Source organism: Saccostrea cucullata, unplaced genomic scaffold, assembly GCF_032062105.1.
Source record: "Saccostrea cucullata isolate Sc308-1 unplaced genomic scaffold, CSIRO_AGI_Scuc_v1 ctg177, whole genome shotgun sequence".
In the NCBI taxonomy this organism is placed as follows: Eukaryota; Metazoa; Mollusca; class Bivalvia; order Ostreida; family Ostreidae; genus Saccostrea; species Saccostrea cuccullata.
In genome coordinates, this window is record NW_026926295.1 from 201,083 (window position 1) to 273,171 (window position 72,089).

Below are 72,089 nucleotides of genomic sequence, written 5' to 3' on the forward strand. Positions count from 1 at the left end.
ATCAAAAAGTTCTCGAACTATCTCTATATCTACAAAACCACAATTCAGATTAGAAAAAAAAATGGTACATACATAGCCATACACAAGTTCTATAAATAGCATATGCTGAATAATTATAAGGCTTTGCTCCTTGTTTGTGACGTCAAATGTGAAAATGACGTCACTATGTAAGTCACTTGTGACAAAAGATGGTTGCCTCAGTCGTACGCGTTCAACGAACGACTGTAAAATTTATGGTATATCTTAGAAATTCCTTTGCAGTCGCGTATAATAATTGGTACACCGTTTACTAAGACAAAAGACTTCTTTTAACCTCAATCAATGATTTGAAAAGATCCTTTTAGTGAAGGAAGGCAGATGGTTAAATATTATATTTGTTATGTTGCCCATTGAAAGCAAGTTTGAAAAGAGATGTGTTTTTAATTAAGCAATTTGCTATCAAAGACCTCCAATTTACACTCTGAAAATGGTTGAATATCTTAACAATTATATAATTATTTAATACCTATGATATCGTTTACTTAAGATTTTAAACATATTAGATATGATAAAAAGGAGGCACCCATTCTTTATCCACCTTGAATAAACGTCTCTCCCGAGACAGAAGATTTGGGTTTTAATGGTCGTCATCAATTTCGGAAAGGATATTCTTATCCACCCATTCTGTTGCCGAGATTTGACAATTTCTGACAAACGAACTGTTCTTGTTATAAAAATTAACTTACATGAAAAGAAATATGAAACTCAGAAAAATCTTTCAGCTTTTGTGACAGAGCGCTACGGAGGGGGTCACGTGACCGCCTTTTTCACGTGATTCGGGCATGAGCGGAACGGTGGCACTTTAAAATCGAGAGGACTAATTTTAAAACATAATAAACGCTGAAACCAGATATTGTTTCTTTTATAGAAGTTATCCAATTAGTTCGCAAACTTTTTGATCACCCCTCGTAAAAGAGAGATGTGAATAAGAAACCTTTGGCAAATGAGTACATTTTTAATTAATTTGCATACGGGATGTTCCGTTTACATGATATATACATAGAGCTCATTTGAGGGGGACAAGTCAACTCACGTCTCCCTTGGCACTTGATCCCACAACTGGAATATCTCTAGGTCCGTGTTTATGCTCTGTTCACACATTGGTATTGTCCTTATTAAAATTTAGAAAGCCTTACCAGAACCTTTTTCTAATTATAAATTTATCTCCAACGTTTCACAAAGAAGGAATAATTATTTGTCTCAATATTTGTAGAGGACTGAGGACAATTTTTACTGACCGCCTTTTTCAAGTCGACAAAATGCTGACGTTATATCGGAAGATGACCCTAATTTTATTTTGTCATTTCAATGTACAACACATTGACAGGCTGTTATACCATTTGAGCTATTGCAATGAAATTTTACATAACAACTCCCTGTGGCCTAGTAAAGACTCCTATTGATTTTGAGATCAAAAGGTCAAAGTTCAAGGTCGTTCAAGGTCGTAAATTTACACATTCTGTCTGTGTGTAACACTATCATTTCCGGGCGATATTTCAAGATTTTGAGCTTATTCAATGTGATTTTATACCAAAACTCCCTAGCACCTCTCTCAAAGTGCCCCGCCCCGTTTGTTTTATTAGTATTTATAGTATTACATGTCGCTATTTTTAGCACAGGGGCATGAGGAGAGTTATTGCGTATAAATCAGGTTCTCGGCGAACTTTATGTCCTTATTACATCTATTAGAACTGTTTAATAAAGGTTAAACAAATCAAACACCATGGATTGTGTAAAATTTTGACAATACCGAACATGAATATATACATGCATGTGACTTCACTTCTGCATATACTTGACTCCGTGTAAAGCGATTCCGTGGTCTAGTGGTACGTTTCTCGCTTCCAATGTGAGAGGTCCCGAGTTCAGGTCCCGGACGGACAACTTTTTTTTGAAATGCTTCTCTTTTTACTAAATAATAGTATTCAGCACGGGAAATGAAAAATTTACGAGGTCTGGCTTGTACAAACTCATAAAATCATCATTATAGTGTGATAAATATTCCATATAAAAAGAATCTCCTATACATATAATAAAGAATAAGCAATTAAATCTTTATATCCATAATAGTATATTTTATTTGCTTCAGTATACATGCATGTATACATTTAATAATTCTACAAATTCAGTGAGGGGGATCCAACTTTCCCCCTTCCCTCCCCCCGAACTGCGCATGTTTTACTTTTTCCTTAAGCGGGGGGCACAATTTCTCTGAATTAGATTGTTTTGATTTATTTTTTCGTTTTCGCGTTATTAGACAGGATATTACTACGGACATTATTTCATGCATTGCTTATATATTACTTAATAGCGACCTGCACAGTGGTCCCATTTTTCTAAGTTTGAAATTAAAAAATATGGCCAGGTAAAATTAATCTTTAGATTCTCATCCTAATTTGCTTAAAAATTGGGGCGGGTGGGCGGATTTTATTTTTTATATTTTATAATTGTTAAAAATTGTAAGTATCAATAAAACATGGACTCTTCGTACACAGTTTTTTTTCATTATGTTGATGCAAATATGAATAGATTTTATTCTTTTCATATTCTTTTAAATATTTAAAGAAGATTCTTGCTTTAAAAATTAAATATTTATTTTTAATTAACAAATTATCAAGTACACATTATACGGCACACCCTTAACAAAATGAGGTGAGGATACCAATAAATTGTGTTTGCGTGACTTCTCATCGGCCTTTTCCCAATTATATGTTCCTCTTAGTTTTACCAACAAATCCCTTTCTTTTCTGTAAAATAATCATAGATTTCCATCTTCCTCTAAAATTTTATCGTTCTTGAGACTTGACATGTTTTCGACATTAAAATAGGTCATATTTGCAAAATCTATAAAATCTTCTAATTAATATTCTACTGAAAAATCTAGGCCTGGACAGTTTTAAGATTGACCATTTCCTTAGCACTTAACATTCTCTAAAGTCTGTCTAAGATGTTGTTTTTTTATGCAAAATCACACACAGCTGGAGATCGTTATATATAACTTGACCAGGTGTCATTTTCCTCGTCTATATTTTTACTTAGTCACAATCTCTCTAAAACTTGCTCCTGCCAGTGATGTTATCTAAATGTGTTTATGCTATTTTTCTTCCCTGCCTTCTCTATACTGACAAATTATCCTTATATATTTAAATTGCTTTTATTGCCGATTTTTCTCCATTCTTCACATGGCTCTTTTGCTATAAATAGCGGCACGCGACTTTTAATACAGACGGGAGATAACTCTTAAAACTTTGATCCAAATTCTTGCTGAATAAAAATACATGAAACAAGCTAATTCAGAGAATTCGTGTCCCCCGCTTAGGGAAAAAATCGGCTCCCCCTGACTGAATTTGTAGAATTATTAAATGTATACATGTATACTGAAGCAAATAAAATACATGTATGTCAATATGCATATAAAGATTTGATTGCTTATTCTTCATTATGTGTATAGAAGATTTTTTTTATATGGAATTTTTATCACACTGTAATGATGATTTTATAACCTCATAAATTTTTCATTTCACATGCTGAATACTCTTATTTAGTAAAAGAAAAGTATTTAAAAAAAAAAAAGAAAGAAAGATTCGACCGAGATTCGATCCCAGGACCTCTCACACTAGAAGCGAGAGACATAACCACTAGACCACGGTATCGCTTTAATTGGTGTGAAGTATATGCAGAAGTGAAGTCACATACATGTATATATTCATGTTTTCGTGTTCGGTATTCTCAAAATTTTACACAGTCCATGGTGTTTGATTTATTTAGCCTTTAGTAAACAGTTCTAATAGATGTAATAAGAACATAAAGTCCGCCGAGAACCTGTTTTATACGCAGTAACTCTCCTCATGCCCCTGCGCTAAAAATAGCGACATGTAATACTATAAATACTAATAAAACAAACGGGGCGGGGCACTTTGAGAGGGGCGAGAGACGTCCTAGGGAGTTTTGATATAAAATTACATTGCATAAGCTAAAAATGTTCTTGAAATATCGCCCGGAAATAATAGTATTTCACACAGACAGAATGTGTAAATTTACGACCTTGAACTTTGACCTTTTGACCTCAAAATCAATAGGGGTCTTCATTAGGCCACAGGGAGTTGTTATATAAAATTTCATTGCAATAGCTCAAATGGCTCTAGAGATATCGTGTGGAAACGAAAGTGTTTTAACAGACAGAATTTGCTTATTTTTGACCTTGACCTTTTACCTTTTGACCTCAAAATCAATAGGGGTCTTCTTTAGTCCACAGGGAGTTGCTATGCTAAATTTCATTGCAAAAGCTCAAAGGGTTCTCGAGATATCGTGTGGAAACGAAAGCGTTACAGACAGACAGAAAGACGGACGGACGGACGGACGTACAAACCCAAATTAATATCCCCCACTTTTCAAGCGGGGGACAAAAACCTTTAACACCAAAAAATCAAAATAAAAAACACCGGGGCGGGACACTTTGAGAGGGGCGGGCGGGGATGAGAATCTAAAGATTAATTTTATATGGCCTAAAAGTTAAAAAATTATATTTGAATTTTAATTGAAATCATTCGAATTTATTTTTGGAACATATCTTTCAAATATGAACGTAAAGTAATATAGTTACGACAGAAACGAGCTAAGTTTTCGAATATCTCTAGTACTTCAGGTTAATAAAATGACAAGAAAAATTATTTAAGAATTGAGATCGTCTAAAAATATTGGGAAAATTATGAAGAATTATTATGGTATCTTATTTTGAAATTTGCTTTTTTTGTTCCCCGCTTGAAAGGTAGGGGGATATTAATTTTCGTCTGTCCGTCCGTCTTTCTGTCTGTCTGTAACGCTTTCGTTTCCACACGATGTCTCGAGAACCCTTTGAGCTTTCGAATTGAAATTTTGCATAGCAACTCCCTATGGACTAAAGAAGAACCCTATTAATTTTGGGGTCAAAAGGTCAAAGGTCAAGGTCATAAATTCGCATATTCTGTCTGTTATAAGACTTTCGTTTCCGCGCGATATCTCGAGAACCCTCTGAGCGTTTGCAATGAAATTTTACATAACAACTCCCTGTGGCCTAAGGAAGACCCCTATTGATTTTGAGGTCAAAAGGTCAAAGTTCAAGATCGTAAATTTATATTTTCTCTCTGTTTGTTGCACTATCGTTTCCGGGTGACTTTTTTAGAAGATTTTGAGCTTTTGCAATGTACATGTAATTTTATACCAAAACTCCCTTGGACCTCTGTCAACCCTCTCAAAGTGTCCCGCCCCGTTTGTTTTATTAGTATTTAATTTATTGTATTACATGTCGCTATTTTTAGCACAGGGCATGAGGAGAGTTATTACGCATAAAATAGGTTCTCGGCGGACTTTATATTCTTATTACAACTATTAGAACTGTTTAATAAAGGCTAAATAGACACCATGCATTGTGTAAAATTTTGACAATATCGAACGTGAATAAATATATGTGACTTCTTGTTTGCATATAATTGTCACTGATCGTAAGCGTTCCGTGGTCTAGTGGAATGTCTCTCGCTTCACTTGTGAGAGGTGCCGGGTTCGAATCCCGGATGTTACACTTTCTTTTTTTCCGAAATACTTTTTTTTCTACTAAATGATATTATTCAGCATGTAAAATGAAAAAAATTATGAGGTCTGGCTTGTACAAACTCATAAAATCATCATTACAGTGTGATAAATTTTCCATATATAAGAATGTTCTATACACATAATAAAGAATAAGCAATTAAATCTTTATATCCATATTTGCATATTTTATTTGCTTTAGTATACATTTAATAATTCTACAAATTCAGCCAGGGGGATCCGACCCCCTCCCCTCCTCCCGAACTGCGCATGGTTTACTGTTTCCCCAAGCGGGGGACACAAATTCTCTGAATTAACTTGTTCATATCAATTTTATATTTTATAAACACTTACTATGATTTTATTCCCTTGTTCTTTTTTGTTTGCAGTACAGGAGACAACCGAGAGCGACACAGAAACGACGCATATCAGAAGAGTGATGAAAAATTTCAATTGTTTCTGTAAGTTATCTAGAAATTTGAAAAACGTGTATTTTTACATAAATAATGATTGTTTTTATAGAAATAGAGGTAGGAAAGCTCATAAAAGTTACACTTGTCTCTAAAAAACGAAAGAGACTCTATTCCCTTATAAAACAATTTAACATTGATAACTTTTAACAAAACATGAAATGAAATATACATACTGCACTTATGATAGTAATAAAGAAAATAAAGATATAGAAGAGCTGATTTATATCGCTAATCCAATGAATAGCGCAAAAATACACACCAACACCCAACTCCTTCCCCTGCCCCTCCTCGAAAACACACTGGATGGTTCACGTACATAATATGACATAATTATTGGCAAACAATGTGCTGAAACAAGAATATGAACAGTCTCCTTAAAAGTCATTATTTCGTAAGTTCTATGATAGACACAATGACCTTGTCAGCAAAAACAATCTATTATAAAGTCAATAAGTTTCAATCAAAATCCATATTAAATTTGAGGTCAATAATTTAACACTGAATTGTGTTCTTTTCTATATTGATATGGAAAGTGTGTTCCGTGGGATGCTCACTCTTCCATGGCACCTGATCCAACCTTCGATGATGTTTTTGAGGTCTGTGTTTGCTCTGCTCCGAATTTGAATTGTTTGAATGGACTTTAGCTTGAATAGTGTTCGTTATCGCCATATATTTTATGAAAAGAGTCGTTTTTCTAACTTTGATTACTTTCAGAATGTTCCAATTACCTGATGAATGCATACGACTTTGCACCGGTTGTTTCCAGTCAAAAGGGGATTCTAACTGTTCCTAGTAGGCGTCACAATTCCCTTTCGACCGATTAATAGAAAATATGTACAAAGGGCTTTTTTGAAATAAGACCATGGAATTTTAACTGGCAAATTTGGAAATATGCAGCTTCCGTCTTCACCATCTATAAGTGTCAATAGGTTTTATGCAAGACAGTGAAATGGGCAGGTACATTTCGACACGGGCGTCCGATAAAAGATTGGATTGATATTCTTCTAATTAAAAATCATTTGTAATCCACCTCAGCTACCGTAGAAGACATCGTGCAAATGATTGACGCAGATCCCCTTCTTGAATCAAATGACCGTCCCCACAAAAAAATAATAAACTTCTTCTATCATGATTTTTACGTACTCCTAAAATTATAGGCTAAAAACATTGTATGAATATGTATTTCAAAAAACATGTATTTTGGAAATGAAATTATTTGTCTTTGGATTATACATTCAAACTTTGCTATTGAAATAGCTCAGGTGGATTGAAAATAAAAATCAAACTAGAATGTTCAAATCTAATGTTTTCTAGGACATTTGTGTCAAATTGTACCCGCCCATTTCATTGTTATCATTAAATGGATTGACCGAAACAATTGGAAATGGCATAAATTGCAATCAATGTTCCGTGGTCACAGTTTTTTAAGGAATTACTGTCTTTTAAGTAGAGTTTGCTAGGTCAATCAACGGTTGTTGGAAACTTGGCACAATTTCCAACACGGGCGAAGCCCATTATGCATAAATTATCCCTTTCATTCATTGTTGATATCCCTGATATACTCATTGTGAAACAAAATATTAAAAATTAAATATAATTTAGCCTGAAAAAATATAAATCTAATTTTAACTACATGGCCTCTCGTGTTAATCACAATACTAGTAGTCTCCACCTACTGATGTTAAACGCAAAGACAGATAAAGGAGATTTACGTGAATAATATGCCATTTTATATATAATTAACTCCTGAGGTATCGCTTGACGAAATTTACAAATCCGGTAGAATGATCAAGATATCAAGTTAATTAACTTTCAAAGAGTTGTTACAATGGAAATATTAAGAAGTATCTTATCAAAATGCATTGTTTAGATATCCTTGAAAAGAAGTTAATATCATAAGGGGTTTGAAAAATAAAGATTCAAGTACATGTACATGTGTCTAACATTTACCATTATAAGACATAGATTAAATTTTGAAACAGGCAACAGAAAGAAAAATTTTCAACGGCAAACAGGTAAGAATTACCAATTCTATAGCTAACCATTTTAAAAGAAGAATCGTATCTAGACTCAAATGAAAACAATATTGTAAATATTATTTAATTTAATAACCGTTTTATAAATTTTATTTATGTATATAACAGTATAATACATGAATAAAGGTTGTGTTATACTAACATAAAAAACTACCAGGACAGCGATGTTAGAAAATATACAAGTAAATTAAATAACTTATTTAAGTCTGAAAAGGTTATTCAACAAATTATGGAAATATAACCTATGGCTATAGTCAGATTATCGTTATACATGTAATTATATGCATGTTTTCCTTTTCTAGAAAAGAATGAGGATGTTGAACAAGAGGAAACGCTTCTCCGTTGTGAGAATGAAGGTTTAAAAGATTTAAGTAAGATATATATATATATATATATATATACATGTATGACTAGATTAGAAGAACATGCATCAAACGCGTACGGTTCTTCATACAATACAAGGCTACTGTAACATGAAACAACTCGAAACTACTATCACTAAAGTTTTAATGACACAGGGGCCAGTAACCTAAGTATGTTTGGAAGCATGTTGTCACTGTTTTAAATATACAAAAAAGAAAGATGAACCAACGTCAACCCGAATTTAAACAGTGTCGAGCTCAGAAATTATGTATAGTGATAACGTAAAATCAAACATAGTACGTTATTGGCCCCTTTGGTTATTGGCACTGTATTTCATATCTGAAAATTTTCTTTGTGTTTCAAAAACTTTCATTCTCATGTCCGTCATTTACTTAGATTTTTTTTAAAATTACATTTCCGAATTTTTTTTTAGAGGTTCTTCCCTTAACAAGTACATGGAAAGGATATTTTAACAGAATAAGAATATATGTATTTTGTTACACATGTTCCGCATAACGTAACTATGCAAAAGTATTCTTGTAACAGATAGTCCACTTAAAATTTTGTATGAGTTGAACAGGCATGTGATTTTTGTTCAAGAAGATTAGTCCAGTTTAAAATCATCATTTCTTAAGTTCTATGGTTGATACAATGACCTTGTCAGCAAATATAATCTATCATTAAGTCAAATGCTGACTGACATTTTTCATATTAATTGTTAGATCATTATATTTACACTGAATTATCGACAGATTTGTCCGTTATATTCCTGTCATGATCATGGCAAAGAGCACACGGCGGGTGTAACCGGTTGCCAGGGAATGCTCTCTCTTCCATGGCACCTGATCCAGCCTCTGATGTTTTTGGAGGCCCGGTTTCTCTGCTCCTATTTGGGATTTTTAAATGGAGTTCTGATCTTGATAACTGTTCACTATCTCCAAATTCCAGTACTTCATTTCATTAAGAGTGTCTACTGATTTTTAATAACCTCAATGGCTACCTTCAGATTCCTTATTTGAATATTTTTCAACAATCTAAATGATATAAATAACGTTTTATTTTTAATAGAAATGATCATTTCAAATGAAATTAATTTTGTGTAAGAAAAAATTGTGTAATGGAAATCTAACTTCCATTAAAGTTAAATGGTGCAAATCTTACGGTTGTTCTTGATTTTATGAAAGAATAAAATATAAGAATATATTCTGCTGAAGTTAACCATGCATCGTAATAATTACCCAAATTTAATTAAGAAACAGCACCATCATATTCATTGGTATTTAACAAGAGAGAACTACTAGTACTAGTATACCGTTCTCAATGCGTGTGACTATAACGATATATAACTGATTTAAGTATTTTTAATTTTGCAAAATCAGCGATTCAATCATTTGGATTTCATTGTATGAATAAGAGAAATATCACCTATGCCAATTAAAAAATTTGAAATTTATAAAAGGAATTTTGTAAAGACTCAAAAATGCTTATTTTTATACTGTACTTTTAATTGAAATGCATTATGTTTTATTATTATTCAGTAGATTTATTTATTTTTTTCTAATTTCATTCTTATTTGTATTGTATTTAATGTAATATCATTGATTTAGAAAAAGAAGAAAGGCCTCATAAACGACCAGTAGGTAGTACAATAGGTATGTGTATTTAAACTTCTTAATTTACTTTCCAGTACTCTGTCTTTAAAGGAAATCAAAACTTTTTTTAAAATCAATGTTTATTTTAAAAATTCTGTAAAGATTGTGTTTTTAACAGCAGATGTTTCCACTTCTAAAGGCAACGTACAAAACAACAAACCTGAAACTTTTACGTGTGATGAGTTGCTATCATACAGTAAATATTTCTTTTAAATCTATTTGAATATTTATCATGATCTGCAAGGAAGCTTTGAAATACAAATATTATTTTTCAAAGAAATACACGATGAAAATGATGATAAATTTCTATCAATAATGTTTTAATATACATTTTTTTTGTCAGTGAATATCAAAACATCAGGTATCGCAGAGGAAACCAACCTTGTAAATGAGTTTGCTATTGTTCTCCGGGAAAGTAAATCCCTGGCCTTGATAGGAAAATGGGGAAGTGGGAAGAGGACATTAGCGGTGCAGATTGCCCTAGAAATGGAAAATGTGGTTAAAGAAAAGTTTCAATTTAAAGTTATCCACCATTTTGACGAGACGTGTGAATCAAGCATTTCAAAAATATCAGAACAAGCTGTCATCATAATTCCAGATTTGTATAAATTTTGGTTCACTGATCAGCATAGTCAAGACGTAATAAAATCCTTAACTCGTATCCGATCAAAAAAGACAAATTTGCACATTATAGCTACATTTATGGAAAATGATATGGAAACGTTTTCAAATAACTTTCCAGATAAAAACACTAACTATCCTTTTCCGAGGATAATGCGCATCCATTCATCATCAAAAACATTGTCAGATATTGGGAGAAAAAATGAACTTGATTTAAAGAGGGGGGATATTAATAAAATAATAACCTTAAAAAGTGTTTTGGGTATGCCCCTCATTACTTCTTTGTTCTGCAAGCACCTTTTGTATAGAAATCCACAATTTTTAATGAATCCATTGATCTTCATATTGTCTGATTTAAGACGCATGAGAAATTCATCTGAGGAGCGTATGAAATTCCGAGTTCTGGAGTACACGATGTTACATGGTGGAGAGGTAGACAAAGAGAAACTAGAAAACGATATTGATCACCCTTTGCTTGTCGAAATGAATGATGTCAGCGATAGGCAAGGATATATCAGGAGATGCATAACCCAGCTACTAAACGGATACATTGAGGAGACACCAACAACTTAAAGAATTCTACACGATATAATCACAAAGTGTGTGTTTCTTGTCGCAGCTGAAAAAGAAAAGAAATTACTTTTTATGGAATGTGATTGTTATCTTTTATTTGATTGTATAAGATTGAAATCAAGGATGGAGAAAATGTGGGAGAGAGGTAAATTTTCATTTGATTACAATTCACTGAGTTTGGGCATTCCATCAGATTCATTTCCTATGATTGCCAAAATTTTCAAACAAAGGAAGGATATTATGAAAATTTTGTGCAAAGTAAAATTATTCGAAAATACAGAGTTTAAAAGAGTGTGGTATATAACTAAAACTCAATAAACAAGATGGTAGTGTAAATTAGCTGGGATGTTTAAAGATTCAAAGGAACTGTAAAATTTCAAATCACAGAATTTTAACTAAATCAATTTTTTCTACTTTGTATTGTGACCATTCCCAAATATATATATTATAGTCCCAGGCTTTTGACATTATTGAAAGCTGCTTTTTTAATGAAAACTGAACTCGTAACTTTAAGAACATTGGATTGGATTTGTCAAAAAATATTAATTTTTGATTGTACAGATTTCATTACGTAAGTTCTATTGTCGATACAATGACTTTGTCGTCAAATACAATCTATCATTACGTCATTAAGTCAAATGCTAACTGGCGTTTATTATGGGCCGGTGTAAAGACGAATAATGACCCCCATCGAGTAACGCCTATAACTTTTCTTAACTGCAATTTAAATATATTGGTACCCAAAGTACGGTCTTCTCACAAGAAGTACAATTGCAAAATAGGAAAGTCCTAGCACCACTTGTTCAAAAGTAATGGCTAAGGATAACTTTTTGAAAGGTATGTCAAACTCAAAGGTCAAAGGGTCAAAGTTGATGGTTTTTTAAGAAAGGTTTAATGTAACAAGGATTACATATATGAAGTATGAAAACCCTAGCCCTTACCGTTCAAAAGTTATGGCCAAGGTTAAAGTTTTTTTCATAAGTACGGAAATCTCCAAGGTCAAGGTCAAAAGGTCAAAGTTTTTAGTATCCAATGAAAGGTCATGCCAAAAAAAAACATATGTGAAGTATGGGAGTACTAGTATCTACTGTTTAAAAGTTATGGCCAAAATAAAACTTTGGCATTTTTGTGTAAAATGGGACAAACTCCAAGGTAAAGGTCAAAAGGTCAAATTTGGTGGTACCAAAAGTAAGGTCTTGTCACAAGGAATACACATATTAAATATGAAAGTCATAGCTTCTATAAATGAAAAGTTATGGTCAAGGTTAAAGTTTTTGCGGACAAAAAAAACCCCGCCAAATAGACAGTCGGACACGATAAAACTATGTACCCCCGAATCTTCGATAACGGGGACATAAAAAGAAATGGTCTTCAATTAACTTTTCTTATTATGATACAGTATAAAGAAGACGGTACGACAATGAAAATGTTTGTTCTGATTCTCATATTAAATTCTCTGAAAAATATACACTGAACTGAGTAAAAGGGTGGAGTAAAACAAGAATTACGAAATGTAATGAATACTGTGTGCTAAATCAAAAGGTTATGTCTACAAGTATAGTTTTTGCATTAGAATGTGTATTTTACACTAGCCCATAGCTTTACAGAGCATATTTTTAGGTGTTATACCCACCCCACCCCCTTACTTATTTAGGAGGAAGTCAATTATCAACAAAAGCAACAAAAAACTACCCTACTTTTATTTTCTATAAGGAGGGCCTAAAAATAAGCTTAAATGGCAATCGGATAAAACTTCATGCGACAAGAGATAAGAAATCAAGCAGGGCAAAAAAGGTAAAAAGGAGCCAACAAAGCAGAGTAAAAGTAACCTTAACCCTAACCCTAACCCAAAACATGCGACTAGAGATAAGAAATCAAGCAGGACAGAAAAGGTAAAAAGAAGCGAACAAAGCAGAGTAAAAGTGAAAATGTGGCTGAAGACAAGGAATATAATTCTGAAATTGATAGCAATGATAACACCAAAAACAACATTACATATTCTGATCATGAAAATCCGTCTGATCCATTACAAGATGCAAGAGAGGACAGTAGTTCCCATATCATTGCAGGTCAGGACGAAGGACAAAAATTGATAGAATTTTCCCCAACTGATGGACAATGGCAGAGAAAAAAATCAGTCCTGTTTGATGTAAAAGTAAAAAATAATAATAAAAATGGAAGAACAAGAAAGATTAAAATCACAGCAGGACCAGGGAAAATAGCAAGTATGAGAGGGGACGGAAACTGCTTGTTCCGGGCATTCAGTTTCATTTTGTTTGGCGTGCAGTCTTATCATCAATATGTAAGAGAGAAGCTAGTGTCCTTTATGGAGGAAAATGTTCTTTTTTCAAAGGTTGAAAATATACCAATGGGGCAGTATATTTCTGCTTCAAACATGAAATAACACGGCACGTGGGGAACACAGTTGGAAATTCTTGCATTCTCCTCTATGTGTAACACGACTGTGCATGTACATTGCTTATGTGACGGTCAGAACTGGAAATGGCTGCCTTACAGACCCCTTTCAGGAGGCCCTCCCAACAATCGCTCGGTCTACCTCGTCAACAAGCATGGACATTTCGAACCTGTTTTGGATATTCGAGAAGAGCTTTACTCCACGACCCTGTACTTAAGAATTGGTGATTATGTCAACAAAAGATTCCAGAATTATGTTTCACGAAACATGTAAGAATCATCTCTAGTGAATTCAGACTCGGATGAACAAAAGCTGAGGGAATTAACAAAACATAAATCCGCCTCACATTTTCGCGAAAGAATTCACTGATATATACTGCACACCTTTAAATACAAGATCGATCCAAATATATTCAACTTACTTTGTGACTGGAGTGACATTGAGAAGTATTTGTAGTTCAGTACAGTTGTCATTTGATCTGAAATTGATTTTTTCATCGTCTGTCTAAAAGTGTTGCCAGAATTTTTTTCCTATCCTTAACCAAACATAGGATATTAGATGGCATTTTTTTTCGTACTTTACTTGAGAACAATCGTTGGCTTTGTTTGAATTTCTGCGAAAGTTTTAGGATCAAAGGATACAGATACGGTTTATCTAGACAGACTATTTTGATATTTGTATTCTCATATATGTCGTTTTGATATACATATTTGTCTGTTATTGTCTGCTTAAAAGCAATAGACACAATAATTATATGATTGTTAATATTTGGTTTTAATATGTGTCTCTGATGAGACCGATTCGACTTTATAATTACCGGACTGTAAGCAATTGTCAGTTATTAATGTATTTTCAAGTACATTTTTGGACATAACGTGTAAAATAAATATGAGAGTTCTCATGGCGTGATAATGATTGACTGCTATTTCTGTAGTTGTTTTAAGATTTGTTTCCGTCTAATAACTTGCACTATATTAATATTTATGCAGTGTTTGTCTTAAGATTTAGGTCCTTAAGATCTAACACATACCAATGATGTTAAATTATAAAATAAAATTTTGAATACACCTTTAGTACTTCCATTTAATATCAACCCCAAGAATCATGAAGTAAAATTTGAAGAAAAAAAAATTAAAAAACGAAATTCATTGTAAAAATACTTTAATTTAATAAGTAAAAGCTTTTATTTACGATAGTAAAATCTTTGACACAATAGTATTCCATAGCTAACTAATATTAACTATAATATATCTTTAGAGAATGCCTCAAATCGCTAATATTCAGTGAACATGCTTTCTCAATAAACAATCTATAGTGAAGTTTATCAATATAACCAATTCAACATTTATATATATTTACATAAAGCTAATACATGTAATATCATTTTATGTAGTTGTTTGTAGCTTTAGTTATTTGCTCATGACAACAAATTCAAAGCTCCAAGCAGAATAAAGCTTTCTAAACAGGCATTTTGTTTATTAAATTTGTCTTTATGAATTACAAAAGAAATCTTTTACCTACAGTTTTAATGGGTAAAATCAATAGCATGGATGTATAAATGGCATTAGCGTGGATCACACTGTGAATGAAATGCAGATTTTATAGACTGAAAACAATTCTGAAAAATATATCCTGCATCCGACATCCACTCTAGTGATCATATTATCCAGGCACAAAGAATAGGAAAAGGAGGAGAGATTACCCCCATCCATTTTTTCAGAATGTATTTTTTAACAATTTCTAGTTTGCAAATGAAACTCATTTAATCACCCAATCTTTTTTTCAAAACAGTATAGTAAAAACGTCTCTCCTATTTGAGTGGAAAAGATGCACATAACATTTAGGAACATAGAATCAGAGGTGGGGCGGGGTGTTATCCCCTTTCCAAATTCATGAATGTAAAGTTTTAATTTCTCACTTGAAAATGTTCATTGCAAGTCTGGTTGTTCTACTGAGGGGGGTATAAAAAGAATATGTATTTGCAAAGATTTAAAATATCCTTAGTCATATCGTGATAGTCTGCATGTATAGGATGGAACATATAAAAGATATACAGCATCGAGGCGTCCTGTCATCCATTTCTATTTTTACTCACTCGCCTGATGAAACCTTATTAATTCGAACTAATTACTTACTTGTACGCACCAATATTAATTCGTCTGCTACAAATTTTTACTTTTTCCCAACAAATATTTTTTTTCTGAAACAACGTATCAATGGAAGCAGTGAAGAAAAAAATTATATTCATAATTTCATTTCCAGCTTGCGTTTGATCCATTTACATGTAAATGTACCATCTTTGATTTTCTAGGTTTGCTCCTTTATCAGTGAAATGAAGATTAATTGATTGTTAATTGCTTAAAACTGATTTGTCAATATTTCGGCAGAGAGAAATGTAGAATTTTATGACCTCTACGTGCTAAAGATTCAATCTATTCGAAAAAAAAAATGCATGAATTACTCGAAGGAAGAACAATTATAATATACAGCATATTTTCCGTTTCACCTGTTATAAATTTTTTATCACTTGAGAGGGGGTCATTTTTCAATTTTTTATAGGACCAACATATGAAATAATGACCCCTAGAACTCTTTTTCTACAAAAAATGATTTTTTTTCTACGGGTGGGGGGTCATTTGTTGTCCCCCGGTCGTTATTCGATGGGGATCATTATTCGTCTTTACACCGGTACACACGGTAAGGATTGCCTTATAAGTCTAAGGGCCGGTACACACGGTAAGGCTTGCCTTATAAGTCTAAAACCTTGCGTTTTGCAGGACGTACGGTGTAACGATGAAAAGTGACCCCCGTAGAATATTGATCAGGGGATCATTTTTCTACGTAGAAAAATACCCCGGGTTAATATTCTACGACAAGTAGGGTCATTTTTCGACTGTAGAAAAACATTCCAGACTATTAATTCTACGACACCACACACGTTGAAAAATGACCCCCATAGAAATTTGACCCCCTGCTTTTTTATACTATAAACCCTTATGTCTGTGCTTCCTGATATTTTATCATACTTTCAAATGTAAGTAGGGGAATTTTTTATGTACTTAAATCCTTTCCAACATATTTTTGATTGCATATCTTAATAGTAGCATCACAATTAATGTATCTGGTATGGATTTATTTTTGACTTGCAGAATCCCAATGAAAAACTTCAAGAGTACCATGCAATAAAATATTCAAGAAGTGGTGTGAATCAGAGGTATGTGGATACCCAAAAATTCCAAAGAACTTTTGGACAATTTGAAATCTCAAGATTTTTTCCAAAATCAACAGCTTAAAAACTTACGACTTTTCAAGTTTATACACAATCATTCCCGGCGATAAATTAAAGGCCAGACTTTTTGATATCATTGACAGCTGCTTTTTCAATAAAAATTGAACTCGTAAATTTACTTACCTGGTCATTGGTCATTTGCAAAATTATTTTGTTAAAACACAATCTGATTGCACACACAAGTACTCTAAAGTTGACATCAAAAAAATGCTTGAGTTTCTGATTGACAATATCTATGTGGTTTTTGGAGACCAGGTCTTCCAACAATCTATTGGAATTCCGATGGGTATCAATCGCGCTCGTTATTAGCAGACCTGTTTTTGTATTCATATGAAACAGAATTTGTGCAAAATCTTAAGCGTGAAAAGAAGAAAACACTTGCTGTGGCATTCAACTCAATATTTAGATATATCGACGACGTATTGTCAATTAACAATGGTAATTTCCATTCCTATGTCGATACGATATATCCTGGTGAGCTTGAGATAAAAGCTACTACAGAGTCTGACACATCTGTTTCATACTTGGATATTTTACTTGATAATTAAGCTATATGATAAACGTGGTGACTTTAGCTTTTCTATCATCAACTTACTTACCTATGCAGCAATATACCTTCATCACCTGCATACGGAGTTTATAAATCTCAGTTGATTCGATACGCAAAAGCATGCTCTACATATGAACAATTTCTAAAATGAAGTCAATTATTGACAAGCAAGTTGATGAAACAAGAATATCAGCAGTCTCGTCTAAAGTCATCATTTCGTAAGCTCTATGGTCGATACAATGACCTTGTCAGCAAATACAATTTATCATTGAGTCAAATGCTGACTGACGTTTTTCATACTAATTGTTAGTCCATTATTTATACATTGAATTGACGACAGATTTTCCCGTTATTTCCCGATCATGACAAGGAGCACACGACGGGTGTGACCGGTCAGCAGGGGATGCTCACTTCTCCATGGCACCTGTTCCCGCCTCTGATATTTAGGAGGTCCGTGTTTGCTCTGCTCCTATTTTGTATTGTTTTATGGACTTTGATATTGAATACTGTTCGTGATATCCATACCTTTCTTCATTGAGGAGTATAAATTTATGATTAGATTTTTGGGTGTGTTTTTTATCATTCAAAGGTTTTGTTCCGAAAATGGCATGACATGTTTCTGATAACCATAAACTTTGAAAAATTTTACAAATCCAAAAACATGGCGTAGAAGCAAGAAAAGCAACGTAATTTAACTATATAAATTCCGCTCCCTTAGCTCTTACCTTTAAACTTACATGTACATCTGTATGCATTCTGCTTTAAAATACATACTTTTTAACTACCTTATATAAGGTAGTATAAGGTACAATACTTTTTCCTGTATATACGGGAAGTACCATACACATCGAGAACGTTCTTATAATGATATTTAAAAAACCTTAATAAATCTTTAAAAAAATATTGATAAAATAAAAAAAAAATAAATTAAAAAAAAAACTGGTAAAAATTTACATCTGAGAGAATAATAGTTCAACTTTCATAGATATCTATAAATTAAACAAAAAAACTTTTTTTTCAACACTTTTTAGCCCACAGACACCTGACAAATGGTTGCTGTAACATCCCCTTTTCTTCCGAGATTTTGCTAGACACTAACTTTGCAAATATAAATGAACTGCTAGTCTATCATGCCATTACTTCGATATCTAAAGTCCTAGCACATACCGCCCAAAAGTTAATGCCAAAATAAAAACTTGGAATTTTTGTGTAAAAGTGTGTCAAACTCCAAGGTCAAGGTCAAAATTGGTTGTACACAAAAAAGGTCTTGTCACAAAAATACACATGAAATATGAAAGCCATAGCCCCAGTCTCAAGTTATGGGCAAGGTTCAAGTTTTTGCGGACAAATAGACAAGCAGACAGACGGACAGGTAAAAAACCATATACCCCCGAAACTTTGTTTACGGGGGCATAAGTATAATATGTAAAGTAACAACTTTTTCATAATCCAACATTTGTTTTGTTTTTTTCTATTGGTAAAAAACTCCTAAAATCATCACATGTAAGTACATGTAGAACGGGGAAAACGTATTACATGTGCCTTTTTTTGGAAAAACGAGCACTTCTTTTTTAGTTAATCATGTTTTGTACTGTAACTCCCATTTTGTTAAATTTTGTTAAGGTTTTGTTGACTCTCGCAAACGACAAGACATTTTACAGGTTTTGAGCTACCACTTTTTCTTTCCTTTGTATCACAGTTCCATGACTTATAAGGCAAGCCTTACTGTGTGTACCGGCCCTTCGAAACTTTGACATTATCATCCGTGCGCCCTAAGGCGATACAATACATAACATAAAATCTCATTATTTTTTTTATTTATGCATATATTTATTTGCAATTTGCTACATATATTCATAATACATGTACTAAAGAGTAGTGAAAAATTCAAAACGCAGTGATAATTAGTTTTTACACTATACAACTTGTCCACGATTGTACAGGATAATCCTCGTATATGTTTATATGCTTTAGTCTAGAATAAAAGGCTAAGCTTTAAAGAAGTCTTCTAGTACTCATTTCTTGTGTTTAATAAGAACAACATAAAAAGAAAGACCTTTCCCTAGGGGCCTTCTAAATTTGACTTGTTGACCTTGGAGTCTGATCCAGTTTTTCCAAATTTTACACAACGTTAGCCTTGGTAATCTTTTGAACAATTGAAGCTACGGCTTTCATACTTCACATTTGTCCTTGTGACAAGACCTCCTATATGATACCAGCAACTTTGATCACTTGACCCTTGACCTTGGAGTTTGACCTACTATTAAAAACACTTTAACCTTTGCAAGAACTTTTGAAAAGTTGAGGCTAAGTCTTTCTCACTTCTAATTTGTAATCTTTGTGCCAAGATCTTTTTTGAAAATACCAACAGTTTTGATCCCTTGACTTTGTCCTTGAAGTTTGACCTACTTTCAAAAACTTTAACCTTGATCATTTGTACAGATAGTGCTAATCCTTTCATATTTCAGAAATGTATTTCGTGTGAAAAGATTTTATAATTATTTTGGGTACCAACATATTTGATTTGCATTTCAGAAAGTTTAATTTTCCTTCGCTATACATTGCCATACGGGGGCTGCAGTGTTTGACAAAAACATCGTATTTCAAGGAAAACACGTGACTACTTATACTTTTAGAAATAACAAATATATGAGGGAATGTTCATGTTATTTTAGACTCTATCTATTAACTACTGAGTATCCTTAAGTTAGAAAATATAAATTTAAGTATAGACTTTTTTAGCGCTTTGTGTGCCGAGTCCTGATGTTTAGTTTTTTAATTTTAATAGCTTTTAATCCATTCGACCCAGTCTTATGATTTCAAACAAAAACCAAAAAAAAAACATAGTAGCATTTCATTTATGTCACAGAAAACACCATATTTTTCTTTTAAGGGTCAATATATGAGCATAAAATTATATCATATAAATGACATATTCAAGAACAAGTAAAAGATAAGATACTAGCTACACGTTAGGTCATAAGACTTGAATGCATAATCTGATAACCTACTTTACGACCTAAAAGATTTGAGAGCTGGACTATTCCTAAACATGTCAGTTCACATGTTAATCAAAAATTATTTATTATCTATTGTATATGAAACATTGATCATAGCAAGATGAATTGTGTTTGTTCACTAAGATGAATGACAATTTCACAAAAAGCTCGATGTTCTTAGACGACTTAAGTTTGTATAATAAGATAAATAATAAATTCACACATATTATGTTCACATTTTAATACTTTTATCAATTTTAAATAAAATAACGGACGACATAATTAATTAAAATATACAGATAGCGAACGATATTCAAGCTTGAAATTCATTTAAATAATGCAATACAGTAGAAAAGCAAATACGAGCCTCCAAAAACATTGGTTTGATTAAGTCCCATGGAGGAGTAAGCATTCCCGATCACATCCGCCATGTGCTCCTTGTAAAGATCGGGAAAATGTAAATATAAATTCAGTGTGTAAATGATGACCTAAGAATTATTATGAAGAACGTCAGTCAGCATTTGACTAAATGATGGATTGTATTTGCTGACTATAAAACTTACGAAATGTTGACTTAAAGCAACATTGTTGATATCCCTGTCTCATCAACCTGTTTGTCAACAGTCAGCTTGCCTCAATTTTACATTGATTGATTGTTTGTTGTTTTCAGTCCTATTCGAGAATTTTCACTCATGCATAGACATTTATTTACCTTTACTAAGACACTCAAATCAATCTGTGAGGGATCTTAATTGTTCAAATGCCTGTCGTGATATGTGGAATCGGTTTTAAAGGTTTCATCCGAAGGACTCTTAACTTTCAGTTCAAAGTGCCCAGCGCAAGGTGATGGAACAATTGCTCCCCATTTTCTATTAACTTTGGTCAGTCGTAAACGAGATTCGATCTAACAACCTTTCGACTACGGAGCAAGCGCTTGTTTTAAAAATTGTTCATCAATAGAACTTATTCTTGCGTGTCGAATTAATTCAAAGACATATATTTAATATGCAGGTGTTAAAAGTATATTGATATATACATGTCATTGTTTGTTTGTTATTTAACGTCCCTCTCGAGAATTTTCACTCTGATGAAGTACTTGCCGGTGGAGGGCTGCAAATGTATACCTTTACTCGTCACTCAGAGCCATTTAGCAGTGAATAATCTTTCGCATGCCAACACCTCCTGTAACAAGGGACCTCAGTGTATAGAGTCTCATCCGAAGAACCGGTCTCCATGATGCTACATCAGTAAACATTCAGTGGTCAGTTAAATAGTCGATACAATGCCATATATTATCAAGAACAACAATCTTTCAAGCATTTAGAACCGGTCACGGTAGACAGGTGGTAGAGCGTTTGCTTCGTGATCGGGAGGCCTGGGTTCGATTCTCGTTCGCGGCGACGCGTCATACCTAAGACGTAAACATAGTAGTGACTGTTCCTTCGCCAAGCGCTCGGGACTAAAAGTGAAAGTCACGGGTCTTTCGGATATGACCTTAAAGACGTAGGTCCCATGTCACGGTAGGTGTTGGTACGATAAAGAACCCTCACTGCTCAATGGCCTTGAGTGCCAATTATAGGTCTTGAAGCCCTTCACCGGTATACGGTGACGTCTCCGTATGAGTGAAAAATTCTCAAAAAAAATTCTCAAGAGGGACGTTAAAAAAACTACAATCAATAAATCAATCAAGCATTTAGTTGAATTCTGACTAACGTTTTTCATAAATTGTATTGTCTATAGATTTTTTTGCCTGATTATGACCAGGACAACATGGGAAGCTAGATCAGTCTACAAGAGATGTTTACTCCTTTAAGATACCTGATTCTCCTCTTATTTATAAGAGTCTAAAGAGAGTTATAAAAAGTCTAAAAACTTCAAGTTAGTTTGTTTGCAATGTTTGTTCATTAATGTTTTAAATATTTATAACAATATTCAGTATGTAATAAAACTTGAATTTTTTATTGTCACTTAGATTAAAAGTTAACCTTGTTTGTCACCTGCATTGTTCAAAATCAAAGTGATGAACGTTTAATTTGTTTTGATATAAAAACGCAGCTTGTTTTATAAACTGTTGTTAATTATTTTCCTTATGTACATTTTCACACTATGTAAACTTCATTATATCTACAGAAATAATATAACTAGGGAAACGCATTAAATAAACAAAATTACAGAGTACAAAAATTATACCTAAGGTATGCATATCTACGACGGCGTATTCGTGCCAATTTAACAATGTAGAATTTTTTTTTTTAAATCGTTTGAACGTTTTAAGAAAACGTTTGTACGATTTAATAAATCGTTTGTACAATTTAATAAATCGTTTGTACAATTTAATAAGTCGTTTGTACGATTTAGTAAATTGTTTGTACAATTTAGTAAATCGTTTGTACAATTTAATAAATCGTTTGTACAATTTGTTTGTTAAATCGTTTGTACAATTTAATAAATCGTACAAACAATTTTTTAAATCGTACAAACAATTTTTTAAATCGTACAAACGTTTTCTTAAATTGTACAAACGATTTATTAAATTGTACAGACGATTTAATAAATTGTACAAACGATTTATCAAATTGTACAAACGATTTAATAAATTGTACAAACGATTTATTAAATTGTACAAACGATTTATTAAATTGTACAAACGATTTATTAAATTGTAAAAACGATTTATTAAATCGTACAAACAATTTAATAAATCGTACAAACGATTTAATAAATCGTACAAACGATTTATTAAATCGTACAAACGGTTTAATAAATCGTACAAACGATTTAATAAATCGTACAAACGATTTTAAAAAAAAATTCTACATTGTTAAAATGGCACGAATACGCCGTCGTACATATCTCATAGTTAATTCACTTTAGCCATTTTTAATCGCAGTTCTAAGCTGATGAATTTTCCAACAACTACCTCTTCTTCTCAACCACCGTTTACGTGATAATTACAATCTAATACATTTAGCTGTCTTAGTTGTTCATATTGTGTTGTTGTGTTTAGTAAGAATTATATCATGTGACCAGTCAGTATATGTAACTTGTCTGTTTGTCATATATTATGTTTAAGCCCAGCCACTTACATGTAATCTTTATATGAGTCTATGTAATATGGCATTGTAGTTTTATTCATTTATTATGTTCAATAAATGACATTTTCACACAATAGTTTTTTTTCTTGATACTTTATCTTCTCATTACAGGAAACATTTGTGGATATAAAATATACTATTTGATCAGTTGAACGCCCTAATACGTAGATAACGATAATATTTTATCAAACCATATCATTGAGGAAAATTAAAAAAAATGCTATTCGCACATGCATGATTTATAGCTCTTTTTAAGTGTAAGAAAATTTTAATTATTTTAATGGGACTTTGTCCAAAAATTAGGAGTTACTAGATAACAAGAATCGAGTTAAATGGAATTTCTCGAGTTTTGTGGATGTTCTCTCTACCTTAGGAATTAGATCTGGAGGAAGAAAATGGGTTAGTATTTCTTTTAATTATTACTGTGTACAGAATTTTTTAAAATCTATTATTGAGAAGATTAAATCCGATTCCGGCTCCATAGCTCTGTGCTATATCTCTTATAAACTTATTTTAAATTTTTGTACACTACATGAAATTAAAATGAAAGATTTTAGAAATTCATGTTGATTTATCTAAATAAAACACTCTTGAGAAATAAGTTTTAGAACTGTTAAAGAAAAGTGATTGATTTCAAGATTCTTGTAAACGGGGTCTTTTTGGTAACTGTCTCGTTCCTTATGATCACTGAGCTATGCCATCAGCATATACCTTGAGAATCCCTGCAGTGACGCATTTCTAAACAAAATATTTATAACTGGAATAAAATTAATGCTTGTTACAAAACATAAAAGGTTATTTTGTCATTAGTTATATTAAAGCGACTCTACGGCTGCAAATCATGTACTTTTTCATTCAAATTTACCGAATATATCATTAAGGAATAAGGAAAAAAGTTGAAGTCAGCAGTTTGATAAAAGCTATTCTCAAAAGCAAGATAAATTAATAATCGTTAACATTTTAGTCTGTATTTAGACGAATTTAACAGAATTAAGTACAAATGTTGACTTTTGTGTATCGGGGTCCAGTGAAGGAAAATCCACCAAATCATACGTCATCGTAAAATCGCAAAATCGCAAAATGTCGAACAAAATATTTTTCTGTAGTTCCATCACAATTTGCACTTCAGATGGCAATAATTTTTATATGTAATAAGTGCATTTTTATGTTGGGTTTACGCTAATTAGTTTTCTTTGAAAACTATCGTGATAAGCATGTTTCAACAAATCCGTAGACTGAGAAGAAACTACGCGAGCCCCACTTGAATGTCGCCGAGATCCCGTTTCTTCTTCGTCCAATGATTATATTAATCTTCCAACTAAATTTTTGTCAAGAAACAAATTTGTCAAGCCCTAAGTTTAGTTTCTTCTTCTTTTTGGTCGTTTTTATTACTGTAGCAGGCCTACCGGGTTGCCACTCTTGCCATGCAGTTTTGAAAACTACACATGCGTGTACAACATGGAACGTGGGACCTCGAACACGTTGCGAAGTATATATTTATGTACCATGAATAATCAATAATTTTAATGAAAAAATGAGAATTACTTACTGATGAAACTCGTAATTTTCTAAAAGTGTGTACATTTATGAGTATTAAAAAAATCCATATCTTATAGGAAAATTTTAACAAGTCTGCTCTTGATGAGATGCGCCGTACAGTCGTTTTAACGCGGTTTCTTTTTTCTGATTTTCTATTTCTTTAAGCAAAGACTTAAGGAGTAGTAGGTGAGGGCAAAGAAGTGGCTAACTAGCAAAATGTTATTTTGTTATCATCTTAAATACTTTTAGAGAAGGTGAATGATTGTCCAACGACACTTCACGGCTGGTCGGAGTCTGCGAAAAAATGTTCAAACCGTGATTATTTTCACTGCTTGTTAAACGAGTTCTCGGAGACGGTGCGAGGCTGCATAAAACCGATCTGGGTGGAAGCAGGTATGAATAAACTTGACTGCATTATATATTTATAACCATGCGACGGAGTTGTAGAGATTATAGATAATGTAATTGTGTATGTTTGTTGGCAGGTGTGCTTTGTCCTTTAATTGTAAAAGGAAAGTGATGTAATTTCCATTTGGATCTATGTAGAATACTGCATAGATTTCTATACTCCGCTTAGTGATGTTCTTGTTCATTTTCTAGTTCACCGGATAAATCATATCTTATTTGATGTTTATAACATTACCTCTCTAAGTAGTTAACGTTGCAATAGATAAAATGATTTTCCCGTTTAAAAAACATTGCACTTTGAACTGTATAAGTAGACTAATATCAATTTCATACTGTAAAATCTTTTCTTTTAATTAAAGGAAATTGTCCTCTTTTCAACTCAAGAGCATTCAAATTAGACACACAGAAATGTCAAAATGAATGCCCTGAACAGGTTTACAGATCGTTCGAGTTATACAAATGTAAGTAAGAAAAACCTGTCTTAATTTTTACTGATATTTGATTATTTAAAAACCCTGATTGATTTTCAATAAAATGCAGTTATTAAAGAGGAGAAAGAGATCGAGATTATCATTCAGCTATCAAGTGGAACAATGAAAATCTTTTAATTTGTTTGAAACCTTCCGGCTCAAAGATACAATATATATATAATTGAAATTGTCACACACACATTAGCGACAGCTATCCTGTCTATTGCTATATCATAAAGATATAAAATTATTAGCATAAATTCAACGGTAAAGGACATTTTTATCACTATGATTGAGATCATAGGCCAATAAATTTTGATTTCCAAATTCTTTATCATATATATACAGCAACAGGAATAAGCTGAAATGAACTTTAGTATCATACTGTATCAATATAAGTTTAAGCTCAATTGTTTGGAAGGAAGACATTCTTTTCTTCAAAATGCGTGTAGTACACAAATAAGGACGCAATAAAAATAGCTATTTGAATGTTTCTGCTTTAGATTGTTTGAATTAGAAATATTAAGGATACATATGCCAGAAAAAATTAAAATACCATTGAAATCGAATTTTTACACAATTTTACATCGATATTTGTAGATCCAGTGTGCTTTTCAATTGAAAGGTCAGTATCTATGCAATTCAGTCTGGTGAGAACTACAACAATTTGTACAGTACCAACCAGACCCAATCTGACACCCAAGCAGCCCAAGAAAGCAGTCCCAAGCTGATTTGAGGGCGCCCTGGTCTGCTGACTGATGCTTTTCATACTAATTCCTAGTCCATTATTTATAACTGAATTAAAGACGGATTTTTCCGTTATTTTCCGATCATAACAAGGAACACACGTCGGGTGTGACCGGTCAGTAGGGGATGCTCACTCCTCCATGGCACCTGGTCCCACCTCTGATGGTTAGGAGGTCCGTGTTTGCTCTACTCCTATAATGTTGTACTGTTTTATGGACTTTGATATTGAATACTGTTCGTTATCTCCATATCCTTCATCCAACAGTAGTGGAATGCTTTCGTGGATAGATTTGTTCACTCATGCATTCAAAACAGGTTTCAGTGACATGATAGCTCCTCCCTTTGTTTATTCTACAATTGCAAGCAAATTACGGTTGTTCTGTTCATATTCAGCAAATAGATGTTTAAAATGAAAATTAAAAAAAAAACAGCGCTTTACTATAAAATTGTTATATGTTTAGAGATAGTTATAATTACTAGATGTCTTCAGGGGGTGTGGGAGCGTTAATTTACACAATTGTAGTCAAGAATAACATGAAATCAAGGAAATGAATGTGTAGGAGATGATTCAGATGAAATATATGGAGGTAACGAGCGTTACTCAAGCTCAAAAGTTGTTTAAACAATACAAAATTTGAGTAGAGCAAACACGGACCTCCATCGTATCGACAGTAGAATGGAAATGATCGTTTATAATTGACAATACGTATATCTAAATGTCGAGTTGAAGGCCACAGCAAATATTTTTTTTCTTTTCACGTGTAAGATTTTGGACAACTTTTGCTTCATATAAATACAAAATTAGGTCTGAAACATAACCTCCATCGTTTTCAAGTTCTTCTCCATCCTATAGCTATAGTTCTACTGGAAACGTTATTACTGGTTTATAAACATAGTAAATAATGAGGAACAAAATCACATTTAAAAACGTCATAAATATAGGGAACACTTATCTTTCAACTTGCGTCGTGATTTCAAAGATATTGCCGATTCTGTAGAAGATTACGCAAAGACATTAAAAAAGAAGACCTTGACACTTTGTTAAAGCCTCAGTCACATTTCCCGGCCGGTGGCCGTAGACCGATGGTAATCGGTAGTAATCGGTGTTGTGAGCGATGCCCCAACATTAATGATCGCCCGATGTCTGTTGCCCACCACTCACCGCCCGACGAACCCAGATTCAACGGACACTGGACGATGCTCGGCTTTAATCGGCCGATCCTTGAAAGATGTGTTAATGATGGGTTGCCCATGAGAAGCTAGGTGGGACATCGGTGAAGACATGGCTGAATTTTAACTACAACTTAAATTGTCCCGATGACCCCACCGATGCGCCCGCTTACCTCAGTCACCGTCCGATTTCTATGGGTGTCTGGCCGGCAAATATGCCAATTTCATCAAAGAACGCATCGGTTTCTCATCGTATACCCCATCGCTGGATAATGTGACTGATACTTAAGATGGATTAGATGTATCAGATGTATATTAAAATCACGAATTAAGTGGAGATTTTATTCGCGTGATTACTAGAAGTACAATTGAACATTAATTTTATATAATTAATCACTTTAAACTAGTGTTATTTATTGTTATCTGATACATAGAGAAGCTAACGATAATTAAATCAACAAGTCAGTGAAAATAATCATTAGTAAATAGTAAACTAATGAAAGTAGACTCAATAGCAAATTTAAGTAAGTCACATTATCCAGCGATGGGGTATACTATGAGAAAGCGATGCGTTTTTTGATAAGAATGGCGTGGTTGCCGGCCGGACACCTATAGTAATCGGACGAGCACTGAGGCCTGGGTGGGGTCATCGGTAGAAAATAAATTGTAGTTAAAAATCAGCGATGTCTCCACCGATGCCCCACATCGCTCCTCATCGGCAACCCATCTTAAACACATCTTTCAAGGATTGCCCGATGTATGGCCGAGCATCACCAAGTGTCCGTTGAATCTGAGGTCATCGGGGGGTTGAGTGGTGGGCAACAGACATTCGTTCAAACATTGGCCCATAGTCGATCGACGTATACGAACGATGTTCACCAATGTATGAGCAATGTAATATACATCGGCCGATTCCCATGGAACATCATTTTATGATTAGCAATGGATCGCTGGGGCCCTTTGTGAGTCCGGCCGGAAACCAAGCCATTTTTATAAAAAACGCATTGGTTGCCCATCGTATACCCCATCGCTGGATAATGTGATTGATACTTTAAGGACTAGGCCGATGTAGAGCGATGTTGGGGCATCGCTCACACCACGGATTACGACCGATTACCACCGGTCTACAGCCACCGGCCGGGAAATGTGACCTAGGTAATACTAGGACCCGCTGCGTATTTCTGTTCGTAAGGATTTTAACTTAGTTTCGGAATTTGTAGAGTAAACATTTATGTTATTCTAAAAAAATCAAACTGTCACCATTTGACGGAGAAAATTTTCAAATTCAGATATGTTCCTTGTACTCGGATTCTTTGATCAGTTTGGATATTTTATGATTCCAGCGCCTACTATAACACAAGAACAAAGTTTTGTAGATTTCAATCGAAAGACCTATATAAATTTCGTTTTTAGTGACAAGCTCTTGGGACGTAACAAAAACTACCTATGTTTACGACTTGGTTTTCATGCGACTCTGTGAATGAGAAAAAGAATCAAACCCGGATGTATTTTAACGAAGCAAACACCGTGCCATTGGACTACCGGGACCGGTGTTGAGCGATGAGTAAGATAAAAAATTTTAGAATTATGTTTTTTTCCCTCTTTTTCTCTCTTTATTTTTTAATATATATAATCACGTCAACATTTTGAAAATAAATTTCCTCTCTCTATATCCTTTCATAGCTAAGGAACAATATCTTCTAGTTTAAAACCATGTAATATCTAAATGCAGGAGTTTATGTATCTCAGTTGATTCGCAAGACCATGCTCTACCTATGAACAATTTCTAAATTGTTTATAGTTGTAAAGTTGTAAAAAAAGAATATAAACAGCCTCGGATTTTTTCCGTTATTTCCCGATCATGACAAGGAGGGTGTGACCGGTCGGCAGGGTATGCTCACACCTACATGGCACCTGATCCCACCTCTGATGTTTTGGAGGTCCGTGTTTGCTCCGCTCATATTTTGTATTGTTTTATGGGTTTTGATCTTAAATACTGTTCGTTATCTCCATATGTTTCACTCGCCATTATTATTTCCTTGATGTTTTTGACTGGAGTTTCGAAAAACTGGGTTTGAAATACGAGATTTAATATTCTAATGAAAAGATTCAAGAACTGAAACACTCGAACCTCGAAAAATCCTTATACTGTAGGTCATCGTAAATTTTTCAGATGTAATGTGAAATAATGCAGATCAGTTTCTTTTAATCTGTACATACCTTATGGGTTCAAATTAATTTTTTAGATCGACGTTAGATTTGACAACTTCCAAAAACTACAACGATGGCATTAGTACCGAAGCAATCACTATAGCTGATGTCCAACATACTATCACCCATCAAATCATTTTGACTGCAGTGGTGTTCATAATTTTTCTCTTAGTATTGGCTATAGTGATCATCTATAGAATTAAAGGTATGGGTTCCTCATCGGTAAAACCAATGTTAATATTTCCAACCCACTGAATAAATAATTACTGCTTTATGTAAATCACAAATACGCTACTTATATTTTAAGAGCAAGCAAAAGGTAACTTGTTATTTGGTCAAATTTTGCTTATCTTTATTTGTTATAACCAGGGTTGTCGAGTGTTTTTTCGTAGAAATCTGCAATATATTCTACTTCAAAGGAATACAAAAACAGTTCGGCTAATGAAGTCGCATACTTAACGGACAACAAAATTTCAAATACGGCTGACGTATTGTCAATGAAGAACTCACGCAGTAGTCGTAAAGAAAATGATTGTTCATTATATGTTTTCAGAGATATTCAATCATAAAAAATCACGAAAGCACAATTCGTAACTGTTTTTTTTTAAGTATTACAAAACCTTATTAGTATGACGTACACATTCAATTCAATCAGCATTGATTATAATTTTTACTTTACAAGTAAAAAAAATCAGTCTTGCTATACAAATCTTTTAAAGTCGTTTTTAAGTTCCGTTTTGGTTATTTTTACTGTTTTTAAACGTAAAAAGGCTACAAATATAGGTAAGCAGTTTAATTTCACAACTTACTTATTTAGGTAAAATATTTTATTGAAACACTAATTATTAAATTCATTAAAGCTGAACACGATTAGTCAAAGGAATGTCTGTCATTTTCGATTGGACTCTCGCTAAATCTGAGGGCCCCTATATAAAGGGCCTGACTTAGTCACTGTTCAGTGTAATCAAACGATGTCGGTGTACACTGACGTATTCTATACAGGACTCGTTAGCGACAAAAATAACTTTAATACTTCTTCTAATGCAGGAAATTAAGATACCAAAGAAACTTAGATAGTTGTACAGGTCAGTGCAGTAAACAAAAACAGATTCACGAATAAACAAAGATAATGCAAGATAACCAGCACGAAGACGGGTCGCCATTCCACGCCGTAACCTTGACAATAAAGCAGTCAGGTGTAGGGAATGCGAAAAGTGTACCCCGGTGTTGATAATAATAAAGAAAATGACGTATGCCTTTTAACGAGTCGTGTTCAGATTTATTGTGAGAAATATTATGTTCTGCAATCACATTTGGTTGTTTTTTTCATTCTTGCTGAGCCATCATTTTGCTGTTTACTTATTGTTTTAATAGATTCTCTATCCTGTTTTGAATATATTTTGTGGTTTTATATTCGTCATTTTTAATTAATGACAAATTTTATCTCTATATTTGTAATGATTCCATTGAACATAACTCACCAAAAACAGAGATCTGTTTAGATTGTACAGCAAGAGGAAGCATAAAACAGTACTTATGTGGATAATTTCATATCTGTGTTGAATGCTGCATTTTTTCAAAAATTTAATTGTCAGTGTAAATATTTTATTTTGTATGTTTTAAATCTAAATTTAATTTGTATCGAAATGTAATTTTTATCCAATGTTCTCAATCCCATTACTTTTTCATAAATCGTAATAACTGGAACATACACTTTCTATTTTACCTCTTCTATTATAGACTATTGCATCTATCTAAAACAAACAAAGCATGATTATTGAAATTTTTTATCATGGTTAAGATGTATTTAGGGCGTATAAAACTTTCATTAGTGTTTTAACGCTGTATTTTTTTTATTTGTGTATATTTTTAGATGATGAAGCAGAAAATCCTTTAAATCAATATGGTAAGACACGTTTCTTTCGGTTATATATTGTACACTTTATGTGGAAATTAAACTTAAAGGTTCGAATAAGAATTTTTTATACCGCTTTTTTATGCATTGTTCCCATCAAAACCTCTCTGTCAACCGTATTCATAGTTATACCGGTAGCATATTTCTTACATAGTATTATTATTCATTATTATTGCATTCCGAAATTGCTGAAACATTTCTCACTGAGACATTATTTCAGACACCAACAGTTTAGACAATGTGATTGCCTATGACCCAGCTGTACTGGATAAATTCCTTGACACATGTATGTAAAAAGTTATTAACTTTATATTCATTAAAGAAGGCCTTCATTTATCTAAATGAATTTTAATTAAAATTTCCAAATATCACAGTCTTTACTGCACCTATAGACGTTAATGCAATATGAGCTGCATTTTTGAAAATTTAATTTTGCCGTTAAAAAGTGTTATTATGATAAATTTTTGTTACTTAAACCTTTTTGATCAATAAGACTAAAATAAAGCAGAAGAAAGACTTCTATATACAATCCAATATACAGTTTTATATAAGAAATCATTATTGTATAGGACGACAGTAATTTATTTTTGATTCAATCAAAGCTTAAAATAGTTCTTCCATCACAAATATGAACAACAGAAGTTTATTAACATTATTATTTTCTGTCATTGAAATAATTAATTACCAATTGGCAGCAATTATTTTTTCGATGTCGAACATGCAGCTCATATTGCTTTAAGTTATAGACATCTTTGCTACACCTGTTCGTAAATTCACATATATTTGAATTGATAATTAATAGATGACATAAAAATTATAAAGGATTAACTTACAAACAGGATGAATTCAAATTTTTATCTTCATCTTCCCTTCTATACCTGTAGTTGGCAATATTCCAACAGTGCCCCATATGGTGTTATATCTCCCACTGCTTTAATAAAAAAAATTACTCTTTGGATACCTTTTTCTTAAAAATCGAGCAAACTGCTGACAAGTAAGATAAATTTTACTTGGATTTAAAGAAAACTCTACGTTCATAATAATGATTTTTCTTTTAAATTCAACCTATTTTTAAGTCTTATTTAATCTAATTCTTTTTTGCACAATTTGTTAGATTATTGTTTTATACTTTAACTACGGAATACTCCATCTACGTACCTGATAAAATATGGATTACAGAAAGAGGATTATTTCTTCTCCAAGACACCTGATCCCACCACTGGTGTTTTCAAGGGGTCCATGTCTTGGCTCTGTTTACGATTCAGTGTATTAGTAACGTGACCTTAAAGTTTGAACTACTTTTTCAAAAAGTTTAACCTTTTTTCATAACTTTTGAATGAGAAGAGACAGTGCCATAACTTTAGATTAAAAACAAATTTTGAAGAGAGAAATTAGGGCTTTCATATTGTACATTTGTATTACCTGTGATTAGACCTTTCTAAAATACCCTATGAATTTTCTCCGTTACCTTGATCTTAAAGTTTGAACAACTTTTTTTTAAAAAATGTTATCTTTCCTTCTTACTTTTGATAGAGATATGAAAAGGCTTTCGAATTTAATATTTGCATTGCCTGTGACAAAATGTTTCCGAGCATGCTATACTTTTTGATCTTTTGACCCTAATATTTGACCTACTTTGAAAAATATTTTTAGTCTCGTTTAAAGTCATCAATTCGCAAGTTCTATGGCAAATAAAAAGACCTTAACGGCAAATACAATCTATCAGTAAGTCAAATGCTGACTGACATTCTTCATACTAATTGTTAGGTTATTATTGTAGACGGAATTTTTTCCTGTTATTTCCCGATCATGACAAGAAGTACACTGTGGGTGTGTCAGGTCGGCAGGGGATGCTCACTCCTCCATGGCACCTGGTCCAATCCCTGATGTTTAAGAGGTCCTAGTCTGCGCTGCTCCAAAATGTGTTTTCTTTTCTGGAATTTTAAGCTTGAATACTGTTTTGTATTTTCATATATTTCATCCTCATATTATCTTGTTGAACGTTTATTGTAACAATGTATGTAGTATACAAAATAGGTATCTACATGTATCTAATCAATCTATCAAAAGCGTCCGTCGGTTAAGAACTTGCTGGTAGGAAGAGCCTACTTTTCCGTATCAAATCAACTAGAAGATATATATTAATTCCATACGAAGCAGATAACCATATTTTGCTTTAATAGTAAGAGCTTTCTTACAGCAGGCATTTGCAATGCTATGGCTTTACCGACAAGTGTAAGCTGGTTTGTAAAACCCTAAAATTATTTATTAGATTATTCCTCGACGTGAGTCCTGAGTCAATGGTGGCCTGTGGCAACGCACTTTGAAAAAATTACGCAATTTGAAAAATGTTTTCAAAGTGCGTTAAAATTGGGACAAAATTAACGCACTTTGAAAACATTTTTCAAAGTACGTTAAATTTGGGACACACTCAACGCACCGCACTTTGAATTTTTTTTCAAAGTGCGTTAAGAGTGCACATAAAGATTTTTTACCATGGGGACATTTAACGCACTTTGAAAAAAAATATGTATAAAACAAAAAATTCTAGACTTAGATTCTAATTATTGAGAGAATCAATTTGTAATAATTATTAAATGCATAATTTTTCAAAGTGCGTTGTAACACCGTATCTCACTAAAAATCACTGAAACGTAACGATACCCAAACTTGATCTGTAAAATATTTAGATATATTAAAAAACCCCAAAATATATCAATATATGGAAGGGACTGTCATAATAAATTACACTGTACACGGTAGCTCAGTCCGTAGATCGCTAGCTGGTGATCGGAAGGTCGTGAGTTCGAATCTCGGCCGCGACTGACCTAAGTCTGTAACAAATGGGAAGCAGCTGTTCCTTCGCCATGCGCTTGGCACTTTGAAGTGAAACTTGTGGGTCCTTCGGATAAGACCTTAAAAATTGAGGTTCTATGTAACGGCAAGTGTTGGCATGAAAAAGATCCCTCACTGCTCAATGACCCCGAGTGCCAAGTAAAAGTAAAAACAATCAGGAGCTCTTCACCGGTATACTGTGACGTCTCTATATGAGTGAAAAATTCTCGAATGGGAAAACAACAATCAATCAATCAATCATAATAAGTTACAGATCATGTTTATATTTTGTTCCCCTTCATCGATTTTTGACGAAATTACGACCTTTACTATTTTAAGGGTTTTCCGCGATTTTTTCTGTATTGGGCTAAATGTTGGTATGTCAGTTTATCTTGATGAAACGGTTCAAGTTTCAGAAATGCTATCAGCTCTTCTTAGCAAAAGGCTTTAAATAAATGTAGTTTGTCGTTGTCCCTGATTACATTGGCTATACTTGACATTAAACATCACTAGATAAAACTTTTTAGGTTATCTTTGAGAAGGACTTTATCATTGTTTGAGATAAAGAGGATTTAGATATGGTTACCGCGGAATTTAAAAAAAAAAATATCAAAATCATATTAAACCTCTCAACACATCGATATATAAGGATCATGCAGGTCAGAAAAGATATAAATGCAATGGTATATGAAAGTTTCTTGACATGATACTAATATGGAATCACCTTTAGAGAGTTTTGTTATATAGATTTGTTAAGAAAATGTTTAAAAGGTAACTTCGTAAAGGTTCATAGAAATCACAAGTTAATTCAGAGATTCTGTGTCCCAAGCTAAAGGAAAAGAAGACGAGAATGCGCTGATCGGGAGGGGGTGGAGGAAGGTGGGCCGCTTTTAGAAGGGCAGGGACGCAGGGAGTTATGGTTTAAAATATAATCGCAAAAACGCAAAATCCTCTTGAGATATTGCCTGGAAATGAAATTTATACACATACTTGCTGTGGCTTTCAACTCGACATTTAGCTATATCGACGACGTATAGTCAGTTAACAATGGTAATTTCAAATCTTATGTCGATAAGGTAAAGCTTAAGATAAAAGATACCACAGAGTCTGACACATCTGTTCCATATTTGGATATTTAACTTGAAAAACAGGTTAGAGCATATGGTAATCCAAGCTATTTGATAAACGTCATGTCTTTAACTATTCAATCGACAACTTCCCTTACTTACGCATCACTTGCATACGGAGTTTATATCTCTGAGTTGATTCGATACGCAAGGGGCATGCTCTTTGAATGAACAATTTCTAAAACGAGGTAATTATTGACAAATAAGTTGACGAAACAAGAATATCGGCAGTCACGATTTAAGTCACCATTTCGTATAATACAATTTATCATTGAGTTAAATGCTGACTGACGTTTCTGATACTGGTTTTAGTTTACTATTTATACACTGAATTGATGACGGATTTCTTTCCCAATCATGACAAGGATCTCAATTCCCCATGGCACCTGCTCCCACCTCTGATGTTTTGGAGGTCTGTGTTTGCTCTGCTCCTATTTTGTATTATTTTATGAACTTTTGAGCTTGAATACTGTTCGTTATCTCCATATATTTCATTTACATAGAATTTATGAATTTACGACATTGACCTTTTGACCTTAAAATAATTAGGTGCCTCCCTTAGTCCATAGGGAGTTGTGATGTAAAATGACATTGCAAAAGCTGAAAGGTTTATCGAGATATCGCGTTGAAACGAGTGTAAAAACATACTTTGACCTTTTGACTTAAAAATCAAATATTAGAATTTTCCTTAAACCATAGGGAGTTGTGTAATATTTCATTGCAAATGCTCACGAAGTGTTACAGAAATGCAATAATACAGACAGACGGACGGACCGACAAACAGGCGGATAGAGGGACGTGGACGGACAGACAGACTGAAATGTATATCCCCTACTTTGAGCCGTGGACAAAAATTAATATAAAGTACATTGTACCCCGTATTTAAGTTTAACATATTTGGTTATAATGGGGCCTATTTACTGGATCAAAGGTTTACATGGAGCATAAATAGGAACTCAAAAAATGTAATTAGGAAAAGTGCTCAAAAAACATATAGACCTTAGAAGTAGAACATATAAAGAACAAGGTTCACTTAGCTGAAAAATTAAATCTGCTAATTTTAAATAATTTAATTTAAATTCAAATTTTAATTTTTCGTATTGTCATACATGTTAACTCTCCCGATTTAGGCGGGAGTCTACCGCTTTTTCACTCCATCTCCCGCCTACCGATTTAATTCAGAAATCTACCGCTTTTCTACAAAAGCTGCGTCTAAAGTATTTTTGGTTCGCTTGGGTATCCATTTTTGAAGCCACTCTCATAAAATCTCGCTAGATATCGCGTGATTTGACTCGTAATCATACAAGCGCTTTTTTTGTACATAGATTTCAAGCACGGAATTGACAACGACAACAACACAAGACTACCAGTGATTACATTGGTTACGATAAATTAATCAACATCCCTGCAATGAAAAAGGAGATACAGCTTTTAAGAATTAGATGAAAACATTTGACATCGTCTTTAAAAGCACAGAAGCTCACAACTTTAGCAATAAAGTCAATAGAAATCACTCGATTGACCAAGCCATGTGGCACATCTCTACTTTCGTTTTCGATCATCGCGGGAAATCTGATTTATATAGCGAAAGATAGGAACTTGTTTTAGATCTAGATTAAACCATGTCATCATTTGTTTTGTTTAAAAACTGAATGAACATTCAGAATTATTGCTTCTAGGCTATATCAGCGAAGATCACTCTTCAAAAGGCTAAGTAAAGCAGCCAATCCAAGCAAAATGATGAGCATGAAAAATATTTGAATTTGTACAATTTATGTCAAACTTAAGGTGTTTCTGTCTTCTTCTTTGCTGTTGATATTTAAGATTAATTAGTGTAGGTACCTGATTTCATTTGAGGCTTATAATATACAAGTATATTACATGAAAGATATCGATAATCCAAGCGTTAAACAACACGCGCGCAATGCTACCGCTTTTGAGGTCTGAATCTCCCTATTTTTCATCACAATAGGTTAACATGTATGGTATTGTAGCCTCTGATTGGCTAATATTCAAAAAGGAACACATTATTTCTGTATAACCTGGTTTGGAACGGGGACAACCACCTGTGACAACCAGCTGAATCATCTCTATCCATACAATCCTCCGAATGGAAATTCCAGATTTAATTAATGTACCTTTTGCTAAAAATATAGCTCGATCCTACCACATATAAACAAACAACATGACTGCTAGGTCTATACACATCTTCCGTAACGTTACATTACTATGGTTGACTTGTATTATTGAGCAACAGATTTGAACTCATTTCAAAAGCATCAAAATCTTACACCCAAAGTTGTTTAATGATTTTAAAAACAATTATAAGGAATGACTCTAATTCTTGACAAATTTATTTGAGTATAACAAGGGTTTGGTCAGTTTACACAATTTCATAATCCGCTTCGCGGATTCGCGAATTTGAGTCATTCTTTAAATATATTAAATTTCCTTTTAACCATTAGTGACTGCAGAACAAGTGAAGTGGATTATCAAAAAAAGCGTAATTAAACCCAATCCAGGTTATACTCGTATAATTTTGCCAAGAATCAGAGTCATTCCTTTTGGTTTAATTTCAAAATCATTAAACATCTACGGGTGTAAGATTTCGCTGCTTTTCAATTAATTTGAATTTGCCGCTCAATAATACAATCGTAGTAATGGTAGTGATGGAAAGCGAGAAGAAGTAAAAACTGATACATAGACATTGCAGCCATGTTGTTTATAATGTGATAATAGGTACATTTATTAAATCTGGAATTTTTCACCCCGAGGACTGGAAATGAGAGGATTGCATGGATACAGATGATTCAGCTGGTTGTTAGGAGTGGGTGTCCCATACCAAACCAGGTTATACAGATATAATTCAATTTTTATTGTAATACATGTCATTTGATTGGATAACAGGTTTATTTATTTTGTATAACATACGTTTACTACGTCACAATGACCTATACGTCAACAATGCATTGCTCCGCCTGACGTTACTTTTAAAATATGCTCAATTTGAAGCCAGTTTTGGAGGAGATGGTGTCTTATTGTCCACACTGAAATTAAATGATAAGGAATGAAGCTTATTTTGTTTTTGCTTTTTTTTTTCAAGAACAAATTCTACAATTTTCTTTCAGTACATATTAAATTGGAGGACCTTATCCCATATGATGATCAAAGAATAGCATATATGGCGACTCGTCTTCACAATTCCAAAATCATTGTTTTATGGGGAGACCCTGGAAGTGGTAAATTATCTACAGCGGCTCAAGTGTTTAATTACTTCGTCAAAACATGGAAATGTCCCTTTGAGTGTCAAATTCTTGAGAATATTTTCAATCTGGAACAATACGTAATCAAGGAAAAAAATAATTTATTTATAATCCGTGGACTTATAAAACGCTGGTACAGACAACACATTTGGACGGCAGATGAAGAAATAAAGAAACTATCTAGCATGCTGTCATATATGGGTGGTGTTTTTGTAATTGTTTTATCTGACAATGTAAGTTATTTTCAAGAAAAATATTATTCAGGTCATGAACAAATCATTGAATATTTCCAAATCAAATGTAGAAAGCCGGAATTTTTATGCAAACTTTCAAAACGCTGCATACATTTTAAAGATGAAACTTCGGAAATTACTTGGGAATTGGCGAAGAAAATCATTGATGCAGAGAAAAACGATATTGGTGGCCCCGAAATTGTCACTTTGTTGCTGAAAAACCAAAATCTTTGGAAGGAAAAATCAGAGTTTATTGAAAAACCATTTTGTTCCCTGGCCAAAGATTTGAAAAGAATGTTTAAATCTGAGGAAGAAAGAGAAAGGTCAAAGTTCACAATTTTAACCTTCCTGCTGATAAACAGCGGCAAAATTGATACAAAATCTTATGACGAGTTAAAAATGAAAAAAATGGCGGAGGATTTCAAAGCTTTTACAAAAGGATTAGATGAAGTTGATAAAATATGCAAAGAGCTGTTACATGAATACCTTGAGCAAGACCAAGACGATTCATCTTTCAGGATTCAACACGATATTTTATTAAGATGCATTTTTGTTGTTGCAGCAGAGACCGTCTTGGTAAAACTGATTGATAAAGCGAGTCCAGGGGTTCTCTTAGATTGTATCAGACCAGACACTAGTAAACTCGTAACAGAATTTAAAAATATTACAAAGCTTAAGATTACTGTTAAGCAGAATCTGGAGGATATGACGATCAATGTTGCTTTTACTTATTATTGGGATATAAGTAAAAGATTTTTGGAGCTTGTAAATAATGGATTCCCTGATGTAATGCGGCATGAATTTTTCAACGATAAGAAATTCAAGGAATGTTTTTCTTCTCCGCAGAAAAAAAATAGGAAAAAACATTAATCACTTTTTCTTTTAAAAACATTAAGATTTGTAACTGCCAGTGAAAGGTGTTAATTAATTAAATGATTAATTTTATAATTTTAATTGAATAATTGTATATCTGTCAAGCAAATCAATCAGTTAAGATCAGTTGTCATTTCTGTTAATGATGGTTTGATATACTGTATACTGTGGTAAATATTCACCACCCGTTTTATATATTGATTTGTCATTCGCCCTTATCATGCGTATGTCGGCATATTAAAAACGGGGCAATTCGAAAAGCACAGCAATATCTCTAAACCGGATAGAACTAGACCTGGGCAATTTAAAAATGGGACAAAATTGTTCGCAAGAGCGAAAGGAAGAAAATACTGTAGGCAAAAATAACCCTATATATATATAGTACATATAAAATATGAGGTTTGAGTTAATTTTGCGGAGAGACAAAATAACCAATACATGATCAGATTTGTATAGTCACTAGTAGATCACATTTTATAACTACTTAACATCTATTAGTTGTTATTGAATAATCAGCAAACTTAAGATCATTTTTCTCACTATAGCCGTTGTCTCTATCAAACTTTTCTTTTAAAATATATTGTACAGTGCGAGTATATGGATTCAAACTATGCACTTCCTTTTGTTTTTTGTAGAAATTAAAAAAAAAAAAATTCATTGGTTAAAATGCTTGTTCGAGGCAAAGGAGATTTTTTTTCTCAGAAATCTTTTGAAAAAGATAATACTTGTGAAATACTATAAACAGAGTATATACTCTTGAATGAGTTTATAACGACACAGTCATTAAAAGGCGCAATATGACTGATAGATAAGATGTTAGGGAAATAATATATAAATATTGCATGTAGTTGAGTGTAACATTGAAAATTTTCACCCCAAGAAAACCATTGTCAACCGAGGCGCAGCCGAGGTTGACAATGGTTTTCGAGGGGTGAAAATTTTCAATGTTACACTCAACTACATGCTATATTTATTACAGTATATTATACTGAATGTTTTATACAAATACATATTACAGTGAATCGTGCGCTCATAATTATGCGCAGTCGCTATTTTTTGGAATACCACCCGTCGTTAAGCTATGTTGACTGTTGCTACGCTGGAGGGCGTGGCTTCATTATTCAGCGGGTAGTAGTGTTTTTTAACAAATGTTTCTCGACCAATCAGATTCAACTAATTTACATGAAAGTATAATATTGTTTAATGTTCTTGCTTGTATTTTGTACCGAGACATCCTGTTTGGGAATCAGAAATAAAAAAAATTGTAAATTTATTTCAGTTTTTTGTTAAGAAAAAGATCATCCTGATCCTACATCTTTTGTTTTGGGGTCCTGCATGAACTGCGCCCTGGATTTTTATTGTTCAAATGCACTTAAAAGCTGAACACGACTGGTAAATACGCATACGCCATTTTCGATATCATAATCTACAATACATCAACACCAGGGTATACACTTCTTATTTGTTACACCTGACTGCTTTACTGTCAAAGGTATCGGCTTGGAATGGCGACCCGTGTTCGTGTAGGTTATCTTGCATTGCCTTTGTTTACATTTTATTGCAGTAACGTGTATCTGTTTTGTTTGTACAACTATAATTGTACGTTTCTTTGGTATCTTACTTTCCTGTATTAGACGAAGTATTAAATTTCTCGATAACGAGAGCTGTACAGCATACGTCCGTCTACACCAGTGTCGACTGAATACAATGGACAGTGTCTAAGTCGAACCCTATATATAAGGGTCTTCAGATATAGGGAGAATCCGAACAAAAATGGCGGACACATTCCTTTTACAAATCGTGTTCAGCTTTAAGATTGAATAATGTTTGTTTCCTCTTTGCTTCAGTGCACAATCAAAGTAAAGGTAGTGCTAAGGAGAAATAAATTGATATACAATATCTCTTTTAGAAAAAAATAGACTTACCTAAAAACCAATTGCAAAAAATATCAGATATACATGTACATTTTAAGGTTATTTAATGAAAAGTGCCACTTTTTCAAAATGTAGTGGTTTTCAATGTGTGATACCGCTTAATAAATTATTCATTATTTCATATAGATGATAACAATATAAAATAAAGCTTCATATGAATTTTGTTTTGTGATATTTTGAAATGTAAATTTAAATGGAGTGTAACCGAGAGCAAGCCGAGATCTACTGACTGTGCACACTGTCATATGCATAATGAGATCTATCTATCATAAAAAAAAATACAAAAAAATCATTGAAACTTCTGCTTACAATCAAATGCTGAGAATAAATTTAAGGAAATTGCTACCGATGTCAGCAAATATATTGTTTATTGTTTGGATTTTCAGGGGTGACTGTCATCATACTTCCAGATTTGTATAAATTTTGGTTTTCTGATCAGCACAGTCAAGACGTAATAAAATCCTTAACTCAAATCCGATCAAATAAGACAAATTTGCACATCATAGCTACATTTACAGAAAATGATATGGAAACGTTTTTAAATTACTTTCCAGATAAAAACACTAACTACCCTTTTCGGAGAAGAATGCGCATCCATTCATCATCAAAAACATTGTCAGATATCGGGAGAAAACATCAACTTGATTTAAAGGAGGCGGAAATTGATAAAATAATGACCGTAAAGAGTGTTTTGGGTATGCCCCTCATTACTTCTTTGTTCTGTAAGCACCTTTTGTATAGAAATCCACATTTTTTAAGCTTCCATTGTTCCTCAAAATGTCTGATTTAAAACGCATGCGAGATTCATCTGATGAGCGTATGAAATTCCGAGTTCTAGAATACACAATGTTAAATGTTGGAGAGGAAGACAAAGAGAAATTAGAAAACGATATTGACCATCCTTTGTTTGACGAAATAGACACTGTCGACGATAAGCGAGGATATATCATAGGATGCATTACCCAGCTTCTTAACGGATACATTGAGGAGACACGAACAGCCTACAGAATTCTACACGATGTCATCACAAAGTGTGTGTTCCTTGTCGCTGCTGAAAAAGAACAAGATTTACTGTTCAAGGAATGTAATCGTTTTCTTTTATTTAATTGTATTCCACTGAAATCAAGGATGGAAAAAATACGGGAGAGCGGTAAATTTTCATTTGATGACAATTCATTGAGTATGGGCATTCCATCAGAATCATATCCTATAAATGTTAAAATTTTTAAACAAAGAAAGGATATATAGTGCCAATGCTACCGAAAATGAGATTATTTAAAGATATAATTTTTGAAAAAGGAATGTGATTGAAATTCAGTAAACAGGATTTTCACTTTTATACCTCCATCAAACCCTAACAACTTTCTAGATCATTTATTAACTATAATTTCAAAGGAATTCCCTAGTTTACAACCCTATCCAAAAAAGTAAATACACCTGTAATATCAATAAACGTTATAGTTCGATCCCAATTTATTATTTAATAAAATAAATTAACATGATGTAGAGCTAGAGTCAATTGGCAACAATTCTTTATCAATTCTTTATTTTATCCTGCCTAGCTCCCAAATCACTCCGTGGTTTTGTTTATCTAATGTAACCTGGGTGGACTTGTTTATGTTGGTAAAACCACCACACATATAGTCCATCACTGAGTACACCTTGTAGAGAACGAGAAGAATTTTGAAATACAAAACTAGGGACAGCCTTTCCCTATGGATGTAATGACAATGACGATAGTGTTGGAAATCTTTCCAGTCCATAGCATAATGATGTAAATGTGATGGGACTTTTTAACCATACACAAAGAAGTAAGCAAAGTCATTGGCATTGGTCTTACAATAAACCTTTAATACACTTTGTGTCTTATGATTCTTTACTACCTTATGTAAATCAACAGTTACGTCTACATCATATTCGCACCAATCTTTACTCTGTCCCTTTGAAAATTTTATTAAAAAAAAAAAAAAGTCTTCTTGAAAAGGTCAAGGAAAGTCCATTTTTCATTTCCCGACATCTGAATATAGGCTCTGATGTATGATTACGGATATTGCAAATTATAGGCTTTTTAAAACCCCACGTTTTACTGAAGGAAATGCAGCTAAAACAATTCGTTTTTTCTCTTAAACTTCAAAATACCAATAAAGGAATTGACGCCGTTAATATAAGTAATATTCATAATCAAAAAAAGTCCAGTCCTCTATTCCACCATATTTCAAGTTAAAGATTACACCTTGTATTTCCTACAAATATACATCGACCATTGCTAAACTGGTGCCAAACTTTTTAATTACAAAAAAATCTTTACATGGCCTGGATATCTGATATGACCATAACGCTACAGATCCCGTAATGCAAAAAAGGTGCAATTTACGGCGCAATATTTTTTGCGCAATTTTGGGGAGAATTTCTCCACTTCCCAACATCGGTCAATTAACTACCTTTCATTTCCTATTTCTGGGCACATTATTGAACTAATCTGTACATTTTATCCATCTCCCAACCCTTTATAGCCGTCTTTACAAGTGATAAACTCGCTTGATTAAAATTACATGTATTTGTTAGATTGCTGAAAATGTTTAATGGTTGGAAATGTGGGTAAAATATAAATATTGGCTACAGAATGTGTCTAGAATTAGGGAAGGAAAGGTAGTTGATTGACCAATGCTAAAAAGTGGAGAAATTCTCCCCTAAAGTGCGCAAAAAATATTGCGCCGTAAATTGCACCTTTTTTTCATTACGGGATCTGTAGCGTTATGGTCAAAGACAAATTAAATAAAACCATGACGAAACAGCTAGATATCTGAGTTTCTGAAACATATCGTGTATATGTTCTTATTCACCCTATAACTATTATCCTGCTGGACACGTAATTACAGGTGACATAAATATTGTTAACAATAAAATAAAGACGTTAGATTACTTATTTTAAAAGGTCCTAAATATAGGGAACCCAGATCCTTCAACTGGCGTTGGAATTTCATTATCATTATGGATTCTGTTGAAGATTACGCCGGGCGATGGGCCAGATATGAAAAAGACGTTGACGCCTTGTCGGAATGGATTGCATGTAAATGTATCAGATCCAGCATGCACATTTACGAAAATTTCCTAAGATTGTTCATAAGAAATTTCCTAAGACTTATCTTAGGAAAATCTTAGGATCATCGTAAGATTATCGTAAGTTGTTTTTCAAAGCCATCTTATGATTATCCTAAGCTAAGACGTCTTAAATCAATATGACATAGAGATACTCCTGCATTTAACCACTGTTAGGGAACAAAGAGTTGTATTTCTTTGCTATATATAATGCTACACGTTATATCATCACAATGAAAATATTTAAAAGAGTGAAAATTTAAAAAGAAAAATGATTTTTTTTTTTTTAATTTATGAAAATAAATAATATTCTCTTAATTATTAAACATCTTAATTCGACGATATACTGTAATGTCGGTTTCATTTAAAATCAAATTAATTTTAATTTGCCAATTCTTGAACGATGAAAAGCGCGCCAATTTTCTTCGTGGAGCACTTATTCATTGAAAATTTTTTGTTCGACAAGAAAACACACAGCAGGATGAGTCGAAAGAGGAGCCCTAATTTTCCTCAGATTGAGATCGAAATACTGGTACTGCTTGATGAGGTGGAGAAACACAGCGCCATTTGCGGGAATGATTGTCGGTTTCATTTAAAATCAAATTAATTTTAATTTGCCAATTCTTGAACGATGAAAAGCGCGCCAATTTTCTCCGTGGAGCCCTTATTCATTGAAAAATTTTTGTTCGACAAGAAAACACCCAGTAGGATGAGTCGAAAGAGGAGCCCTAATTTTTCTCAGATTGAGATCAAAATACTGGTACTGCTTGATGAGGTGGAGAAACACGGCGCCATTTGCGGGAATGATTGTTTGTACTCTCATTTCTAGTATAGAGGGCGGTATAAACACCTGTGAGGTCACCAAAAAACATTATAGTAACCATATAATCTCTCTCTCTCTCTCTCTCTCTCTCTCTCTCTCTCTGGTTAATTAAGTGAGAGTAAATAGTTTTATTCTGTTGACAGGTTACATCTATAATTCTATGTATGTTGTGCATACACTGAATTTCACAAGAATTCTAACCATGGGTATTCTTGGAAAGTAGATGCATGCAGACAGGGAATTTAAAATGGGGATAGGGGGGTCCAAACATACTTTCATTTCACCATAGTAAATGCTCATTGAAATACCGCCCCTTCCCCATTTTTTTGTGTTGTATAGTAAAATAAAGGTAATGTAGTAGCGTATGAAAAAAAATGGCACTGAAAGAAGTTGGAACCTATACCCCCCCCTTCCTCCTCCACAGCATGAAATAGGATTTTAGAGCTAGAAAATTTTCTGTTTTTTCCGTTTGTCAAGTTTTTTTTTAATATAAGTTGGATTTTTTTCTACAGCTCCATCTTTCAAAATCGATGCTACATGCCTGTACGTCCCTCAGTTATATCATGTGTAAATGCAGTACCTGTATGACTGTTTTGAAAATAATTTAACATCTGTGGAAACCACATGATATACAAACCAAAAAAATCCATGATTTTTTAAAGATATATTCAGCGTTGAGGTTTCGGGGGGTGGGGTGGCGGTGGTTAGAAATGAAGAGAAATATTAATAGTGTGCAATATCATTTATTAGTCAAACTGTATTACAATTGTTTTTATAAACACATCAACAAAAACTAATAGTCTTATCAAACATAAAACAAAATTTATATATTACAGTAGTAATTTTTAAAGCTGAAAGTCCTGTGAGAAGATGACTTATGATTCGAGCACTACTGTCTTTAACGGTCCCGGTATACTGTAATCAGTCTCTCAAATTCTTACCGCATCTCTAAATACTCTGTCATGTTTGATAGGACGATTTCATCGAGCCAGCAACAACATGGACGCGGCCATTTTTGCTTAAGACAGACTTAAGATATGTCAAAAGCTGTCGTAACTTTAAGATTATTCTTAAGAACTTTCTTAAGTTACGATACTTTCGAAAACCCATTTTAGTCTTAAGAAATGTCGTAAGTATATCTTGAGACATTTCTTAAACCTAAGATAGCTTCGTAAACATGCCTGCAGATCTACTTTTGTTTTCATATGAAGCGGAATTTGTCCAAAATTAGTATACGTGAGAAGAAGAAAACACTTGCTGTGGCCTTCAACTCGATATTTAGATGTATCGACGAGGTATTGTTAATTAACACGTACAATGAGTAATTTGCATTCTTATGTCGATATGATACACACTGGCGAGCTTGAGATAAAAGATACCACAGAGTCTGACACATTTGTTTCATATTTGGATATTTTACTTGAAAAGGACGTTAATGGTATTCTAACAACCAAGCTCTATGATAAACATGAAGTCTTTAACTTTTCTATCATCAACTTCCCTTATTATGCAGCATTATACCTTCATCATCTGCATATGGAGTTTATATATCTCAGTTGATTCGATACGCAAGAACATGCTCTACGTATGAAAAATTAAAAAGAGATACATTATTGACAAACAAATTGATGAAACAAGAATATCAGCAGTCTCGTTTAAAGTCATCATTTCGTAAGTTCTACTGTCGAAACAATGGACATACCAGCAAATACAATTCATCATTGAGTCAAATGCTGGCTGACTCTTTCATACTATATATAATTGTTAGTCCATTATTTAAACACTGAATTGACGACGGAATTTTTCGTTAATTCCCGATCATAACAAGGTGTCACCGGTTGGCAGGGGATGCTTACTCCTCTATGGTACCCGATCCCACCTGTGATGTTTTTGAGGTCCGTGTTTGTTCTGCTCCTATTTTGTATTGTTTCATGATATCTTTTATCTTGAATACTGTTCGTTATCTCCATATGAACCAAAATCCAACAACAGACAACACTTGCTATTTCTCAGGAAATATATGGAGATGATTAACGAACAGTTTTCAAGCTCACAAGTTCATGAAACAATACAAAATAAGGAGCAAAGCAAACACACGCTTTCAAAACATCATAGCCATAGGTGAGATCAGGTGTAACAGTTCACTTCACATCTGAAAAATTAAATAAAGCCACGAAATTCCATAATGTCACATTAATCAATCTCCTTTTTGGTTGACACACTCCGAGTACAAAGATTCAACTAGTGATAAAATGCGAAAAAACTTCAAGCCAGTAATCTGAAATATATAAATTTAGCCACGAAATTCCAAAAGTCGATCGGTTACAGCTAGTGACCTTTGTTTTTGGTTAACATACTTCGAGGCCTCAATAATCAACATCAACTGGCAAAGTTAACTGATACTAGGCTTCAAAGTTTCGAAAGAAAAAAAAAACTAGTATGACTTTATAAAACAATCTGGAAATGAATATCTGCAAAAGTCAGAAAGTAGGTCAGTGAAACTTACTTTTTGATTTATCCTATAAATTACAATGTTTGATGATGATACTTTAACCTCTTTAGTATCCAAAAACTTATCTTAGATTTTGAGAAAATGATTAGCCTTGGAAAAAGGTTGTACATGTAGGCCATACCATCTACCTAGTTTCTGGTTGACACACATAAAAATCAAATTGAAAATGAATTTTTGCTAAAGAAATACGCACGCTATCTCTCGATTCCTGCCTACATTTTGGAACCATTTAAGGAGGAACAGGGCCATTAGCTGAAAAAATTCATGTCTTTTTTTTTTTTTTTTTTCGTATTTTTTATATTACTAATTTAATATGTACTTAACATTTTAAAACGGTCCTGTCATGGGATTTCTTGACTTATTTAAAAGATATCACCCCACAAATACAACCCGGTGTAGAGTTTGTATGGAGTTTAGATACTTCATGTTTACGGGCCCATAGCGGAGTCCATCATGCGAATTTTTACGCACAAACTATGGAACGCCGTAACTGCCTTATGTGGAGAACTTTCATTATATGATGGTATTTTGTCATTATATGATGGTATTCTATCTTTATATGATGGTATTTTGTCATTATATGATGGTATTTTATCATTATATTATGGTATTTTATCTCTATATTATGGTATTTTATTTTATATGATGGTATTTTGTCATTATATGATGGTATTTTATCTTTATATGATGGTATTTTATCATTATATGATGGTATTTTGTCATTATATGATGGTATTTTATATTTATATGATGGTATTTTGTCATTATATGATGGTATTTTGTCTTTATATGATGGTATTTTGTCATTATATGATGGTATTTTGTCTTTATATGATGGTATTGTGTCATTATATGATGGTATTTTATCTTTATATGATGGTATTTTGTCATTATATGATGGTATTTTATCTTTATATGATGGTATTTTATCATTATATGATGGTATTTTATCATTATATTATGGTATTTTGTCATTATATGCTACTACTTTTCTTCTTTATACTACTTTTCTTCTTTATACTACTTTTCTTCTTTATACTACTTTTCTTCTTTATACTACTTTTCTTCTTTATACTACTTTTCATTATATGCTACTACTTTTTCGTCATTATTTGTAGTCTCGATCATCCAGACGCTTGTCTCTATAGCACCAATTTGCAATCGCATCATCGCGGGTCTTTCCGTTAGAGGTTGGAAAAACAAATTCGAATGTATTAACATCACCGGATGTTAAAATTTTATACATATTCCTGTTTATTCAAATATAGGATAGACTAATTTAGAAGCCCCTTCTATAGTATATTCTAAGTAATATCATTACATTGAATAAAGTTAAACTCCATATACCACAGATAAAATGTCTCCATGCATTTATTTCAAAGATCGTAAAAAAAGGAGGGTTGTCATGGCGTCTACCATATACATTCGAGGTCGTTTTTCCGCTAGCCGGAAAGGCCCGAGAAGTTGCGATTGCACTAATTCGCTGTTCCGCGATTCGCTGTGTAAGCGTCTAGGGGAGCCAGTCAAAGCGCCCCCTGATAAAAATAATTTTATAAAAAAAATACTGCCCCCAAATATTGGTCAAAGCGTCCCCTGATTTTATTCAAAGTGCCCCGTAATAAAAACGTCCTGGTCAAAGCGTTCCCTAATTCTAGTCAAAGCGTCCCCTGATATTAGCCAAAACGCCCCATGATTTTGGTCAAATCGCCCTCAAACATAATTCTATAGAAAAAATACTGCCCCCAGGTACTTTTTTTCTATAAAAATATGTTAGGGGGCGCTTTGACCAAAATCAGGGGGCACTTTGACTAAAATCAGGGGACGCTTTGACCAATATTTGGGGGCGGGATTTTTTCTATAAAAATATGTTAGGGGGTGCTTTGACCGACCCTTTGACCAAAATCACCGGGCGCTTTGACTAAAATCAGGGGACGCTTTGACCAATATACATTGTTTTTTGAGTACATATTTGACCATGTATGGTATACTTAGTACATGTACATATAAAACTCTCTCCTTTTTTCTCTCTCTTTCTCTCTATCTCTCAAAAGGAATTGTTTCAATGATTTTTGCACGAATTGTCTCATGTCAATTAAATAGAGATCCGCATCTGTCGAGAATTAATGTGCGAGGATCGTATATTTTGGTCATTGTTCCCGATCGCGAACGTGTTCTGCAAGGAAACTTCTTAGATTCTATAGGCGAAATCAGGGTTATTATTTTAAAGTGTACATGTGACAATGCTTCATATTTCATACATGTATCTATATACATGTATATAAAAATGATCGAATGCCACGCCAGGTGCACGAAACGCATGCTTAAAAGAGAAAGGAGCTTTACTCCTGCCTCTAAATTTAACGTTTTAAAAATTTTATCCTGTGAGGAAATTTTCATTCTGGTCATTTTTTCATAAAAAAAAATATGGACTTAGCCACCCTGCAAATAACGAAGCTTTAACAAATACACATGTAGGTAATTATAAGGTTATGCATGTAATTGTCTTAATTTTAGTAAAATTCTTGGCTACAATCAAGCAGGTAAAATACATTGTCAATTATTTTCAAATCACTCTTTTCCTGAAAGAGATATTTAATCATCATGAAGACTTGCTATCCGGCAGTCAAAAATTTTACTTCCTAAGCATGTCCTGTACATTGATAAAAGTTGGTGGGTGCTGGTAATAATAAGTAAAATATGTAGAGACGGAGAGAAGTTGATTGATTTGTGAACTTGCTTTCCAACACGAGGAGCGACAAATGCACATTTTTGGAACATAAGAAAGGGGGGGGCTTCCAATTACTGGAAGTTCGGTGACAAATTTAAAGTTTAACTGGATATAAATTATATTGCAGCAATGTGTATTATATGCATTTTTATGTAGGGTCAGAGAGGACAAGCTCTTGCATAGGCCATTTTTTCGAGATTAATAGAAAGATGCAATCGAATATGTTCCTCAAACTGCTCCAAAAAAGAATAAATTCATTTGAAAAAAAAAAACAAGAACAGAAAGTATTTTTGACGAACGCCTTGATTTAATTCATGTGTGAAATAATATGCTCTCTCACTCTCATCGCGGGTTCGAATCCCACCGCAGGACATGGAGACCGGCCCTTGAGTTCCAAAGCCGCAGTAGGCGCTGGCACAAAAAAGATCCCTACCTGCTCAGTGGCCCTAAGTGCCGAGTATAGGACAAAATTTTTCTCCAATGGAAAGCATTGGCGTCTCCATATGTATGAGTAAAAAAAATTCTCAAAAGGATTATGAAACGGTATACAATCAATCTCTTCAGGAAAATGATAAGGCCGTTTGTTATCAGAATGCCCCTTATTAGCAGACATAATTTCAGGAAAACAGGAAAGTTTTTTCTGTGGTCTTTTAAATTTAGATATCGACAACATACATCTACGTATTATCAATTAGCAACAGTTACTTTCATTCATATGATGACTCGACATACCATGATCATGAAATTGTTCAAATTGTTCAATCACAAAGACGAAAAAGACTTCTGAAACAAAAAAGCATTCAAACCATCTATCTGATCTGAAATGTGTATTGGGGGGGGGGGGGGGGGGCTTAAAGTGAATCCGAGTTTTCCGTCCAGATTTTACAAGCATAGACCATATTAACAGATAAAGTGCATTGAATGCACAATAGACCTCCTCCCCTAAAAAGAAAAATAAACTGACACCGATGGTTGTAAAAAGAAACAAAACATCTTGTGATTTCGTGTTTCTATTTTAGGGGGGGGGGTAATAAAAACCTGATTTTTCTTCTAAAATGCTAAAAATATACCTAATGAAAAGGAAGAATTACAAAATTATTCAATAAAAATCACTTATTTAAAGTCATTTGTTGTCCAAGGTGATTTTTCTTGCGCATGTTTTATAACACAAACATGGAAATGTGAGAACAAAGTAATCGACGTTATCCGATAAATCACAGCGTCATGAGGGAGAATTTGTATTTTTTATTTGAAAAATTTCACTAATATTTAGTCTATGAACAAAAACATGTTATATATCATTTGAAAAAGGAGAAAATTGTCTTTCAGGATCACTAAACAACTCAAAATGTCAAAATTTTGACTTAAGGGTGGTTTTCGCTTGACGGTCATCATATTATGAAAAGTAGTATAAAGAAGAAAAGTAGTATAAAGAAGAAAAGTAGTAGCATATAATGACAAAATACCATCATATAATGATAAAATACCATCATATAATGACAAAATACCATCATATAATGATAAAATACCATCATATAAAGATAAAATACCATCATATAATGACAAAATACCATCATATAAAGATAAAATACCATCATATAAAGATAAAATACCATCATATAATGACAAAATACCATCATATAATGATAAAATACCATTATATAATGACAAAATACCATCATATAAAGATAAAATACCATCATATAAAGATAAAATACCATCATATAAAGATAAAATACCATCATATAAAGATAAAATACCATCATATAATGACAAAATACCATCATATAATGAAAGTTCTCCACATAAGGCAGTTACGGCGTTCCATACAAACGATATCGATAAATATTAAAGATAACACTATATACTCAAATATTTCAGAATATTCATAGTGTATACTCAAATATTTCAGAATATTCATAGTGTTTAAATTATCTGAAAGCAATTGTTTTAATTTTATATAGTATTTGAGTGGGATAATTTCTGCATTTTTCAAGGCGGCTTCAACGACAAAAACCTCATTGGGAAAAAATTATGTCAATAAATATTTCTAAATTTACGATTGAATGTCAGTCCTTCATCGTAATTATTTACTGCATAAATATCACAGGGTGAAGCATACCTCAATATCGCACAGGACATTGTTGAATTAGACGTAAGCATGATAAAAACGCTTCACATTTGTATTTTCCGAGTGCGGGAAATCAATTAATTGTGACGTCACACGAAAACATAAACATTCAAAATTATCTAAATAGAGAGTATCTCTGCTACTAAACAAGAAAAAATATTAATTAAAAAAAAATCTGCTTCAGAAATTTATCACGAAACATTGGCGGATCCAGAGGGGGGGGGGGGTGGTTCCGGGGGTTGGAACCCCCCCCCCTTTATTTTTTGCCAAGTGGAGAGAGAGTGAGCGAGAGAGATAAAACGTTATCTGAGAAAAAATATTTTTACGTCTAACTTATTTATTGAATAGATAGATTCCCACACATTAAGTTTCCTCAATTCACCTTCATTACTACTTTTTTTATGAGCGAATGGTAGAAAATATTCTACTTATTTTTATATTTGTATACATGCGAGGTTTGATTTGATATGATATTCCCGCGATCTTTGGCTGTGTTGGCTATATACATGTACCCTTTTTATCAAATATTTTGAAGGAACTGAAACGGAAGTTGATTTTTTTTATCGTTTAGTTTTGCATAAACGTTAGACCTACGTTTTCACTTAATTCTTAAACACTAAAAAATATTACTTTTACGATCATACAAGTAGTATGAGACTGCTATTGTCCGGGGACTGCACTGGGATAATACTAATTATATTGCAGGACCTTTGAGACCTCTCTGGTGACGGAGTTGTGAAACCTTAGCTTGTTTCTCCTCTTACACACGGTCTTAAGACCTGAATAAGGCAGACAGTTGCGGGGGATAGACAGCTAAGAGTTGTAGACTACCCAAAAGCATAAGACCTGAATAAGGCAGTCACCTGGTAGTATAGATCGAGAGAGGTGGCATACCACAGTGAGAAGTGGGGGAAGTGCCAGGAGTCAGTACAGTTAGAAGTGGCAGGACCGAAGAAATCTACTTACGGGAGACACCCGTTGACCACAGCTGGTGGTTATCCAATCAAGAAGAAACCCGTTGATCCATTGTATTATTTCATTGTATATATTTGACTGTAATTTTATTTGGTCAACAAAAACCTGAGTTAACAGGTTAACGAACCTAGTGTAACGCCTCGGTGATACAAGACATATCACCACACACCCAAACTCGGCCGCGTTGCACGTTACATTATTTGGTGGCAAGCGTCGGGATTTTGTTGACCATGGATTCGTCTAAGAAAGTGTCAGAAACTATAGAGCGAATGGAGAAGCTCATAGAAAGGATGAGAACGCCAACCAGTGACGGTGGTCAGACAAATGCGGCAAGCCGAGAGTCTGGATATGCAACACACAGTACTGATAATACCGGTATGTCAGGAGATGTGTCATTTGACGAGTACGGCGCACGGCCTAAAGTTAGATTTCCAGACGAAGGCAAACCAAGCTACACACCAAATGCTGGGGTTGACGACGTTGTGACGGGCCATCTATTTGACACGCCAAAACCACGGAGGCAGTCAATAGGGACAGACAATGTGAAGACAGGCCATATAATCAAGCCAGCCACGTATGACGGAACAAGTTCCTGGCTTGACTACAAATCACATTTTGAGGCTTGTGCTGTTGTAAACGGCTGGACAGAAGATAAGAAAGGTCTTTACCTAGCTGTATCACTGCGAGGCCAAGCACAGTCAGTGTTAGGTGACTTACCAAGTGATACTGGACAGCACTATAAGACACTGGTCAGATCCCTTGAGGAGAGGTTCTCCCCTCCTAACCAAACAGATCTGTATCGTGTTCAGCTAAAAGAGCGAAGACAAAGAGCATCTGAGTCCATACCAGAGTTAGGTCAGGCCATTAGACGACTGACCAATTTGGCCTACGCATCAGCACCTGGTGATGTGCGAGAAACTCTGGCCAAAGATGCGTTCATTGATGCCTTAGTAGATTCAGAGATGAGGATCCGCATCAAACAATCTCGTTCTCAAAATCTGAATGAAGCTATCAGGCTAGCAGTTGAACTCGAGGCTTATAATCGAGCAGAGCGACGAAACCTAGAAGCAAAAGGCCATTTGCGAGTATCGGCACCAGAACACTCATCTGCTGAGGTTAGCCAGAAGAATCTTGAGACATGGATGAAGTCCATGGAGGCTAACATGAATACGTTAACCAACGAGATTCAAAAACTGAAACTGAAACGGCCAGTCAGTAAAACGTATGACAAACAAGTGGGAGGCAAACCATTGCGTTGTTATGAGTGTAACAAGGAAGGCCACATAAAATGCAATTGTCCCAAGCTGAAGAAACGACCCAGTGAAAGTGAACACAAGGATTCAAAAGAGAAAAAGGGATTAGGCAGGCCAGTACGAAGTAAACAAACACCACAGAAAGCCTGTGCAAGTGGATCAATTGGAGTTGGATCTTCCCTAGATGAAGCAGGCATGTACATAGATATCTCTGTGCAAGGTGTCCAAGCTAAATTCCTGGTTGACACAGGGGCAACACTGACATTGTTGTCCTCAGCAATGTACGAGAAAATTGCAGAGAACATCAGGCCAAAGCTGCAGAAGGTTAACCAGAGTATCCTAGCTGCCAATGGAAGTGAGCTGTCTGTCAAGGGTAAGGCGGACATAACACTTAATATTGAGGGTATGGTAACACATACGACTGCAGTCATTGCAGAGATTCAGGCAGACGGAATACTGGGGCTTGACGTTCTACTGTCAAATGCATGCATGGTGGACATGAGTCAAAGGGTACTTCACATCAAAGATAAGATAATACCAATGTTTGTTGAGGGTTACATTGGCTGCAACAGAATAACCGCAACAAAGATAATCAGCATTCCTCCTAGAAGTGAGATTATTACGCAGGGACAAGTGTTAAAGGACTTCAAACATGTTCCAAGGAATACATGTTTGGTAGAACCATTTGTGTCCGATATGCCAAGAGAAGGCTACATAACAGCCAGAACGTTGGTCACAGGAGACGGTACCAGTCCGTTTGCTCAATGTTGGCGAGGAATCCAAAGTCATTTACCCAGGTACGATTATAGGACAACTCAGTGAAGTCAGGGTGGTTGAGTCAAAAGAGGAGAATATGTCAAGCAAACCTAAGAAGTTAAGACCTGATTTGGTTGATATGCTGAAGAAAACTTCTAGCCACTTGACGCGAAAGCAGAAAAGGGAAGCTAACAAATTTTTGTTTGAGTATACCAATCTTTTTGCAAAGTCTGACAAAGATTTGGGACGTACAGGCATCGTCAAACACAGGATTGATACTGGGAACAACCATCCTATCAAAATACCACCAAGGAGGGTACCCGCTCATCTTACAGAGGAGGTTGACAAACAGCTGAATGATATGCTTGAAAGAGGTGTGATCGAGCCATCGAACAGCCCATGGTCAGCGCCTATTGTATTAGCCAAAAAGAAGGACGGTACATTTCGCTTTTGCATTGATTACCGCAAGTTAAATAGCTGTACAATCAAGGACGCATACCCCCTTCCCAGAATAGACGAGTCACTGGATCAGTTGAGTGGTAGCTCGTGGTTCTCTACTCTAGATCTCTGCTCAGGATATTGGCAGGTAGAAATGGAGCCAGACGACAAACAAAAGACAGCCTTTGCCACACGTCGTGGACTTTTCCAGTTTAAGGTCATGCCATTCGGCTTATGTTGTGCTCCTGCAACATTTGAGCGCCTAATGGAAAGTGTTTTGGCAGGCCTTCACTGGGATATCTGTCTTGTTTACCTGGACGACGTGATAGTGACAGGCAAAACCTTTGAGGAAATGTTGGCAAACCTTAGAAGAGTTTTTGACAGACTGCAAAATGCAGGACTTAAACTCAAAGCCAAGAAATGCTGCTTGTTTGCCAAGAAGGTGACTTACCTGGGACATGTTGTGTCAGAGGAAGGTGTAGCGACTGACCCAGACAAAACAGCTGCAGTAAAACAATGGCCAGTACCTAATAATGCCACTGAGGTACGCTCATTTCTTGGGCTATGCAGCTATTACAGGAGGTTCATCAAAGATTTCTCAAGCATTGCAAAATGCCTACACACGCTGACAGAGAAAGGTCGTGCCTTTGTTTGGTCTAAAGAATGTCAAGAGGCATTTGACACCCTAAGAAATAAGCTGACCAACACTCCAATATTAAGGCATCCAGATTTCTCTCATCCCTTCATCTTAGACACTGATGCCAGCAATGTGTCTGTAGGGGCAGTCTTATCTCAAAAGATTGATGGTCAAGAGAGAGTTGTTGCTTATGCAAGTCGGACTTTGACAAAGTGTGAGCGCAGATATTGCGTTACACGAAAGGAATTGCTCGCGGTGGTCCACTTTGTCAAACACTTTAGGCATTACCTCTATGGTAAAAAGTTCATAGTCCGCACAGACCATAGCTCCTTAAGGTGGCTTTTCAAATTTAAGAATCCTGAAGGACAGTTGGCACGTTGGTTGGAAATCCTCAGTACTTACAGTTTCGAGATTCAACACCGACCAGGTACACAACACAGCAATGCGGATGCATTGAGCCGTGTGCCATGTCGCCAGTGTGGTTTTGATCCAAACTGGGAGAAAGGTTTGGAAGGTAACAAGCCGGAAGAAGTGAGAGCCATATCCCAAGCCAGTGGATCAAAGGATGATGGGGACGATCCATTGCTGTCTATGAAAGTCATGCAAGACAAAGACAAAGACATCTCTCTTGTCAAACTTTGGGTCATAGAAAAGACAAGACCTGAGTACAGTGTGGTCAGAGGCCAAGGTTATGTACTAAGATCTTTGTGGTCACAATGGAACAATCTCTGCATAGAAAATGGCATTCTTTTCAGAAGATTTCAAGAAGAGGATGGAAAGACCATACGCTTGCAGGCTATTGTACCAAGTAGCCAACGACGGACAATATTCGAGTACTGTCATGATGTGAGGACAGCTGCACATCTTGGTGTGAACAAGACACTTGCTCGAATAAGGCAAAAGTTCTATTGGCCTGGTTTGCAAGCAGACACCAGAATGTACATAGCAGGTTGTGAAAAATGTTGTAAAAGGAAGGGTCCTCAAATGAAGAGAAGAGCACCCATGGAATTGGTTGAGAGTGGTTTACCCATGGACAGGATTGCCACGGACATCCTGGGAGAACTACCAATGACAGAGGATGGCAATGAATATATATTGGTGGTATCGGACTATTTCACGAAATGGACCGAGTCCTTCCCTATGCCGAACATGGAAGCCAAGACAGTGGCAAAACTAATTGTTGAAGAAGTGATTCCCCGGTTCGGCGTACCATCAGTAATTCACTCTGACCAAGGTCGACAGTATGAGAGTGCGCTATTTGAGGAGATGTGTCAGGTTCTCCAGATCAAGAAAACACGGACCAGCCCCTATCATCCACAAAGTGATGGAATGGTGGAGCGTTTTAACAAGACGCTAGTAACAATGTTAAGCGCTTACGTGAATGACCATCATTCAGACTGGGACAAACACCTACCATTTGTTATGATGGCTTACAGGGCTTCCGTTCACGAGACAACTGGCTACACTCCCAATTACCTGATGCTGGGAAGAGAAGTGTCAACACCGCTTGACATTATGTTTGAGATGCCCAGATCAGTGCAACAAATTCCCAAAGACAAGTGGGCCTGGGAATTGAAAGAAACCTTGGAGAGTGCACACAAACATGTCAGAGAGAACATAAAAACGGCAATGGTTCGACAGAAGAAGTATCACGACCAAAAGTTGTCATGGCAGAAATTTGAGCCAGGTTGCCAAGTCTATGTGTTCTTTCCTATTAGAAAGGCAGGTCGCTCGCCAAAATTTACCAGTTACTGGCGGGGTCCTTACAAGGTGCTTTCAAAGATGACAGATCTCACCTACAAAGTTGACTGTGGACGTGGTGGAAAACCACAAGTGATACACGTCGACAGAATGCGTCGTAGGTACCCTCAAACGTTGCAAGGCGAAATACCTGATGATGAGAGGACGGCACCAGAGGACGAGCCTGAACCTCTAGGTGATGACGCAGAGACAGAACAAGAGTCAAATAACCATTTTGATGGAGACGACATCCCTGTAAGACGCAGGAGAAAGCCACAGTGGATGGAAGACTATGTCTTGTACTAGAAAGATGACAACACTTGTCATTGCACAGTTTTGTAAATATTGTAAATAGTTAATCATATGCGGGACGCATATAATCTTGAGGGGAGGGTTGTGAAACGGAAGTTGATTTTTTTTATCGTTTAGTTTTGCATAAACGTTAGACCTACGTTTTCACTTAATTCTTAAACACTAAAAAATATTACTTTTACGATCATACAAGTAGTATGAGACTGCCATTGTACGGGGACTGCATTGGGATAATACTAATTGTATTGCAGGACCTTTGAGACCTCTCTGGTGACGGAGTTGTGAAACCTTAGCTTGTTTCTCCTCTTACACACGGTCATAAGACCTGAATAAGGCAGACAGTTGCGGGGGATAGACAGCTAAGTGTTGTAGACTACCCAAAAGAGTAAGACCTGAATAAGGCAGTCACCTGGTAGTATAGATCGAGAGAGGTGGCATACCACAGTGAGAAGTGGGGGAAGTGCTAGGAGTCAGTACAGTTAGAAGTGGCAGGACCGAAGAAATCTACTTACGGGAGACACCCGTTGACCACAGCTAGTGGTTATCCAATCAAGAAGAAACCCGTTGATCCATTGTATTATTTCATTGTATATATTTGATTGTAATTTTATTTGGTCAACAAAAACCTGAGTTAACAGGTTAACGAACCTAGTGTAACGCCTCGGTGATACAAGACATATCACCACACACCCAAGCTCGGCCGCGTTGCACGTTACAGAACTAACATAAAACTCTTTGTTTTAAACCCCATCTGCATCAAGATTACACCCCATTTTTTCAAATTCTAAAAGAAAATTCTTCTTTTTTTTTTACTCTAATTCGGAAATGCTGCAGATCCAATTCTATAAGGCTTCGATCATTAGTTTTTGAAATGAGTTTGTTTTTTTTTAATTCTGACTTGGGGTACCTTTTCAAAGAAAGAAAAGGGATGTAAACAAAGATATTACATACCACAACATAAGATCTTTCAATACGTGTGTATGAATCTTTGCTTGAGAGTTTGTATGCGGGGGGGGGGGGGGGGGGGGGGTTGAGGGACACAACCGTGAACCCTGGAACCCCCCTTTCAAAAATTGCTGGATCCGCCCCTGCGATACATTGACTGTGACCTGTTTATTATGAAATAATTTAATTTTGCTTGTATTCTTGCCTTTCATTGGTTGATTTCCAAAAAGGAACGCATAACATTTTGTATAATCTGGTTTGGTATTGGAACACACCCCCTAGACAACCAGCATAATCATCTGTATCCATTAGTCCCCTCATTTACAGTCCTTGGGATTCATGGAAAATTCCAGATTTAATGAATGTACCTTTAATTCCAAACAGTTGCTCGATCTTACCTCATGTATACAAGCATCATGGCTGCTAGATCTATGTATCAGTTTTTACCTCCCCTCGCTTCCCATCACTTCCGTTACTACGGTTGTATTATTGCGCGGTAAATTTGAACTCATAAAAACAACACAATTTTACATCCCCAGTTGTTTAATTATTTTAAAATTAAATTATAAGGAATGACTGAACGCAGCATGTTGCGCATTGCATGCTGTTTGCATTTCGAACGTCCTTTACGAGGTATACAAATGATACATGTAAAATAATATCTTAGGCCTAGTTCAATGATTATGAGGACGGGAGTAAAACGAAAATTGATTGACCAGAATGTGGTTTGGATTTCTAAGGGGAGCGACATTTTTTTTTGGGGGGGGGGGGGGGGTTATAAGGGTCAAAGTCTTTCGACTCAAATTATTTATTCCAAAGCTAAATTATTACTGCCAGATATGATCAGAGGCAGTTTATTTACTTACTTCTTATAATGTTATCTTTTTAATAATTATACTTGTCCAAACTCCACAATTCTAATTCATGGGGGGCCCGGGGGGGGGGGGTGAAATACATGTAGCACCAGACAAGACAAATTATTTTCTTGCCTGTTGAGAACTGCAGACCCCAACCCATCCCCTCCCACCACCACAACGAGTCCTTTGGAACTTTTAACAAAAAACATGATAGCACTTTTAAAAATGATTTTTTTTTTGGTGAATTTCATGTATAATTCAGATTAATTTTCTCTGCTTCATTTCCAAATTTTAATATCATAAATATTGTATTGGTGTGTGATTTTTTTCATTTAAATAGTATGAAATTGTAAGGGTCAGTAGAGGACAAATTTATTGCAGTAGTGTATTTGTTATTTGGAAAATATATTTAACTTTTCAAGAGAATTGGTATCCCAGTCTTCTGTGGGGAGTTCCCAGATTTCTTCTGCCAGTGATGATCCCCTCGCAAATCCAGATATGCACTGGAGAGATGCCAATGTAGAGGACACAGGGGCACCAGATCCACGAACTGTAGCATTTCACCCAGAGAGGCAGCCCGGCATTCAGTTGGGACGACTTTTAAGGTTAAATATAGCAAAAATCTCTTTTGCAATTATTTTATGCATGTACATTACAATATACCATAGGCATGCATATTGCAGAGAAAAATTATTCACTCTCTTTATAAATGTGCTTCCAAATTCATATGCAGGGTTATGACAAATACTTTTAGTCTTATATTTCCAGTCTTATTTTAGATATGGTGCTAGGCAGTTTCGAGAACCCATGGATTTCTTGAAACTGTTTCTGACGGAGGCGTTGGTCTTCTCAATCTGTGTGGCCACCAATGATTATGCCAATATGCTGATATCTAGAGGGGAAAGGTCATCGTATGCAAGTCAAGGGAATTGGACTCCTCTCACTGAAGAGGAATTGTACAGGTATTACAAATTCTAAATTAATGTAATTTAAATTATCAAGTGAATTTCCTCAATATCACCTTTACCAACTCATGCTATTTTTGTTTTACCTACTAGTCATTTGCATTTCCCTTTTTGAAACTTGAAACATTTATTTCACTCACTTATTCACTTATAATCCCTTTTTCAATTATATTATATAAAACTTAAAACATTTATTTCACCAAGCTAGTGCACTTATAACACACTACACTTATAATAAATGTGTTCCTATACATATTTTTAATGCTGTAAAACTTCAATTATATAAGTGGGCGGATTCGTTGGTGTTAAACATGACAGAGAATTTCATTACGGAATATAGTACAAAATAATGTATGTCAAAAAATATAAAATTATTGTACACCAAGGTGCAGTCGAGATTGATAATGGTTTTCAAGGGTAGAAAATTTTCAAAGTTTCACTCAACTACATGCAATATTTATTATATTTTACTGAACTTTTTATACAAATATTAATATTATAGCAAACAATGAACCTTGTGCGCATGAATTCTGCACATTCAATGTACATGTATTTTTGTTAATATTAAATGTCATCTAGCAATGTTGGCTGTTGCTATGCTTGAGGGAGTGGCTTCTTTATTCAGTGGGTAAAAGTGTTTTAACAAATGTTTCTTGATGTATCAGATTCAACTGATTTAAACATCATCAAATCACAAAATATTTACATAATTTGAATCATAATCATTTAAAAGTAATATGTGGATTTTTTTGTTTCAGATTTCTCGGAATTATTCTTTACATGTCCGTGGTAAAGTTCCAGACGCTAGAAAGGTATTGGTCAACACAGGCTCTCTATCGGAACAACCCTGTACCAGGAGTTATGTCCAGAACTAGATTTCAGGCCATCTTATCGTTCTTACAAGTAACACCTCCAGCTGATATCGACAAAGGTTTCTCTTACTTTTTGATGTATTATGTATTTGATTTTGTACTTGACAAAACCCTTCAATAAGCTTGTAAATATGTCACAGTAGCATTTACATGTATGTAACTTAAAAGTAAATTCAGTTTCTGAAGTTAAAAATTAGGAAATTATATTGCTTGGATTCCAGTTCTTGAACAAAAGTATATGACTGAATTTTTATTTCCTAAATGGGGAATCCAAGTACATATTACTAATTGCAATTTATCTTTAAATTTAGCACTTCTAATAATTACATATAGAGTCAGTGAAGCACAGTTTATATTGCTTTCTATCTTATTTTTAACAGCTGAGAAGTTGACACGCGTACAGTCTTTGGTGGATCATGTTAAAGAGAAGTCCAAGGAATTATACCAGCCGCACAGGGAAATAGCTGTAGATGAGAGAATGGTATCCTCAAAGCATAAGTTCTCTGGTATTCGCCAGTTTATTAAAGACAAGCCTATTCGATTTGGTATAAAGCTTTGGGTTGTAGCTTGTAACATGTCTGGGTATACATACGACTTTTTTGTTTATCTTGGTAAAAAGAACACAATTTTTACTGAACGTGCAAAAGGTCTTGGATACAATGTAACACTTAGATTATGTGAGTCCCTTTTTGATCAAGGGTATAGGCTTTTTACTGATTGTTTTTATACGTCTTTAGCTCTTGGCAAAGAATTGTTTGCAAGGAAACTTTACCTTGTTGGGGTACTGAAATCAAACAGTTTATCTATACCTGATGAACTTAGAGATGTTAAAATCTGGGAAAGAGTAGCAACACGTGGTGACTTTAGATGGCAGAGAGTTGATGAATTTGTATTTGTTCAGTGGAAAGATTGTAAGGTTGTCACTTTTATGTCACCTTTACATCAGGGTTCAGCTACAACTGTTTGTGAACGCACTATGAAATCTAGATTAACTTGGAACAAAAAACAACTTGTACAACCTGTAGTAGCAAATGATTATAATAAATGTATGGGAGCTGTTGATCTTTCAAACCAGTTTACTAATAAATATCCATCTTATATAAGAACACAATATCATTGGTGGAAAGTTCTGTTTTTTCATTTACTAGATATTATGGTTGTGAATTCATATATTCTTTTTCAAGAATTTAGAAAATCGCACGAAAGTCAGATTACAAATTGTTCTTCAGGGTTTGGACAACTTGAATTCCGTGAATCACTTGCTTTGTCACTGATGGGTTTGAATGAAAAGTCTGTATCAAAAGAAAGTGTTATTCAATGTATACCTGAATTTTTAGAGAAAAGGAAAGATTGTGTATTTTGTAATGCTGAGGCAATACTTTTGAATAAGAAGTCTCCTAGTTATAAGACACTTGTATTTTGTCCATCATGCCAAGTTCCTCTTTGTTTGTCAAGTGACAGAAATTGTTTTAAGAAATGGCATAGTAAAGAAGGAGAAGATGTTCGAAAGAGTGCAGATTTGTCATGTAAAAAGAGAAAGCTATGAAATTATTCTGTACATGTATTCTTTAAAGGACATACCATATTTCTGTCCAGTGAATTCAAATATATGTACATTATATAAATGTAACCGTCGTGAGACATGATGATGATGCCGTGCATAAAAGTTTCTCAACAATTATGTTCAACTTCTTGATTATCAATTATATAAAATGTACATTTAGGTGTAATTTCCATACATTTGTTGACATGCAAGTAATAGTGCTATTTGTCAATTTTTTAATGAAATTTTTATCAAATTTGGAAATTTTTGTAAAATGAATATGAAATTCATAATTGAAAACCACATTTCATTTTAATAACTTTTTAGATACTAGTAATTAGTTTGAACTGTTTTTAATGGAAGAAGTGAAACATTACAGTGTCACATGGATAGTACCTTAGTATTTTTGTATATATTTCTGGGCTGAAAAATGGAAGGAAAAGTTAGAAAAAAACAAAATTCTGAAGCACAATTTTTGCACTTGATGACCTTTGACCTTTATTGTCTAAAAAATATTAATGATAATTATTGCTCTTAATGCTTAAAACCTTAGAAAAATGTGTATAGGGAATATCTTTTTGATTAATTTGGTAATTATGCTAATTATTATGTTTTGTAATTATTATGTTTTGTTATTATATTGACATTGTACTGGATGGAAGCAGAAATGTGAAATTAAGTTAAAATTGTATTATGGGTAATGTTACTTAGCAACCAGAAATATTCATTTATCAATTAAATTGATTACTGTGATAATGGTGTTTTAGTTGTATCTTAGTAGGCTCAAGTTAATATAATAAGAATCTCTTCTATATCCTTTACATTATTTTTACTGAACAATCTCACGGAATGCAAACAAATGTCACAGTCAAGAATGAGTGAAAACAAACGTATACAACTGAAAAGTAAAAAAAGTTGTAGTTGCTTAGCAACCAATTAAAGGCCATTTAACACAAATTTAAACTTAAATGGTGCAGGCATTTTGCAGTTAAGCATAATGCCTTCTAGAAAGTGTTCTCAGAATTTTCTATTTTAGCATCCATTGTGTAAAACTTTAGCAAGAATTTTGAAAAGTGTTGAAAAAGTTGATGAAATTATTGCACTAATTTGACCTTTGACCTCCTAAAAATAGATCTAATGAGGTCAAACTTTAAGTCAATTTATCTGCTGTATGTCCCGTGTAATCTATGACCTCACATCTAATTTTAATATGTGCTTGGATGCATAAATGTGTCTAGAATGAGTAAAAAATGAAGATTTCAGCCCGAAAATTAAAGAATTCTGCGTTGCTAAGCAACCGCTTTTAAGTAGTTATATGCAGAATTAAAAAAAAAAGTTTATGTGTTTCATGTAGTACAGTATCATGCTTTTCTGTGGGTATATCCCAAATTTCCTATTTCAACATACATCATAGTTAATATTTAGCTAGAAGATTAAAAAGTATCAAAAAATTCCATAAAATTTTGCACTTAATTGACCTTTGACCTCAATTTGTACTAATAAGGTCAGTAGGTGAGTATCTAAATATTCATAAAATATCATCTCTAAGAAATTACCTACAAAATGATATGCATTATGCCTAGCTTTCTCCTTGGATAAAAAAGTTAGAAATAATATAATAATGCAATGTCAAAAGACCTCCAAAATCACTTAAAATGCGCCGGTAGAGAAAGGGTTAAAAAAAATTATGAATAATAATTTCTAAAATTAAATGTTTAAAAAACAATTTTAGAATTTAGAATAAAATTACACAAGAACTGTTGATTTTAACAACGTTTAACATGTGTTATGACGTAATATGTCCTTTTAGTCATGTGACATGTGCCCTGTCTCCCCTTAAGGTCAAGATCTAGTAAATAACTTTAGACTAATTTTTTTGTGCTAGATCCATTATGACGTCATAATCAATGACAGTTTAAAATACAGTTTATCATCTTGTTTACCTACAAATTATTCCCCGAAACACCTTATTTGACCAAGGTAAAGTTGTAAAGCATCAATAAAGGAATTTATTTCTCAAGTTTGATAAATCTGTAGGCACCTTTCAATTACTGGATCTTGACCTTAATTCAATATAAATAGAAATTTGGCCATAAAATCTTTGTTTAATACAAAGAACAGTACAATGGTAATTGATGATTTGTCTTATTACCAGCGTTAAACAGTAAATTATCCACAATTCCAGCTCTTGAAAAAAGGGGGATAGACGATAGATAGATTTTCCATTGAAATCGAAGTTTCAAGCATCACCAAATTTTAAAATAGTTTCAGATATGATAAAATGTTCCTTATATCTATTCCTATGTTTTAGGCAAATAAATAAAACATAAATATATCAATAAAATACAACGTTTCAGTTGTAAATCGCTTTGACATTGGTTGAAAATAAGCATTTTTATCGTTTTTTGTCAATAAACATACATCCCCCCCCCCCTTGTCACACAAAAAGCTTTGGTATGAATTTGTTAAATAAAATGCCATATTACCTGTAAAAAGGAATTTTTGTGACAAGGGGGAGGGGGGATGTTTTAAACATATTTTCTGTTTTCCGTTGATTTCTATATTGAAAAAAACAATTTTTACCAAAAGTTTAGAGTTATCTCTCTTTGTTTTCCCAAATAAGTAATGTTTTATGAAAATCCGTATAATTATCTATAAAAAAAATATTAAATATTCATCGAATGTTAACTTTCAAAAATTGACTTGGACTAAGGCGGGAGAACAATACTATCGTTCGCAGTTCTTTAAGAGACTTAATAATACTAGTCCTGATAGTTGCATGACAAAATATAAAAGTTTTCACAAAACATAAGTACTGATAGTTTTTTATTGAAGTGACTTTGAAACCGAGTTTTCCAGGGTGAAGCTTTGAACAATTTGGTAAGAAGATTTTTTAGCAGCCATTAATCTTTTTATTTTCCTGATGATCCCTTATATATCTAAAGTTTCACATCTCTAGTTTAATATGAAAGAGAGCCCTTAAAATAAGGATACCCTGTCACAAAGTTGACAAAAACTGGTCGAGGGATTCTTGACATATGTCCAATATTCCAAAAAGCTGACACACACTGCACGAGTTCAGCTTTTTGTTTAGAAGCATTAACAACATGTAAAATGTACAGAAATTAATCTCTCAGCACTAGTAGCCATGCTGTTGCAGATTGTCATTAGTTTGAAAAGTTTGAAGTCCCTAAGTGGCTTAATGTTACTCTGGTTAATAATTAACTGCCTGGTTAACAATTAATTCACATTCAAATAAGAAACATTGAAATGGCTTGGTTAAATTTTCTCTACCTTATGCATTCAACATGTTCAAGATGTAAATTTCTAACATTTGGGTCTGGCACTATAAAAGCTTAGATGTGCTTACATTTGATCTCTGTCCCGCAATCAAAAAATACAAATTAGGAGAAAATTGAGAATGAGATCAAATGTGAGTCCAAGTTTTATGGTTCCAGACCCCGGGACCATAAAACTTATATGAACTCACTTTTGATCTGAATTTTATTATTTCATTTTTCCACTATTAATTTCTTTGAAGTAAAACTGAGATTAAAAAAAAAGTAAGCTCATCTAAGTTGTATGGCCCCAGAGCAAGAGCCTAAAACATACACAAACCCAGTCTCAGTCTCAAATGCAAAAAGAAATGAGTGGAAAATTGAGAATGAAATCAATTGTGAGTTTGAATTTTATCCCGTCTTTAACCCATGGATATGACTCATTGGATATTTTTTTCATATCCCACAGTGAAGTGCAGTTGTGACGTCACAACGGTTTTTGCGTTAGCGTGAGGAAGTAAAGTAAAGTAGAGTCCTATATAAAACAATGTAAAACATTGGTTGTGAAGTATTAAACATGGGATAAAAAGAATCTCACCAAGGCTCAGGGATAAAAAAAAAACCACACGACTCGTTGGATACAAATCATATCCAACTACAAATCATGGGAGATCCTATGTATGTATAGCCCCAGAACCAGCATTACTCAAAAAACCACATTTAGATTTTTTTGTTTCTCATTTATTCAAAAAATAAGCTTTCATTTCATTTACAATATAAATCACATCTGTCAATGTGGACCATGAGACAGTTTGAAATAAATAACACAACATTTAATTTGTTTAAATTACATCATCATTCCTGTTAGTTCATTTCATAAGACAATTTGAAATAAAATAAATTTATATCTTTATGGGCCTGTATGTACAATAAGAAAATAAAAATATGATTTAAGCAAAAGTACATATTATACACCAGTCTGATCAATGATCATATGGTCTGGTTAGAATATGGTAGTCAACGTGCACATTATATTTTCTGAATCTATACTGTAAGCACTCTGACTTTACTACACTACTTGAAATCAGAAATGACATATCACAATCTCTAATGGAATGAAGATTTTCTTCCTTATAATGCGGCCAATTCCATCATGTAGGCTCCCAGAACTTTTGTCTGCAACACAACAGATAGCATTAGGATTGATTGGTAATTAATATTACAAGTTTTAATATCTTGGTTTTGCTGCACTGATATTGTCATATATTTTAGGTCTAAATTTTCTCTCTCCTTGCTTTTTAAAAAAAAGATCTGAAATAATTTTAAAACATTTGTGACATTAAATAGAATACTACATAAATGATTAATTAAATTTAAGACAGAAATTTTTTTAATCAAGAGAGAAAATTCTGAGACTTTGGTTATGGTATGTTAATCAAACGCAGTCTGTCTTATTTGTAATTGCTTTGATGTAGTTTGATCTGTCTATTTTTTTATTCTATGAGTTTAACCCTACCCCCTTGATATAGTTTGATCTGTCTATTTTCTCATTTTGAGAGTGGGCGCCATCATCACATGCTCCTATTGGTAGAAGCATCACATTCCTTCCTGTGGCCTCCTGAAAGGTCAAGGTCACCGGTATGCTTCCTCCTTCCCTAGTCAAATCTGGTTCAACTCCAAACACTGTAATGAATATTGCATCATTACATGTATGTAGTTATATAATGTAAAAATCTCTTGAATCACAGATTACAAAAAATACAAGTCATATGTTAAGTTCATATTTATTCAAATATAAACACTGAATGTTAAAACTCAAACACAATGGCTATTTCTCTCCATGAGGAAGAAATCTATACTTTCCCTGTTATAAATAAAATAAAATACCTGTTTTCATGGCTTTCCTGCCAGCAATGTAGTTAGGATCATTGAAATCACTGACCCATGGCTTTCCTCCATGACCCATTGAAATCCTGAATGAAAAAGATATTTTCATATTAATTTTGTTATTATAATACATTCTCGTGAAGGCAATTGCTACTGAAGAGCTTCATCCTTGTAGCTAATGTTTCTTACTATGAATAAGATTTCCTTACTTACTTACAATCACTTTTTTTGCATGAACAAGAAATTCTATTTTTATAAAATTTTTCATGACTCATTTGATAAAAAATAATTGCTGATGCATAACAATTTTAAATATCAAGAATATGTAATCAGTTTTCCTGTTGTTCAAGACAAATAACACTAATTTTAATAGCAATGTCTCTTAACATTCTTATCAATGTCTTCTGACATTCTTACTTGATTTTGTTCGGACTATTTCTCTCACTGAATTTCTTCTGAATGTGAGTGTTGACAAGTTTTTCTATTTCATCTGGATGTTGATCGGGTACAAGACGGATGGAGAACTTTCCAATCACTTTCTTAGGAATCACAGTCTTTGCTCCTGGTTCACTGAATGCTCCCTCAATTCCTGGATAAAATTAATCAGAGTTTCTTTGCCAGACTCGCAATAAAGACTATATCAATATGGAGATAAAGATAAGTTGTACAAAAGTCTAATACTGTAAACCAACTTTCATTTGCGCAACTTTATTTTGTGTTTTACTTGGTGAAAATTTGTTCATGACGATTATTTTTAGCGATCAAACCTTTTTGGATCTGTTGTTAATAGACACAGAGACTGTATGGACCGGGTCTTGGCAACAAATAAGCAAATAAAAAGTCAAATAATTCTTATAAAAAAAATTTCATGTGAAGGTGATTGGGAGAGAATTTGTATGGGGTCAAGGAATGGGAGAGAGAGTGCATGGGGATGGAAGGGAGGAGTTTCAATTGATTAATAAAATCTTACCATGTATAGACAGCGAGGGGTATCTCCAACGATGCATCAAAATGTCCTCCTTTTTATTGTGAATCAAACTTGTCACTCCTACATCCTTCTTATACTCCTCCTACAAATGTAATGTAACTATCTTTATTCCCCTGAAATAGATATGTTCCTGATATTCCTGTAATTGTGTACCTTTTACTCTACTTATAAATGCTACAAGTTTACTTAAATTCCTATAAATGCTACTTTTTACTCCTACAAATGTAACACGATTTAGCTTTAACTCCTCAGACAAATTTATTGAAATTATTTTTAACTTTTCCTACAAATGTAATGTAGTTATCTTATATGCCTTCTTATTTAAATAGTTTCCTCATGACGCTCATGGAACATGTGATCAATTATACACTATAAAGATTGTATCTACTTTTGAAAGAGGTAATTTTTAATCTACCCCAACTTATTCAGTCAAGCGCATATCCTAAACTTTTTAAACTTTTATTCAATTACATAATATAAAAAAATTATAATAATTCATCATTTAATTAATTTATTAAAATGACAAAAAAGGTGCTTTTAATTTTTCCACTTACAGGCTCGAAATCAATGGGTTCATACAGCTTCTTTTCCTCCTCTGTCAGTTTGGCTACTGAGTCGTAGATACCTGGAATCAGGATCTTCCCTTTACTGTCCACCAGGGTGTTCAGGAGTGCAATAAGGTCAGCCATCCCTTCATGTCTGCAGATTGAACATAATTAGATAAATATTATAATTTACAAGAAGCTAATGCATGTCAATCCACGTAAATAAATGGGGAGCTGAACAAATGCACTTATTCCTCTTTTTAGTTGTTCACCTCTTTTTACTTTGTCTGGACACGTCAAAAGAGAAAATTCATGGGTTTCTAAACTTTAAGTGCTGGGGATACATCAAAGTGAAAAGTTAAAATAACCAACATTTAATTCTTTTTTCTTTATAAGAAATACAATGTAT

At 34.0% G+C, this 72,089-nt stretch overlaps 3 protein-coding genes and 1 long non-coding RNA gene across 4 annotated transcripts in view; 3 read left to right on the plus strand and 1 right to left on the minus strand.

Annotated features, from left to right (window-relative positions):
• The first annotated feature begins 25,129 nt into the window (after nucleotides 1-25,129).
• On the plus strand, nucleotides 25,130-43,644 carry LOC134271299 (uncharacterized). Its single transcript, XM_062753523.1, has 5 exons — nucleotides 25,130-25,136; nucleotides 25,460-25,603; nucleotides 25,978-26,079; nucleotides 26,689-26,807; nucleotides 43,138-43,644. The coding sequence occupies exons 1-5, from the start codon at nucleotides 25,130-25,132 to the stop codon at nucleotides 43,642-43,644; spliced, it is 879 nt and encodes a 292-aa protein (XP_062609507.1).
• LOC134271292 (uncharacterized) lies at nucleotides 30,256-32,417 on the plus strand. Its single transcript, XR_009992995.1, has 3 exons — nucleotides 30,256-30,421; nucleotides 32,090-32,122; nucleotides 32,352-32,417. It is a non-coding gene; the product is annotated as an uncharacterized LOC134271292 (long non-coding RNA).
• Nucleotides 43,645-62,005: 18,361 nt separating the features above from the next.
• LOC134271305 (piggyBac transposable element-derived protein 4-like) lies at nucleotides 62,006-65,772 on the plus strand. The gene is made up of 4 exons (XM_062753534.1): nucleotides 62,006-62,207; nucleotides 62,382-62,564; nucleotides 63,326-63,498; nucleotides 63,820-65,772. The coding sequence occupies exons 1-4, from the start codon at nucleotides 62,101-62,103 to the stop codon at nucleotides 64,983-64,985; spliced, it is 1,629 nt and encodes a 542-aa protein (XP_062609518.1). The 5' UTR covers nucleotides 62,006-62,100; the 3' UTR covers nucleotides 64,986-65,772.
• Nucleotides 65,773-68,979: 3,207 nt separating this feature from the next.
• LOC134271293 (cytosolic non-specific dipeptidase-like) overlaps nucleotides 68,980-72,089 on the minus strand; it is a 3,229-nt gene continuing 119 nt past the window's right edge. Inside the window, exons 2-7 of the mRNA XM_062753518.1 lie at nucleotides 71,690-71,834; nucleotides 71,118-71,217; nucleotides 70,565-70,736; nucleotides 70,148-70,233; nucleotides 69,777-69,943; nucleotides 68,980-69,436 (exon numbers count right to left, since the gene is read on the minus strand). Coding sequence (XP_062609502.1) covers nucleotides 69,392-69,436; nucleotides 69,777-69,943; nucleotides 70,148-70,233; nucleotides 70,565-70,736; nucleotides 71,118-71,217; nucleotides 71,690-71,824 — 705 coding nt within the window. The 5' untranslated portion in view covers nucleotides 71,825-71,834 and the 3' untranslated portion in view covers nucleotides 68,980-69,391. The remainder of the gene's footprint in view (nucleotides 69,437-69,776; nucleotides 69,944-70,147; nucleotides 70,234-70,564; nucleotides 70,737-71,117; nucleotides 71,218-71,689; nucleotides 71,835-72,089) is intronic.

What these genes read in the sequence shown, in the direction of transcription:
- LOC134271299 (XM_062753523.1), top strand. An exon ending in ACCGATCTGGGTGGAAGCAG is followed by an intron (nt 25,604 to 25,977) that starts GTATGAATAAAC and finishes TTTTAATTAAAG; the next exon opens with GAAATTGTCCTCTTTTCAAC. An exon ending in ATCGTTCGAGTTATACAAAT is followed by an intron (nt 26,080 to 26,688) that starts GTAAGTAAGAAA and finishes CGATATTTGTAG; the next exon opens with ATCCAGTGTGCTTTTCAATT.
- LOC134271305 (XM_062753534.1), top strand. Translation starts at nt 62,101, where the DNA reads ATGCACTGGAGAGATGCCAATGTAGAGGACACAGGGGCACCAGATCCA. An exon ending in CAGTTGGGACGACTTTTAAG is followed by an intron (nt 62,208 to 62,381) that starts GTTAAATATAGC and finishes GTCTTATTTTAG; the next exon opens with ATATGGTGCTAGGCAGTTTC. An exon ending in TCCAGCTGATATCGACAAAG is followed by an intron (nt 63,499 to 63,819) that starts GTTTCTCTTACT and finishes TATTTTTAACAG; the next exon opens with CTGAGAAGTTGACACGCGTA.